The 72,089-nt window shown below is 32.7% G+C and overlaps 2 protein-coding genes across 4 annotated transcripts; both read right to left on the minus strand.

The window, feature by feature from the left end:
• Positions 1 to 31,454: 31,454 nt before the first annotated feature.
• Positions 31,455 to 52,663, minus strand: LOC145047687 (formin-like protein 17). Of its 3 annotated transcripts, XM_078996023.1 has the most exons (16): positions 51,647 to 52,661; positions 48,988 to 49,881; positions 48,610 to 48,761; positions 48,378 to 48,480; positions 48,168 to 48,239; positions 37,470 to 37,568; positions 36,625 to 36,666; positions 36,459 to 36,539; positions 36,314 to 36,364; positions 36,066 to 36,147; positions 35,876 to 35,970; positions 34,211 to 34,282; positions 33,987 to 34,103; positions 32,931 to 32,999; positions 32,753 to 32,819; positions 31,455 to 31,800 (listed from the first exon to the last, which is right to left on the minus strand). In XM_078996023.1, the coding sequence occupies exons 1-16, from the start codon at positions 52,553 to 52,555 to the stop codon at positions 31,688 to 31,690; spliced, it is 3,018 nt and encodes a 1,005-aa protein (XP_078852149.1). In that variant the 5' UTR covers positions 52,556 to 52,661; the 3' UTR covers positions 31,455 to 31,687. The 3 variants fall into 3 exon arrangements, with proteins under 3 accessions (XP_078852149.1, XP_078852150.1, XP_078852151.1); XM_078996024.1 differs by lacking the exon at positions 37,470 to 37,568 and having other exon boundaries at positions 51,647 to 52,663; XM_078996025.1 differs by lacking the exon at positions 48,988 to 49,881 and having other exon boundaries at positions 51,647 to 52,652.
• Positions 52,664 to 63,709: 11,046 nt separating this feature from the next.
• LOC145045652 (uncharacterized) lies at positions 63,710 to 64,096 on the minus strand. Its single transcript, XM_078993975.1, has one exon. The coding sequence runs from the start codon at positions 64,094 to 64,096 to the stop codon at positions 63,710 to 63,712; it is 387 nt and encodes a 128-aa protein (XP_078850101.1).
• Between the last annotated feature and the right edge of the window lie 7,993 nt (positions 64,097 to 72,089).

Here is a 72,089-nt window from a genome sequence, read left to right on the forward strand (position 1 = left end):
GAATGAGATTAGTAGCAAAGCTCGACTCATCATGTAATGAACCATGTCCAACAAGGTTCGATTACGCCTCTCAGCCACACCATTAAGTTGTGGCGTCCTGGGGGTGTCAATTATGAGACAATCCCACATTCCTTAAGATAGTCAAGGAACTCTGTACTAAGATACTCACCACCTCTATCAGATTGAAGCATCTTAATGTTTCTGCCCAATTGATTCTCCATTTCCTGCTTAAGCTCTTTGAACTTTTCAAAGGTTTCTAACTTATGCTTGATTAAGTAGAGATATCCATATCTACTAAAATCATCAGTAAAAGTCACATAGAAGCAGTTAGCATCCCTTGTGGTGGTTCTGAAGGGTCCACACACATCAGTGTGTACCAAATCCAGCAAACCTTCACCCCAAGAACAAGAACTAGTGAAGGGTGATTTTGTCATTTTTACAAGCAGACAAGATTCATAACTATCATCCAACTTTAGGTCAAATGACTCCAAGACTCCATCCTTTTGGAGTTGGCCTCTGTGTTTCTTGCTTACATGTCCAAGATGACAATGCCACAATGATGCTTTGTCCAAGTTAGTGGAAGAATCAATACACAACACATTATTTACTAGGTTATCTACAACAGACACAACTTCATACACACCATCACAAGGTAATGCTTTAAAATAATGATCATTATTAAAGAAAACATTAATAGCACCACATTCATTATCAAAATAAAAGGTAAACCCTTGTTTGCACAAAGCATGACAAGAAAAAATATTTCTTGCGATTTCAGACGAGTAACAACATTTATTCAAATCTAATGTTAACCCACTACTTAGCAACAAACTACAAACTCCAATCTTGGTGACATGTGATGCTTTCCTATTCCCCATAATCATGTTTATCTTCCCATGCTCCACATTCTCACTTCTTCTTAGTCCCTCCAAATCAGAACATATGTGAATACCACAACCTGTATCAAGGACCCAAGAGTTAGAATAAGGTGAGTTATTAGAGAATATAGTGTAAATACTTGTATTTTCTGGTTTCACTTTCCCATCCTTTACATCTTGCAAGTACTTTGGACAGTTTCGCTTCCAGTGCGACTTTTCGTGACAATAGAAGCATTGAGCATCTTTAGGGTCGGCAGAAGGAGTGACAAAACCTTTCTTGGTTCCACTTGAAGAGGAGCCATCAAGGGACATTCCCTTGGTACCCTTTGAAGGGATCTTCCCTTTGTCTTGCCCTATTGCCAAGACAGGGGACGTGGTATGAGTAGGAGTGGTAACAACCGACTTACCCTTAAGACCACTTTTGGCAGTCTTTAAGAGTCCTGGAAGTTTGTTGGGTGTAACTTCCTCCTTTTTCATGTGGTATGTCATTCGGCATTGATCAAAACAAGAAGGTAAGGAGTGCAAAATGATGTCAATTGCCAACTCCTCAGGGAAGTTCACATTTAGCTTAAGCAACCGGTCCACATATCTTTGCTTTTTCTGCAAGTGGCTGGTGATGGGTTCACCATCCTTCATCCGGGTTGCTATCATGGAGCAGATGATGTCATGCCTCTCTTGGTGAGCACTTTGATAGTAGTGGTCCATCAAGTCTCGATGCATCTCAAAAGGGCAATAGTCCTCACAGGACTTTTGGAGTTCGGCTGTCATCGTAGCCAACATGATACATGCCACTTTCGTGGCATCTATCTCATGAGTCTGGAATTCAGCGATCTCCTCAAAAGTAATAGACGACTCATCAAGTACCTTAACTTCCTTGTTGAGGACATATTCCTTGTCCTCTTAATGAGTGACTATCATGATGTTCCGGATCCAATCCATAAAGTTGGAACCATCGAAGATGACTCTCCTATAAAGGTTCAAGAGAGAGAAGGAGCTGGTAGGGTTTGACCCAAAAGTAGCATCGTTAGAAGACATCTGAAAAAAGAAGAAAGACAAGTTTAGATTAGATATAAAGATAGTCCTTAATAAAACACCCAAATGTAATATTAAGGCTAGGACCCAACACAATATTTTATAACTTAGAAGAGGGATGTCGTAATTCAAGCTATAAAATATTTGAAGGTAGGTGAATGACAATTCACCAATTTCCACCATGAAAAACGAAATCAATTATTAGGTTTTAATTAATTTTGAAACTCCTAGATTCTTTGAGCTTCATTGAACATTTCAATGGCATGTTTCAATCTCTAGTGTGCCCTTCAAGTTTTGTGACTAGGATGCCGAGGATCACAAAACAAGGTGTGAAGTAACCATGCAAATTACTTGGTACCCTTAATGTTTATCACTCAATCGATGTGCCGGTTAACCACACGCGCTCTACCGACCTATCATAAACCTTAATTCACCCTTTTCCTACCTTGTGAAGTCCAAGTTAGTGATCCGGTTAACCACACACGCTCTACTAACGACTTTAAGCAAAGTGCAAAGTGTAATTTCATGGGTTAGCACCTTATTCACATTTTCCCAAAGTAACCAAGATTGGGAATTTTTAAAAACATTTAGAAACTTTACATTCATCATACTTTTAATGAGGATTTAAATTCATTGTCCTACCTGTTTGGCTAACGACCCTCCACTAGTCAAGGAAGTGGTGGGTGAGAGTGGACACCCACTAAGCTATCATTTTATAGGCAACAACCTTATACCCCCCTTATAGACCGGCTTCGTGAATGAGGCCTACTAACGGTAAAACGACTTTTGTTCTTATACATACATACATACATACATATATATATATATATATATATATATATATATATATTTATAAACTTATAATATTATAGAGAACAAGGGTTGAATTTTAACTTTCAAAATTCTAAGGGTTCGAACTAAAGTTTTAAAGAGACTTTACATGTTCCAAAACTTGAGAGCAGGTTTTGTAACTTTCAAAATTCATAATTTATGAGTTAATGGTTTATTAAAATAAGAGACTTTTCATTTTATGTAACCTATGTGTTTAATAATGGACTTTAAAAGTGTGACTTTTGGTAATCCATAACTTGAGGACAAATTATGGATTCCATTAAAACACATCAAGATCAAAAATTAAACTAACAAGCAAGTTACCAATAATTCCTATGATCTTCTAAACTCATAAGTTCATGAATGTTCATATCAACAATTTCATGAATCATAAATAAACCATACAAAACTTGAAAATTTGATATTAGCCATTAAAAAGGGATTAGCATAACCATTACACCATCTAAAACAAGTTTTACAAGACCAAAACAGTTTAGGGTAATGTTTCTAGACCATTTCCAGCAGCAAAACTCGAAAATCTGCAATCAGGGGATCCTACTTGTCGATTGCAAGAACCTACACGACGAGTAGGATGATATTACACATGAACTCGTCGAAGGGTTTAAGCATTCTAACACTCCTATGGTGTACATGCAACCCTAGAACCTTGGATCTATGTATTACTAAGATACATGCAAATTTGATTTTCCAAGGTTATTAACCTAACTAGCATGACATGGGGAACTTTTAAACATAATATCTAGTTGAAGTACATACCTTTTGTTGTTTGGATTCCTTGAGAACCTTGTGAGCCTAGCACCTCAAGTGTGATGCCTCAAATGTCTCACACAACACCACAACACTTAGAATAACCTTGAGAGAAGTTCGCTTACACTCAAAATTCGGCTAGCCCTCTTACACTTGGTAGACATGGGGTCTTTATATAGTTGTGACACAAGTAGGGTTACACCATGTAAACCCTAATTATCATGGCCTTCCATATTCCATGATCCATGGGTTTATAACTCCGATGGACTATCCATGGAGCACCGTATGGGTTTAGCCCAATTCATATAAACCATAGATCACTAGCCCACTATACAAGAATGGATGATTTACACAATCAACCCCATATGTTTAATTAGTATATTTTTGATCACTTAATTGATTCCAAATTAATTCTTTGATCAATACTAATTAAATAATATTATTAATATATTAGAACTTATAATATATTAATAATTCTTAAGTGTCCTTTCTCTCATTTACTCTATCCACGTGTTGCAATGCCATGCAACCCAAATGGACCATGCCAACCGGGTCAAGTACATTTCAGAAACAGTTATGAACTTAGACACCTAATCCAATACTACCTCCTAATAGCGCTATCCGTTATAACCATAGGCTCAAAAGAGTTAAGGAGTTGTGTCGAATGATTCCAAGGACATAACCACGATACAGTCCACATGAATTAAAGTAACATACATATACATACAAGATATAGCCACCAAGTTTCATACGAGTCAAAATAAATGCAACAAACATAAATAGTTTAGGACATTCTTTTCCACCCCAAAACATTTAAAAACCAAAAATAAGGGAGTCGTGAATACTCACAATGCATTGGGATGATGCAAATGGTGCCTTGAACTACGCTCCATTCGTACCATTATCGATTCATACGATGACGTTACACACTAATGAGTCTCTAATTGAAATCTAATACTAGTATACTAACTACTAGAATAGAATTATGCCAATAATGGATCAAAATTTTGATATTGATAGGTTATAAACATTTTTTTACGAAAATTAAATTTCCATAAATCAATTGTTATATAACAATTTAAGTGGAAATTCTCATTATTGAAATGTTAATATTTAACACTTCAAGAGGTGTTCTAACGATTGAATATTCAATAACTAAATTAATTTAGTTCTAAAATTTCCCAAAGTTTGTATTTCCATTTCAACTTAACTTAAGATAGATTTTCTTGAGTTTTTGATGTGTCTAACTATTTTTTACCATTTTAATTCATTGAATAATCATAAACTCATAGAAAAATAGTAAAATTTCATAAAAAATTGTTATGCTTTTTTTTGTAACTGTCTTACAGTAAATAATCTAGGGTAAAATAATAAAATGTATTTTCAAAGAGTTTAACATGATTTTTCTTATTTTTGTGTATTTACTCTATTAAAATAGAGATAAATAGAAAGCAGTATGAAAAATTCCCCAAACTTTTTGTACTAGTATTACTACATATATAAAAGTTGAGAAAAGTATAAAAATTGGTTTCCAAATAGTTCAGATATTTTCTTTGTTTTATTCACTTAAATAAGCATTGATTGGTGAATAATTATTAAACAGCTAAGTAAAATTACCAAACTTTTTGTAAGCTTCATATATAGCGTACATAATCATGGAAAAAATAACAAAATTGGTTTTCAGATAGTGTAAACTGATTTTATGATTTTTTGTGTTTTTTTTAGCAAAAATGAAGATAATTAGATAACAGTATGCAAAAATTCCCAAACTTGGTGTTCCAATTTCATTAAACATATATAATCTGATAAAAATGCCAAAGGTGATTTTCATATATAGGAGTCTGATTTTCGTAATTTATCTGTATTTAATAAATAAAAATTATACCTTTAAAGGATATTCAGGTAGATGACAGCCTAAATTACATTGAGAGACCGGTGGCGATTTTGGATTACAAGACAAAGGAGCTTAGGAAGAAGAGGGTTGAGCTAGTAAAGGTGCAGTGGTAGCACCGCAAGGGCTCGGAGTGGACTTGGGAGCCCGAGGAGGAGATGATGGAGCACTATTCGGAGTTGTTGTCAGACACAGCAGACTTCGAGGATGAAGTCTAAGACAAGTGGGAAAATTTGTAACGCCCCATTTCTGGTACTCTTTTAATCTATGTAAGTATTTATTTTTAAAGCTACTTGACGAGTTCGTACCCCTAAATCATGGAGTAGATGCCAGATTTGGACGCGGGTCGTAAGTGATCTACTCGACAAGTCGTAAGCCTAGACTAGACAAGTAGATCCATCAAGAGGAAACCCTAATTTTTAGGGTGTGCACCCTATTTAAGCATCATAACAGGTCTCCACCCCAGCCTCCCTCACATCCACAGCCGACTCTCGAAACCCTACTGAGCCTTGTGTGATATTGAGCTATTTCTTGCCATTTTTATGATTTAAAGCTAGAAGAAGGAAGCAAAGGCTTAGAGTTGCAGATGGAAGGTTGGAGAGCCTAAGCTAAGGACTCATTTCTGTATTCATAGAGGTATAAAGCTTATACCTTGGCTGTTATTCACTTAGATCTCCTTCCTAGTTTGTATGTTGTCATTTTTGGGCCATTTCCAAGGTCATTTTGAGAATTGAACCCTTGGGAATGAAAGGACTTCAAATTTGGACACTCTTAAGCTTTAGAAGCTCATTGTTGCCACCTTTATTCAACCATGACTCCAATCTATGACTTAGACCTTCATTTTGGCTTCTATTAGGTGTTTTAGCTTCATAGCACCATGCATGCATGTAAAGTTAGCAACTTTACGTGTAATACTAGTCTAAGGAGTCCAAATCTATGAATTTGAATCATTGGAATGGATTAGAATCAACTGAATGGATATGTTACATGGAGGACTCGACGAGTCGGGTCGTGAACCCTAACCCCTTTTTTGGTTATCAGTGAAACCATTGAGTTTAGGAGATGACTAAGTGAGTTGGACAAGATTAGGACTCGGAAGCTGAAGAACTCAATGATTCCAAGGAGGGACTCAATGAGTTAGAGTCGATATGTCCCGATGCTACGACAGGAATAACTCGACGAGTCTAGGCAGGGACTCGATGAGTTAACTTAGTTGACTACGAGGCTGCGTAGTGCATGAACTCGCCGAGTAGGGAGATAACTCAATGAGTTGGGGTTGAATGAGAGTTGAATTTGACTTTGACTTGGATGTTGACGTTGACCAAGGGTAAAATAGTCAAGGAATATCATATTTTGATTAAGCGTATTATGTATTTGATAATCGAGGAGTCGTCGGAGCAGTAGTCAGAGATTCTTCACTCGAGTTTCAGCAGTCAACCCTACAAGGTGAGTTTCCCTTCAGTAGGAATGGGTCTAAGGCAGCAAGTCCAGCCCGTAGTATGATATATTAGTATCCGAGTGTGGGCGGGGCCCGTATCTCACAGTTTAGTTCGATTATGGATATATGTCATGTTATCTACGTGATACATGTATGTTTGTTTAGTAGCTGAGTGTGGGTGGGGCCCGCATCTCGTAACAGTTGAGTGTGGTTGGGGCCCGTATCTCATTGTAGCCAAGTATGGGCAGGGCCCGTATCTCAGAGTCAACAGAGTGTGGGTGGGGCTCGTATATACTAGTTATCAGAGTGTGGGCGGGGCCTGTATGTCTTAGTTGCATGTTATATGTGTATGGTATGTGGTAGTTTGGGGGAGCTCACTAAGATTTGTGCTTACAGTTTTCATTTTTGGTTTCAGGTACTTCCACTAGTAAAGGGAAGGGCTCGACATGATTGCATGGCACATGCCACGGTCTCCAGCTGAGGAGTTTTACTCTGATATTTTGCAATGAGATTTTGATATGTGACAGATATTATGATACTTTATGATACATGATACACGATTTTATTTATGTTTATGGATGATTTATGGTTTTAATAATGATTTGAAAATTAAAATTTTGGACCGTATTGTTGGGATGTTTCAGACAAGTTTTTTGCACTTTTATAAATAACGAATTTTTTATTGTTATCTTATTTTAAGTCTCCATAAAATGGCATTTGTGAAAATTGTTGTTTATATGTTTTCATTGAATACAGTATTGGAAAATGGATTTGATTCTTTCATTTGTGGTAGAGTCCAAATTTACCAAGTAAGGAAAGATTCTCATCACCCAAGTTTCAGTTGGATAGAAACTTCGAATCATGCAGTGTCACACCCCAAAACCAAGAACGTCGGAAATGTTCTGGGGCAGAGGACGTCATGTACAGTACCACAACAATGAAAAGTGGTAAACAAGCAACAACATCATCTATTGCATTAATAATATAATTATTATACAAGTGTTCTGTCAAATTTTGATAAACACTAAAGCATAAATCAAAATGAAACATTAGTCTTGAACAAGCTCCATCTTCCTTTCTCCTTGCATCGGTACCTGTCTATGATGACCTGAGGATACAAGTAATTTTGAAAGCGTGTATCAGCTTTGAAGCTGGTGAGATCATAAGTATTTTAGTGTCTTAATTTTTATGTAAGAAGTTGTTTGTAAATGAACTGTAAGTATGAAAATGTTTGTAAATGAACTGTAAGTATGAAAATGTTTGTAAAACTATTGTAAATGTTTGAAAAACCTAGAAATCCCTATGATTCCTACTTTATATAAAGGTATCTTCTACCAAGACTTAACTGTTCTCAATGTAGTCTTCTACCAAGACTTAACTGTTCTAAATGTTCGTTTCTTGTAAAAGTATGTAATTTTCCCAAGTGTAACTATCATTATCAAAATATAGTTTTTACATTAAAGGTCTACGTGAAAAGATCACTAAATATATGTAAAGGGAAAATAAATGTAGTACTGTAGTGTTGTATTATAGGAACTACTGTTGTACTAACTACCTTAAACCGGATTTATATTAAGGCATCATGTGATTAATTGCACCATACTATCGACTGGTAACAACGACATACGAATGGTTGTAATAACGGAATGACATTTGGCACCCGCAGACCTGCAGGTCCGGCTGTAGCTAGCGGCAAGGTGTAGGATAGTCAATCAAGTATAGATCTATACGCAAACTCACGCTCTGCCTCCAAGAGAATTTTGGCTACAACTCGGGCCATGACATTTAAGGCATGCTCCGATACAGTGGATCACAATTATTAACGTATTCATGTATATGTAATGTAATGAACTATTCTAGCTGTAATGTACGTGCTCTCTACCTAGCAAGTATAGTAATGTAATCGTTCTAGTATCGTTGTATATGTTCTCTTTCTAGTATAGTTGTATATGTTCTTCTCTAGTATAGTTGTATATGTTCTTCTCTAGTATAGTTGTATATGTCCTCATAGTAGTAAGTATTGACTCATGAATGAACTGACTCATAGTATGATATTGTGTTCTAGTAATAGTTCTAGTATCTTCCTAAACTACCCATATGGTAGTTTACTAGTAATCTAACTGGTATGTATGGACATGGATGTATACCCTTGCTACCCAAGGGCATGGAATGAACTGGAAGGGCCTTTATGACTATATATGTACATATGTTATATAACTAATATTTAAACGACCTTCGGACGAGTACCCGATATCCCACCAGACCACATCTCAAGCGCGAAAAGGAAATAGGGTGGATAGCCTTCCTAAGTCTTTTAAACATTTCTTATATAAATATACATATAGAGGCATGCAATTTATAATATAAAAGCATAAATAAGTTTTGTAAAACATTTGAACATAATTATTATCTTCAGAAAAGATCGACTTGATGTCAACCTATAAAACAGTTTGAAGGCATAGGTTTGATAAAACAGTTTAAGTATAAGGAAACATTTGTTTGAAACACAATTGTAAATAAGTTTGAAATGTGATATACAGAGTAAAATGTACAGTGTAATAAGGAGTTTAAAACATATAAAATGTTTATAAAAATCATTTGAAGGAAACTATTTGGTAAAACGGCTAAGGTGTAGTAAATCATTTGAATGCTGCATATTAATCACATGTGATTGATATAATAACTAGCATAATTCTACTTATTAATCACATGTGGTTGATATAATAACTAGCATGATTCTACTTGTATCCCCCCCCCCCCATAAAACATTTAAAAATAGTTTAAAACATTATTTAAGGGGTATGAACTCACCTGCAGTAAGTGACTGGAATTGAACGGACTGTTATCGTAAGGAAGGATCGGACAAGTGCTTGGTGTTAAGTGAAGACTTTAGACACACACAATGATCCTAATTACATATGAAGACATATGTATATAAATAATTAGTGATTAAAACACTAATTATACAAGTATAAACATTTAAACGCGAGGAAAACACTTTTGGTCAGGTGCTAGGAGGCTAATGGGTTGCAACAAAGGAGTGCAAGGCCTCTAATGGGAGTTTAAGGTCTAATGACCATATGTTTTGGAGTTTACGGCCCAGGGGAGTAAACTCCTGGCCGTAAACTCTCCTTAAGGTCACTAAATGAAGCTTAGAATTACTACAACTCTAGTGGTGAATTGTTTGAAGGCTAAATCAAGTGTTTGGGCTTCCTATTAACTCCTTTAAGGAGTTTACGACCCTGGGACCATATTCCCTTGGATTTTACGGCCGTAAACTCCCTTGGGAGGGTGTTTGTGGTGTTTTCAAGCCTCATGCACAAGTGGTATAAGTTCTAGGCATTTGTTTAAGGCTAATGAGGACCCTAGGCACACTTTGGTGCCCTTGTTTGGTGTTTACGGCCTATGAGTATTCTCTTGGCCGTAAACTCACTTTAAGGGGGTGCTTTTGATGTTTTAAAGTCCACAATTTAGCTAGGAATAAATGGGGGTTAATGTATAAAGCTTTAGGAGTGATTAGGGCACATTTTGGCCCTTAAACATGGAGTTCACGGCCCAAGAAGCTCCTTGGCCATGAACTCACTTTTATCATTGATTTTAATTGTTTTTGGTGTCCTAAACATGCAATGGTGGGTTCTAGTTCGAGTTCTAAAGCTTTGAGGGACTTTGGGACACCTTAGGAACTTAAAATGGAGTTTACTCCCCAAGTGTTCTTGGGCAGTAAACTCCCAAATCTTGGTGTCTTGCTCCTATTTTGATGTTTTCTAATCACATACACACTAGCATACAAGTCTAAGGTAGTTACAATTCATGGGGAAAGGAATAGGTAGCATTTAAGCCACTTATCGGAGTTTACTCTCCAAGAACGTTCTTGGGCGGTAAACTCCCGAATCTCACAGATTTGATATGTAATTGGTGTTTCTAAACACAATCTAAGCTATATAACATAACTACATCGAAGTACTCACAATTTGGGATAAAAACCCGAAGATCCGTTAGAGAGAATTTTGACTTTTCTCTAAATGGAATTCAACAAATGAACCAATTTGGTTCAGAATTCTATTTATAGTCCTGAGATATTTTTGGCAGAAAATATTTTTATTCCTGGAACGAACTCTAATGTCCTAGAGTATTGGAATAACAGTGTTGCACAAAACCCTAGTGCATCCACTCTCCTAATATCTCCTTAAGTGTAAATCCTGAAAACTGCCAAACTTATACTCGGAGTCTGAATTTTCACTGTAACTGTTCTACTTCTATTGGCTTGATATGGTTTGTTCAGAATGGAAATTTCAGGTTGTCACATGCAGCTAGTATTGTGTGTGATGAATGAGAACCTTCATCTTTGGGAAATTAAGACTAATTCCTTGTTCATATATATATATATATATATATATATATATATATATATGTGTGTGTGTGTGTGTGTGTGTGTGTGTGAGTCAAGTGAAGGACTAGGGGATCGAGTACACTTTGTTGTGCGCTGGTCAGGTCCACCACAAAGAACGATAAGACTATTTGTCATGATTTACTAAAGTTTAGTAAATATGGTTATATGTACAAGATTAAGTATAATTCTGAATCATTGAAAATTTTTCAATGTATAGAAGAACGAATAAGAAGAGTCAAATTAGCCAGAAAGATAAAAGTTTCTCCAATCTAAAAAGAAGGGAGAGTACTTGAGTATCATGTTTTATGATTATCTTAGTGATTATGAAATCATATCACAATTTATCTTAGTGCATTTGTAAGGATAAGGAGAGGAATCGTGAATTGTTGAAATGGTTAAATCAAAACGTGAATCATACTTCATTCCAAAATCGAGTCTTAGAGTAACACTCCAAGATCGATCCTTGAGTGACATAATCTTAAGATAGGTTTATAACACTTGTCAAATGTAGAGTAAAATGTTTTCTAATCTTGTACATTTGAAATTGGTAAGTTGTGATGTTTTGGATAAAACAAAGACCAACTAAGACCAATTGTGTGAAGTGTTTGTCTTGATAAGAAACCCAACGAACTCTTGAATATTTGTTTGTTAAGAATGTTTCTTGAAAAGAGAATCTTATATGTCAAGTGGTCAGTGAGAGTCTTAAAGATCTTGAAAAAATTCAAGAACTAATCAAGAGTAAACCTATTGTTAATCACTAGCACACGACGTGATGTTTGTAACCTATCGTGTTGACATATTCTTGTTTCTGTGGCCATTCCAGTTAAAGTTGACTATGCATGTGAGTTCTATGAGTTCTCAATTGTTTGTATAACAACCTGGAAATGTGGTAGGCCCTTGTGCTGCCAGGTGGCAAGAAATTAAGATTGAACAAGTTCAATCCATATGAGTTTAATTTTGTCATAGACCTTGTCTTATGATTATGGTTATGAAAATTCACATGGATAGGAACACATACACCATAAAATCTAAATATCATAAGTTTTGTCTCCAATTGATGAAAATGATTGTGAGGAAACACTTTCACTAAGTAGATTTTAAGGAGATAGCTATTGTGATATTTGCATTCCTAAATTTGATTATGATTACAGCATCCCTCTTTATAGTTCGAATTATGAGAAATAGAAAAAGGTCTAAACATTTGAGACTTATTGTTGTAGTTCTAAAACTGTTAAGAAACACATGTGAGTTCTCTAAGGAAAGGTGTATGATTTTGAGAAGCCTAGATAAAGTCTCATTGAAGCATCTCGTATCAGAAATCTAAACTTTGGTAATGAAAGTCATTAAGTATTGATTTCAAGAAGTCTAGTTGATTTATGGTATGTGTGGAAAGTTAGCAATGTTATTTATAAAAAAACAAAAGTTTCAAATCGTAAAGTTGCAGGGTTTGTAAAGTTGTTTTGCTATAATTAAGGGAGAGGAATTCATACTACATTTCAAATCTAAAAGCTTAGATTGTGAGATTTTAATCAAATTTAGTCAAGGATATATATATATATATATATATATATATATATATATATATATATATATGTGTGTGTGTGTGTGTGTGTAACATGTTGAAATGCTTCAACATTGGAAATTCTATATATAGAGATATCATAGCAAAGACTGATCAAGTCTCATGTCTTTATGAAAGACATTATGAATTGTGTCCCATATGCTTCGGATATAGGATCGATTGCATATGTCAAAATATTCTCGTGTTCTACTTTTCCAAATGCCTAAGGAATTAAGAGGGAGAAAGGAATAGAACTGGATATGACTAAAGTGGCTAAATAACTGTTAAGGACAATCTAAGGTGCGCCAAGGATTGGTCGCTTAAGGATAGTTGGAAGTATAGTAATGGATGGACCATATTGACATTATTATGATTAGACAGGATTCTATTAATAATGAGTTGTCATATGGAAAATATAGAAGTATTTTCCATAATGGGAGTTGGAGATTAAGAATACATGAGAAAGTTAAAAACTTTTATGCAAGAAGGATGTTCAAAGGAATGTACTTTGAATTTGAGACTTCGCTTCCTTTGAATTGAATTGTAATAATTTCCAGTGGGAAGTTTTGTAATATCGTTGGTCAAGTCTCTGTGACTTTTGGTACCTAGACATTACAAAAGAATCATTGCATGATAGTCTAGAATTTAACACAATCTAGCAGTGACAAGAATTTGGAATTCTTACACTTGTAATAAAGATTTGGAATTGTGAAATGAGTTTCATTAAAGATGTGTTTGATTGATCTATTTCACAAATTAAGGACCATAGACAAACATAGTGTGCATGCTTGGATCATGGCATAGCTATTGTTTTAATTCAAGTATTAAGTTGATAAATCGACACATTATACAATGATTAATGTGTAATCTATATGGTGATTAAATAAAAGGTGTTTTATTTATATTCATAAGTTCTTTGACCATATTCGATTCGATTATTCTTGTGTTTCACTTTGCATGTTTTGACTTCCCGAACAATAAGATTAGTCAAACCATCCACATTCGGTCATACTTTGGAAGTAGGTATTGAGGCAAGACTATCATGAATTTGGATTGTAGATTGTCTAAAGTGCTTAGACATAGAAAATTATTTCTACAACATTCATGAGTGCTCATAAGGTCTGAGTACTGGATTAAACCCATGCTTATCTTAATCACTTCATGGATTTTATCACGAGTGATTGGTGAGATGATAATATCTTATATTCTTGAAACGAAGAGATATGAGTTGTAGTTTACAAGTTGGATGCACATTGATAATATGTAAACGCACCAGTAACTTGGTGTTATAAAACATATTGTTGTGTGTGATTTGATGAGTAGATAGAGCAAGCATATGAGTTAAAGTTTATCCATTCCTTTTACCCTTAGAGGGATAAATGTGATATTTGTGGGAACCTTGATGATTTACTGATGACTACCCTAAGCGCTTGGCCAAGCCTGGACTGGTTTGATTTGTTCAATTAGTCGGTCGTCTTAAATCAGAAATTGGGAAACAACAGATGGACAGAGATAATGATTAAAATCCATCTATTAGTCCATACGATATCTAGAATGGAGGAATATATGATCCCTTATCTAATGGGCGCGTCATTGACTAGGTCAGAGTTCGACAATGGCTTTTAAGAGCTACGATTGCTAGTCAGGTTTTAAGTTGTACTTTCAATAATAGTTATTAGACTTATCCAAGTAGGATACTGTTAGATTAGACGTCTAAGCCCAACACTATAATTTGTATGTACTTGACCCGGCAGTAGCATGGTCCATTTGGGTTGCCTTCACCAGAGCAATTTGATAGGATGAACTTTTTAGAAGAGGATATTTATGCTTTATTAATATACTATAAGTTTTAATATATTAATATGAAAACCTATTATTTAATTAGTATTGATCAATAACTAATTTGGAATTAACTTAATGATCAAAAGAGACTAATTAAATTGAAGGGGACTAATTATATAAATTAGTTATATATATGGTTTGGGTTTTTGATCCATGATGGGCTAAGTTTATGCTAGATTCCATGAAGAGTTAGTCCACATGGATCATGGATAATAAGCTCAAGTGTATAGATTAGGGTTTACTCATGACTCTTGGATTCCTACACTACATATATGATACCCTATAGCATAAAATTGGTTGCACAAGTTTTGCGCTAGAATATTCTTAGATAAGTATATCCGAATTTTAGTGCTCCATATTCTCTCTGAAAAGTCCTCCATTTGTTCATGGTGTTTGTGAACCATTTGAGGCATCATTTTTGACGTGCTAAGTTCTTAAAGGACAAAAATACAAGCTACAACAAAGAGGTAATTTTATAACTCAATTCTATGTTGTTTAGGTTAGTTCTATGCTAGTTGTTGGCTTCAGGCTTTGCAAACAATATTGCATGTACAATTAGAGAAAAAAATAGATCCAAAGGATTTAGGGTTGTATGTGCACCATAGGATGTTGTAGTATACAAAACCTAACAACTACAATAACAACGCAGATGATAACAACCAGTACATAGGCATGGACATTAATGTTATATATATATATATATATATATATATATATATATCACTGTTGTACAAATCCCGACTAGGTCTCGATTAATCTCCGATTAATCCCTAGGCGTTACTCGACCGATTAGAGGGCGCCTATCGATTAATCCCTGCATACATAACGAATGAAACATTATAAAATGATGAAATTTTAACATTTTGAAGAATTTTTATCTCAATGAAACTATTTAAGTCATAATTAGTGTTGTATTAATCATATTAACCTATTTTGTTATCATATTAGTGGTATTTACGAACTTTGATATGATATTAGTCATATTTAAAATTTTAAAATTCAACAAATTAGCAATTAATGGTCCCCGATTAATCCCCCGATTAATCTCCGCCTAGCCGATTAATCATTTGACCCCAGTCCACCGACTAGCTAACGTCGAGCGTTTTTTACAACCTTGATATATATATATATATATATATATATATATATATATATATATATATATATATATATATATATATATATATATATATATATATATATATATTGCCATTTTTCTAATAAGTTTATGCATAAATAATATGTAGTGGTTGCATTCTCAATTCCTCCTCTGGTTAGTTGTTTATCTCACGTTCACATTTATAATGACAAATTTCTTTTATTATTTTAAAATTACCCACTGTCACAATTAAGTAACATTTTTTACATAAGAATTTTTTAAGTTTTTCTTTATTAAAAATAATAACTATAACATCAAACTTGCAACAATTATATTATGTACATATAACATATTGGTTCCGGCGGTTACCCAACGGGTAGCAGTTCCGGGACGCTTTGTGGGATCCTTATACTTACATTGATTGATGGCCCTCTTCCAACTATTGGTAGTTCTCACTTTTATTTTATTTTTTTTAATTTCTTAGAAAACCTTTCTTATTACCATTATATCGTAGAGCTGAAAAAAGATAAAACACTACCCCCTGAAAAACAAATTCTAACTACAAATCCTGATATAAACATGGTATGCTGAAGCATTGACATTATGATTTTTTAGGCCATATGTAGGTAGCATTAGCATCATAAGTTTATTAAAAACATAAAATTTTCTGATGAAATGCTTATGATTGTGGGTCCAAATAACATGATTTGCATTTTTCCAGATCTCATAATCAATATATTATAAAATACATGTATTACGTAAAGTTTATTATTATTATTATTATACAGTGACTGCATGTCAAACCAACAACTTGTAGACTTTTATCATGAGCACCTAAAAACTGTAAGTCCATCAACACAACATTATACTTATAAATGAGCTCAAAACTAGAATCTTTGCTTTTATTACACATGACCACACCAGACAAACTCTTTAGAGAAAATTACAAGTTTAGTCCCCATGGTATGTCAAAAGTTATGGGTTTAGTAAACAGATTTCATTTTTTGCACATGTGGTCATTAAAGCTTGGTTTTGTTGCAAAGTTCATCCCTGGTGCAACGTTATTATCTGGGACATAATTTACAACCAAACCAAACTTTAGCAACTACCAATGCAACAAATGAAACAATTGGAAAAAATTTATAAGTTTTGATATAACACATGGACTAAAGTTGTAACTAAAATTCTAATTAACATTATACTTTCTAACTTCTATGAAAAGACCGAGGATAAGGAAGACAATTTGAATCAAGACATTAACCCTTCACCTATTTTCCTTTATGTTTTTGTTCTCATATTTTATTTGCTTTTAGCTAATTAACAACTTACCCTTTATCTTGGAAATTCTTGTTTCTTTTAGTGTTCAAATTATTTCAGAAGTATATATTTGGGGAAGTTGATGAAATGGAACTGAAGTTCAATAATAAGAGAAATAATGAAGATTTGGATCTTTTCACTATAATCCTTAACCAAGAAATCAGAAGGCTATCACAACAGGTTTGCTAGGATCTTTTCACTATGATTTTAATACAGTTCAAGATGTCATTCAGAGTACCAAACAAGCTTGGTTGCAGGTTTGTTTTTTCTAGCAAGAAGGGTAAAATGTTCATTTTACCTTCTTCATATTCAGATCATTCATACAGTCCCGAAAAGAAGCAGTCATTGTTAGTTTGTTTAAATAGTACTTTTAGGTATTTTTCTTTTCTAGTCGAAATAAACAAGAAACTGTTTGTATGAGACTAAATCACTAAATGATCATTTTACCCTTACATTTCTTTTTTGCAGGATAAAAAAGCACAATAGTTTTGGATCGACACCTTTTAGCAAAAGATACCGTGTACGTGTTCTCGTGCTACTATTGCAGATTCAGGAACATCCTTGCTTACTGGTCCAACTGTATGTATCTCACGTGAAGCTTCTGTTAGAACTATTAATCTTAGGGATTTCAAGTTTTTCATATTTCTTGTATCTAATTAGTTTGCAAATTTCTGTTACAACTTCTATTGATTTGTTTTATCTTTCTTTGAACGATTATTTGTATGGCGTTAAATTTTATGCAATGGATTGTATTTTTTGTATATGATATTCTATTTTCTATTAGGACACATTAAATGCAAATTTAATTTGAAAAGTAGTAAATCTATAAATAATATTTTTTTAACATTTAAAATTACGATACGCAAAAATGTGTGTCATCTTCATTTATGGTATGGCCTTTCTTGACAGGGGCTTTAATGAGACGCAATGCGAGTCGTAAGGTTACGACACGCAAATGTGTGTCGTCTTCCTCTATGACGTGGCCTTCCTTGATATGCATTGTGTGTCGTAAATGAGCGTCGTAAATGTGTGTTGTAACTGGCGTCATAAATGCGTGTCGTAAATAGACAACGCGCAAAAGCGTGTCGTCTTTTGTTATGATAGGGCCTTCTTTGACACGCATTTGTGTGTCATCTGAGCGTTTTACGACAAGCATTGCGTTTCGTAAAATGTTGTTTTTCTTGTAGTGAGTGCACCATTTTCAGGATCACAAAAGCCTCCAGCATATTCTAAATCAGAAGGAACTAAATATGAAGCAGTAGCGATGGGTTGAGTTGTTGAACGATTACGAGCTCGAGATCCGGTACCATCCGGGCAAAGCCAATATGGTGGCAGACGCCCTAAGCCGGAAAGAATACTTTGATCGCCGAGTCAAGTCTCTAACAATGGCCATCCATTCCCACCTGTCTTCGCAAATCAGAGAAGCTCAATTGGAAGCCTTGAGATTGGAAAATATCACAAACGAAGTCGTGCGAGGGATGGACAAGAATCTCACGATCAAGGACAACAGACCCTACTACCTTATGGACCGAATTTGGACACTGAAGTTTGGTGGCTTCAGAGACGTGGTTATGAATAAGGCCCATAAAACAAAGTACTCCGTCTATCCGGGTTCGGATAAAATGTACCTGGATCTCAAACAACATTATTGGTGGCCGAATATGAAAGTCGAAATTGTTGCCTATGTGAGCAAGTGTCTGACTTGCGCCAAAGTTAAGGTGGAGTATCAGAAGCCCTCGGGTCTACTACAACAACCAGAAATACCCGAGTGGAAGTGGGAATGGATAACTATGGATTTCGTAACCAAGTTTCCCAAGACCATGGGTGGACTTCACAATATTTGGGTAATCGTTGACCGATTGACCAAATTCGGCCACTTCCTGCAAATAAAGGAAAGTGATAAAATGGAGAAGTTAACTTGGACCTATATAAAAGAGATCGTGAGATTAGACGGCGTGCTCATATCTATCATCTCTGACAGGGATAGTAGATTTACCTCTTGGTTTTGGCAGTCACTTCAGAGGTCATTGGGAACTCAGCTGGATATGAGTACTAATTACCATCCCCAAACAGATGGACAGAGTGAGAGGGCCATCCAAACACTAGAAGATATGCTGAGAGCCTGTGTGATAGACTTTGGCAAAGCATGGGATATCCACTTTCCACTAATCGAATTCTCATACAACAATAACTATCATACAAGCATCAAGGTCGCTCCCTTTAAGGTTCTATATGGACATAATTGCTGATCAGCTCTCTGTTGGGCTGAGTTGGGAGATACACAGTTGGAAAAAGGGCATGTACCCAATAGCACTCTCATAGATCCTGAGATCATCAAAGATACAATTGAGAAGATCATTCAGATTAAGGAACGACTAAAGGCATCCAAAGACCGACAAAAGAGCAACGCGGATAAATGACGGAAGCCCTTTGAATTTCAAGCAGGTGATCACGTATTGCTAAAGGTCTCTCCTTGGAAAGGGATGATGTCCTTTGGGAAGAGGCACATAAAGAATGTAGATGTATAGTTCTATAGTATCATAAAATACTCCTCTAGTTTTTTAAACTTTATGCTTGATTCAAGAGTTTCTTTGTATGGATTGTTGGTAAGTTTTAGACTTGTTGTTCACCACGACTATTCTCAAGCACATGTTAATCACGTCTCGAATAAATATAGTTGACCAGTCTATATTTATCCAAGATCTAATTAAATACCAGCTAGGCCTACTCGTAGTGTTCTACTTATCTTATTACTTTTGTATTGTCTTTGTTATGACACTGTTCTAGTATGTAGGTATGTACTTATACTTTACTAACATATCATAATATTTTAGAAGTATACTTATGCAAAATGCTTTAGTCAGAGTTTTTTAGCCGCATTGTATTTATAGTTGTATATCTTACATGGTTTGATATACTCAGCTCACTATAAACAATTCTCTAATACTAATCTGTCACACCCCAAACTAGAACGGCGAAAACGTCGGAGGGTGGATGACTTCTTGAACAATATCATAACATAATGAATAATAGTGATCAAAGCTAAATAACCATCATAATTATAATTGGGAAAATTACATTGTATCCGAATGTTGTTTGTTTCAATTCCAATTACATCACGACAAAAAAATGAATAGTGTGACGCTGTAATATCCATCCTCGCGGCTTTGTAATTACCTTGCTTAATGATTCCTTGAAAATACAAGTAGTTTGAAAAAGTGTCAACAATTAAGTTGGTGTGTTCATAAGAGTTTTGTAAGAGAAAACATCGTAACTTTTCCTTGTAAAATGATAGTGTATGTTTCCAGAAAATCTAATATTTTCTTAAATAAGAGTTGTAGTTTTAAAACCCTAAGACCAAAATTGTATAGACTTGTTGTACTCGAATATAGTATTATGTAGTTTTATTCTTATAGAAAACCATATGAATAAATGTTTTCCTCGTAAACCAAATGTATTGTTGATATCCCATGTGAGTTATTACAATCATATTAAAACCATAGTTAGCATGTTGCGATATTCTTCAGGCGTCAGAATGTTATGACAATTGCCACCCCAGACCTGTCGGTCTAGCTGTAGCTAACAGCTTACGTGCAGGATTATCAATCCCGTATAGACATATATACACAAGTATCACGCTCTCTTACGAGAGATCCTGGTTATAATACATGAATTTTGTAGATACTCTGGTAGGTACAGTGCAGACTATGTCTCACAAAATTATATTATCAGGTTTACGTATAGTGTAATGAAAACCCTTTTGTAAGTGGAAATATTATCTTTCCATAGTGATTACATAGTGTAAAATAATTATACCTTTAAATAATTATTTGTTCGCCACAAAATGATAAAATAGTGTTTATGACCCATAAACTACACCCATTATAGTTTATCATATATTTTTTGTTGTGTCCACACACACACACACACACACACACACATACACACACATATATATATATATATATATATATATATATAGTTAGGTTCAAATGTTTTCAATAAGTATTGTGTGCCTAAATGCACCAATCACAATTTAGCAAATTATTAATTAATTTTTTTAATCCATAAGGGTAATTATGTAATCTTTCATTTTAATTCCTTATTTAATCTGGATCTTATCCATTTATATTAGGCAATGTTTTATGATTGATTTAGTTATCTTTAATGTAATTTTCTCTATATAATGGTTTTTAACGTCCGATCCACAAACACAGATCACAATTCTCGAATACATAATATGCCGATCAATTTGTGTTACTCATTCGATGGATGTTCATACTGGAAATCGGAACCAGGTATTGCTACATATTTACAAGCATTTGTCAACGATAATATTGATTATGTTTCAAACGTCCCCCACACACCCTTTTATTGTTTTTATATATACAAATGTATTAAATCTGCTAATCTTCCAGGAAAACGATGATCAAAATCCCGGGAAGGATTTCGGTAATGTCAATGATTCCAAGAATCCGGTGAATAAAGTTGTGAAGAAAATAAGAAGATGTAAAACAGGCTTTGGAGTTGGTCATGATAGCAGGAATTATCCTTCTGGATTGAAGAAATCATAAAACTACAAGAACTTCATCAAATTGGTCGTTTTTAGATATTATTTAGTTTGATTTCAGTAAAATAAAAGTAATTTTTGATGAATTATATGGTATTATCAAGTTTCAGTTCAGTGTAATAAAGTTGTCGTTTGATGAATTATATGTGTCTTTCTTTAAGTATTATGGTTAAAATTAATAAGATGTTCGTGTTCTATGATATATTTATGTGTTATATGATCATACAGGTTATCTTTCCAACAGAATATCATAGCAGATTTGAGTTAACAAAAATTATTAATGCGTGCATTGATTCGAGTTAACAAAAATTGATATGTTTTATAAGTCATACTTGCTATAGTATTCTGATAGAATTATTTCATTCCGATAACATGCAGAGTTTTGTAATGCATATTTATATAACATTCTAATAGAATACTTTCGTCAATAAAATATTCTGCAACTTTTCTTTAAAAAAATACATAATAATATTGTTAAGTAGTTAATATAATGTACTGTTGGAATTTTTTATATTTGGAATTTGAATATAGTACCGTTTTCATGTTTTTTCCTTTATCATGTTTTTAAAAAAAATCAAATCGGAATCATTTATTTTTATCAATGATCCCTAATATCAAGGCTTTTAATTTGCATAGAATCCGTTTTCATCCCTATCTAGTTTGTATGACATTTTTAAATATTTTGATTTTTCAACTAACAAAGCATATACAAACACTCTCGGAATTTCTTAGCAATGGGCGATCAAGAACAAGATGTCAATAATCATATTTATGAGGAACATTATTTGGCTAGTGATGATGACAATGGAATTGAAGATTTCGATTTTCCTGATAATGATACACTATATAATGACGGATTTCAAACAGGAGAAAGCAGTAATCCTAATTTAGGTTAGTTTTTTGATATTTTGTTTAATTTTTCATTCTATTTTCAGATTCTATATTGTAACAAACATGTTTCATGTTAAATGTTAATACTTTCATTTCTGAACATACAGAGGACGCAAATAATGATGAAGACAAAAATCGCTTCGTTGATGAAGATATATAGGTTAATATTGATTACAGTGAAGGTAATAAATTCAATTCAGGATACTGAAGTTGATACAGAAAAAAGTTAATGCTTTAAGAATAATATTTATATAATTCTTTCAGAATGATTATGTATTTTCTATTTTAAACAGGACAACCACATGTTACTCATGAAGATACAGAGTTTAATATTGATTTCATTGAAGGTACCAATTTCAATTCAGTATATTTTAATTTTTACAGAAAAAATAAAATTGTGTCAGAATAAAAGTTATATAATTCTTTCATAATAATTTTGTATTTGCTATGTTTAAGCAGGACAACCACATGTTACTCATGATTATGTTTCTCCTGGTGGCACCTTGTATTGGACTCCGGTTGTTTTAGACGACATCAAACCAAAAGTTTCATCAAAATTTAATTCATATGGTGAAGCAGAAACAATGTATAGAAAATATACAAGTTTATTTGTACCACCCCCCCCCCCCCTCTAAAACTTGGAAAAACTCGAAAATGATGGCGTATGAACCCACCTAGAGTGGGTTTCTTGGTGGAAAAAGATATGAGGATAAAGGTTTTCAAGCTTAGAACACTTGAAGATGCTTGAATAACACTTGAACGTTGAATTACCCTTTGGATAATAACACATATAGATGTGTGTAAATGTAACAAAACTAGTATTTTATGTGTAGTATCAATAGATTTATGGAGAAAATCCTACCAAAAACTTAAGAACCAACTTGTGAAAGAGTAATGCTTAAAGAAATTGAAGAGTTGTTGGGAGGAAATGAGAGAATGAAGAAAATGAAGATGATGAAGTGAGAGAGAGTGAGGGGGCGTAACTTATGGGGGGGGAGAGGGTGATAGGGTGGGTAGGGGGTATGGGGGGAGAAGGATTTGACTAGTAGTGTATTACTATATGCTTTGGTACATAAAGTGTTAATTATGGGGGAACCATCCTAGATTGTAATGATTTTTTATAAAAAAAGAAGTCAAACCTTTATAAAAGATTGACATTTTTATAAAATAGTGGTATTTTTATAAGGAAATATGGTATATAAGATGTATAAATATTTAATTTGAATTATAAAATTCAAATTATCATAAAAACCATTATTATAAATAATAATAATACATTACAAGATAGTTAGGTTGGATTTCTAAATTCATTCCGTTAAAAATTGGGTGTTTAGCTGGGTATAGAATTTGTCGCATTTTGGTGATGAATTCACCAAAAATTTTTGTTTGTAACATTCGATATGAATTTTCCATGTAATATAAGATTTATGAACTCCACTAAATTGAGTTATAAATATTATTTATACCTAAATAATATAAAATTGAATTACCGAATCGTTACGATACTAACCCTTTTTTTTGGTATCGAATACAGGGAACGGTAAACAATTAAAATAAATGTTAATATTATCTAAATAAAACAAGTAAAAAGAAGGGTTTTTCTCTAGTTTTACAAGACTAGACACTTAAGCAACTACTTAAACACTTAAACAAAGCACAATTAAAAACTAAGGAGAAACAAAAGACAATTGGATTCAATTAATTTAAAGAGACTTCCATTTAGATTCGATTCACTTATTTGTATGGTTGATTTCGTAGCAAGTGCAATGGATTAATATGTCATTGGCTGCCGATTTCTAATGTGATTAGGTTCATGTTCACTATTACTAATCCTTAGCAAACAAGTTAATTCAAACAGTGATCAATTGATTAAACTAACAAGTTTCCTAATTCTCAGTTCGGATCAAGTAAGACTTGTAATATTAGCTAACTAAATTTATCAATTCAGTCAACTCATGTATGGTTGTTCATCACACATGCTTACACATTAACTTACTTATTTTCTTGTTAATCCTAGGTTCATACTCACGAATACTAGGCATATAATATTGTTTTCACAAAAACCATATGATTCAAGCAATTAAGAAGATGTTCATGCAACTCAATAACTTGATTATTAACAGAAAAAAAAAATTATCGCTAACACATAAGGTTCTTTAACAAGCTTAACAAGACAATTGACCAAATCAAATTAATCTAAGCCATAAAATCAAACCATATTCATAAGTTCATCTAGTCTAAATAGACGTATGAAGCTTTTAGCTCATAACTACATCAACTAGCATCCTAAAATCAAAATCTAATGATTCAAAAATAGTTTACACAAAAGATTAAGATAAAAGTAATGTTTGTTTTCCTTTAATCTCTTCAAATTGAATTCTAGGTTGAATTCTTGAAAACCACAGCTCTAAGAACTCTTCTGGCCTCCAAAGTTCGTCCAAAGCTTCCAGGATTAATTAGGGTTTCGAATGAAAGCGTTTCTATATATAAATTCTGAAAATAGAACCAACTCGACGAGCTTTTTGACCCAACTCGTCGAGTCCATTTGGAATCCACATTTTCTCATAACACAAATGTCATCCAAAATTGTGTATAGCTTTCAGAACATTTTCAATCTCGTAAATCGGAGTTACGGTTCATGAGATATGGAATCAACAAGATCCTTCTTTCTTCAAAATCCAAGATCCAAGCTTCCAATCGCCAATTTCGCTTCCTTTTCCTTCCAATCATGCCTTTGTTGCTGAAAAATGAAATTCTAAACTAATTAAGCACCTTTTGTTCATTAAATGAGATAAAATCAACATAAAGTATTAAGATAATATATGAATGTTATAACTAAATATGTCCATATCAAAATACATCACACTTGACTTTTACTTGCCCCCAAGCAGAACTGAATTTTAGCACACTAATATCACATTAGACAATCCCAATTGAACCCAGCCATTATGCCAAGACTGCAACGCATGCATTTGACTCTAAATTTTTCATAAGGACCCCCCTAATTCTAAATACTAACAATTCTCATAAACACTCTCCCACTTCTTTTGAACAATGCTCATTTTATGCATCCCTCCGAATCCATCTGCGGAAAACATTCTTAACCTCAAGTCATTTTTTGTTAAATCCCCAAGCACACATACGATAAAATAACCTAGAAAAGAAAATTACAAATAAAAATAAAATACTTGATAACTTGATAACTTTTTGCCTTGAATCTTCAATAATTTCTTCTTTCTCTTCATAGATTTGTAGATTCTTTATTCGAACATTTCATCACCTTTTTTCTTTTCTTTTTTCTCTTTTTTTTTAACTTTTTTTTTCAACCACACTTTTTTCACTTAAACTAAAAATCCTAGAAAAACATATTCTTATGCAAGGAGATTTAACTTCATCCTTTATTGATTAAAGCTATTAGTCTTATTGTGCAATAACTTGAGTTTTCCTAGATACATTTCTGGTACACGATGCTAAACATGTTGCATCCCTCAAATTAAGCAAGGTTGTGTTTTTGTGCCATAATTTCACTAGAATAAAGAGAGCCACAAATGCACTACAACGTATATAGGCTCAACTAAACATTTAAGTCCTCATAAAATTATCTAACATAATACTACCATGGAATCCTAATTGCTTTACCAAAATTTTATGAATTAATCCTAGCAATTGTTTATATAACTTTTTTTTTAAAGTATACCTAGGATTCTCATGTCACTAATGCAATAAACCCCGCCAAACACTTGATACGTATAGAATGCACTAGTTTTAATCCTACAAACATAAACATAAAGACAAACACACGAAAGGCAGTATACCTATCGATTACCAGTTTAGTTCAGGTAAGTAGGGTATCGAACACAGGGAACGGTGACAATTAAAATAAATGCTAGTATTATCTAAATAAAAACAAGTAAAAAGAAGGATTTCTCTCTAGCTTTACAAGACTAGAAACTTAAGAAACTACTGAAACACTTAAACAAAGGACAATTAACAACTAAGGAGAAACAAAAGACAACTGGATTCAATTAATTTAAAGAGACTTCCATTTAGATTCGATTCACTTATTCCTATGGTTGATTTCGTAGCAAGTGCAATGGACTAATATGTCATTGGCTCCCAATTTCTAATCTGATTAGGTTCATGTCCACTATTACTAATCCTTAGCAAACAAGTTAATTCAAATAGTGATCAATTGATTAAACTAACAAGTTGCCTAGTGTTTAGTTCGGATCAAGTATGACTTGTAATATTAGTTAACTAAATTTATCAATTCAGTCAACTCATTTATGGTTGTTCATCACACATTAACTTACTTATTTTCTTGATAATCCTAGGTTCATATTCACTAATACTAATCATACAATATTGTTTTCACAAAAACCATATGATTCAAGCAATTAAGAAGATGTTCATGGAACTCAATAACTAGATTATTAACAGAAAATAATTATCGTTAACACATAAGGGTCTTTAACAAGCTTGACAAGATAATTCACCAAATCAAATTAATCCAAGCCATAAAATCACACCATGTTCATAAGTTCATCTAGTCTAAATAGAAGTATGAAGCTTTTAGCTCATAACTACAGCAAATAGCATCATAAAATCAAAATCTAATGATTCAAACATGGTTCACACAAAAGATTAAGATAAAAGTAATGCGTGTTTGCCTTTGATCTCTTCAAAATTGAATTCTAGGTTGAATTCTTGAAAACCACAGCTCTAAGAACCCTTCTGGCCTCCAAAAATCATCCTAAGCTTCCAGGATTAGTTAGGGTTTCGAATGAAAGTGTTTCTATATATAAATTCTGAAAACAGAGCCAACTAGACGAGTTTTTTGACCCAACTCGTCGAGTCTGTTTGGAATCAGCATTTTCTCAAAACACGAAAGTCGTCCGAAATTGTGTCTAGTTTTCAAAACATTTGAATCTCGTCAATTGGAATTACGGTTCATGATATATGACCAAAACACTGACGAGGGGTCAAGCTATCCAACAACATCCTTTTTTTTCAAAATCTAAGATCCAAGCTTCCAATCGCTAGTTACGCTTCCTTTTCCTTCAGAGCATGTCTTTGTTGCTACAAAATGAAATTCTAAACTAATTATACACATCCTGTTCATTAAATGAGATAAAATCAACATAAAGTATTAAGATAATATATGAATTTTATAACTAAATATGCCCATATCAAGTATGAGTTCTGAAAAGGTTGGGTTTCCATGATAGCATTAGGTGGGTCACTAAGAGTATGAGACAACCTTTCTAGTGATTTGGGGAATCCAGAGGTACTGTTCGGAGCGTTTGGGTTCCAAGAGTATAGTAAGCATGTGATTTTGATGATTGTTTCCTAATTCGGGGTTGTAACCCAAAGATTAGTTATCATAAGGCTATGGGCCTTGGTAAAGGAGAGATTCAGACCCCTTGGATGTGGATAATGTAGATTAGGTAATCTGAGAGTTCGGTTTGTGTTTTGGAGCCCAAGGATATAACCATAAAGTGATAGTTTGGGCCTTTTATGGACTTTGGATTTAAGATCAGTATGTTTTAACTCAAAGTAGAGTTGATAGAATTATAGAGCTTCTCATTACCTTTTTGTGGATATAAAGAACATCGAAATTGTACTTAGAACGAAGAAGTTATGGCCCTCAGAAGATTAGTGGTTTTAGTCCCTAGCCGAGTATGCTGGACATACTCTTGGAGTACGTTGGGCGTATTGGCTCAATATCCGAATCACGAAGGCACCCACGTATATGGGGCGTACATGTATGTAGACGGGGCGTATGGCCATCATGGGTAAACCCTAATTTTTAGGGTTTATGCCCTATTTAAACATCTTAAGTTGCTCTTAGATTCTCTTATTACCATACTCCACCTCTCCAAACCCTATGAATGAAACCCTAATTTCCTTGTGAGTGTTTTGAGCTTGGAAGTGAGCTTTGAAGGTGCTTTTGGTTATTTTAAAGGAAACGGAACTTGTGATGTTGCATTGGTGTGGCTAGAGTTTGTGGATCCAGAATCATCATCAACTTGGAAAGCTCTTTGAGGTATAAAGGTCTTAACTTGATGGTTCATTTGTTAGATATAGTTAGGGCTTGTTCTTGTGCTTTTTATAGTCCTTTAAGTCATGCATGAGAGTATGAGCTACTCCAGAAGATAAGGATGAAAGATCTTAGCATTTTTGAGGTCCTTAGTTCATAAAAATGTAATCTTCATGAGTTATATTAAACAAAGGATGAGTTTTGGTGCTTATTATGGATTTTATTGATTATTGGCCCCATTAAGGCATGCAAATAAGTAAAGTTGCCAACTATACATGTTAAGACATCATTTAGGAACAAATTTGAGAATTAGGCATAGTGGCTTAACTGATTAGGCACTTAATGGTGATTCAGGTTGGTTGTAGTGAACGTTGGGCATACCCAGCTCGTACATTATGTGTATTGGCCAAAGAAGGTGTATGCTAGGCACAAATCTGAGTACGACGGGTGTACTCGGCTGCCATTTACTTCTGTCGACTTTTTGGTTTTGGGTCATATTTAGACTACTAGGGTTTTCGGCATTCTTGGGCCACTAGTCCTTTTGACTTTGGGTCATTGTTAGGCTTTAGGCCTACTTGGATTTGGACCCATAGTAGGCTTCAGGTGTCATTTAGGAATTTGGGCTATTGGGCTTTTGGAGCCAATGGGTTGGGCCTTGATTGTTGGGTCAAGTGAGAGAAGGGTAAAATGGTCTTTCACCCTTGGAGTTAGACAAATGAGATAGATTCTATTAATGGCTTATGGCCTAATTTATCTGATTTTTAGTAGTTTAAGGTGAGTTTCCTTCACTGTAGTTGTGGGTCGAAGGAACCAATGTCGGCCCACTAGACTATGTTTGTAGTATGATGATTGTCATCGTGAAAATTACCTGTTGTGCCTGTATCAACTTGATGTCTCTATGACTCTCATTGTTATGATTATATGTGTAGTGGTAAGGGATGAAATAGACCCGATACCGGTTGAAAGATACCGAAGGGGGTGAAATAGACTCATTACTGGTTAAAAGATACTGATGGGGGTGAAATAGACTCAGTACCAGTTGAAAAAGACTGAAGGGGGTGAAATAGACCCAATATGTTTTTGATTGTATGTTTAAGATGTATGGTATGAGATATTTTGGGAAAATCACTAAGTTTCATGCTTACAGTTTTCTGTTTATGTTTCAGGTACTTCCGGATAGAAAGGGAAGGGCTCGGGATGATCACATCGCATATACCATGTTGTTCTGCATTTTGTTGACTTGATGTATTTGGATGATTATTGGCATACTTTGATTTTCTTTTATGGTTTTATGAATACGTTTTGGATGATGGTTTTATTATTATAAAGATGAAACGTATTTCCTTAAATTTTGGGACATTACACTTGGACACTTATTCTAATAGTAGTCACGTTTAACTCCTATACGATGAGACTAATAATTCTACCACTTTTTAATAAAAAAAAGGATTTTCTTGACCATAAATTATCATTTTCTATGGTCTTGATATCAATAACAAAACCAAAACCCATGACAAATGATAACATTCGTACACCATGTAAAACTGTGACACATACTTGTCACTATTCCTATAAAACTCAAGGCTAAAGGTGTGAGTATTTTTTGTACATGTCACGATTATTAAATTAATATAGAGCTACAACAATAATACAGTCTCATAAATTGACCTTCTGCCATACAAATAAGAAAAGTTAGGTCATCCACAATGCATTGAACTCCATAGAGTTCAATGAATTGGCACATCATCTTTCTAGAATCCACACAACTCTATCATTTTTTCCTACAATGCATTGAACTACACAACGCTCATTGAAGAGTTTGATGGCCATTAAACTCCAAATCCATTGAATGCCAAGGTGGCATCTCATAATGGTAGAGTTTTATCCATTGGATGACACATAGATTTGCCACTTCAATCAACTCTCTCATTAAATTCACCATTGTGGATGCTATTATAGCTAATATGTTTTGAGAAAGTCGTGACCAAATGTTGTTTTTGTACAAGTGATGTTATAAATGCTTTTAAGTTTCATAAATATATATTCTAAATATCCTTGAATAATAACGTCTATAAATACTTTTGAGGTTGTTAGAGTTTAATTTTACTTTTCCGTTGATTGTCGAACAATCTAATTTTTATTTTGCAGCCTCTAGTTTATGGGTCCATCCCATTTCAAGAAGGCGTTGACCAGATGTCTGGCAACAATAAAGTAATCATTTTGATGTCAAAACTCCAAAGTTTCATAATAGGAAAAATCATATTGGTATTTGCTAGCTTCCACTTCATTCATGATCTAGATGTAAACAAAAAAGTAAGCCCAATATATTGCAACAAAAACCAACAAGAGTGGCTAACTTTTTTCCAATTCGCAAGCAAAACATCCTTTCTATAGGTTGTTGGTAAGTGTGAATATATTTAATGTGGGGGAGTTCGAACAATGAGTTAAAACTAAATTGCAGCTAATGGGTCTTATTATTGAGCTAGTTTTTTTGGAGTCTGAAAATCAAGGGGTATGCTTCTTGGTAGTTTTGATTTTAACATTATAAGTGGTTCGGTTTGTCTTGTTTAATTATTACAAGGGAGATAAAATTCAAAGGAAGGTGTTGGTTGTCTCGCCTGTATTTCTGCCATGTTTTGGCTCTCATATTATAACACGTGGAAGTGAAGCATGCACTATTTGATCATACTTTATTTGATACCTATCCCTATATTGGTAGTCTGCATTGTTTCTTTGTCCGGTTCAAGTAATTAATGGATCACATGTAAGTAGGAAATTATTTATGTAGTTTATTATATATGTCTTTTATCTTTTTCACTTTGTGTATTAGATTATAGATAACATATAACATACATTTTACATTAAGTATTATACACCTTAGGTTGATCTACATGAGAAAAACACAATTATGTGTCAATTAATTATATGAACATATACGCATGGAAATCAGGAGAATAACCGGTATCAACAATGTATATGCTTAGAGTTACTGATTTCATCTTTTGGCGGATCCCTTACTATCTTATTTATATGTTATACTATCCAATGTTACATAAGAACTTTGAACCTAGCTAGATGGTTACAAGTGCATTGCTTGTTATGATGGAGTTTTATATTGGTATAAGAATGAAATCTTGCATCATTCTTCTTTAGTACTTGTCTCCAATTTCTTCTTTCTAGCAGTTGCCTTCATATTATTATGACTATGTGCTTTCTTGAACATCTCGATAAAATACACCAGATAAGTTATAACTGCAAAAACAAAGTGAATAAATCATGAAATATCCTCAAACAATAGCACAATGTAACTATATATACATTATTAACTAAATTGTTTATTTTAAGTTGCACACGATGTTATCTTACTTCATTAAACTAATCTAAAATAGAGTCTAATCGAAATAGACAACAATGTGTTCACTTCTACTAATTTCAAGTTTTGAATAGAATAGGCCATATTACAACCCCAATTCCTTTTATTTAACAAACATATATATTACACATACTATATATATATATATATATATATATATATATATATATATATATATATATATATATATATATATATATATATATATATATATAACCTTAATTTTGTTTGGGTGGGCCTTGGCCTATATTGGCTACACCCCTAGAGATAGCGATTATATATATATATATATATATATATATATATATATATATATATATATATATATATATATATATATATATATATATATATATATATATATATATATATGGTAAGCTAAATAAAGTGAATATATAAAAACATTACTCTTATGTTATTATATAGTATAAATTTTGTATATATAACTTTATTTCATTTTTTAGAATATGTAAATAATTTTTTAAATTTATATTCACATTATAATTTATTATAATATTACACATATATAAGAATCATATCAAAATAATAAAATAAAAATAAATATATGAATAATCATATATTAACATTCATATTAAAATGTACTTAAATAAAAGCCCTCAATCACTAGTTTTATACTGATTATGTCATGCTCTAGATTTACCTACCCTTTTATTTTTGTGTTAATAAAGGTGTAAAACGATTGCTCTTATTATGTTGTGATACAAATTAGATCATCCTAACATATATGTTTACATATATACCATAAATAGCTAGAAAAAACTCTCGTTAGCTTGTAATTAAGAAATAATGCCATTAAAAACTACAACAAACCTTGTCCCCATGAATAATGATTGGGATCCTCTCCAAAATATATGACAAGTGACTCTGCGTACCGATCCTGCAAGACATGTTTTCTTGTTACGAAGTAAACTAATATTTTTCTCGTTCATTTCTAATGATGTTAGGGTGAACATATATAATAATTAAAGCACATAATTGAATTACTCACCACTTCATCAAACAGGGCGATTAGAGATGGGAGTTCTGCATCGGCACTATAAAGAAATGTCCTCAAGGCCTGAAGGGTGATGTATAATTAATTTACTTTTTCGAAAGAAAAAGATAGACTATATTGTCTGATACTCATTACTAATTATATGAATTATGTTCTTTCTTGTGTGGGTGCAATATGTATTGCCTTAAGACCAACATACAAAATTTGTTTTTTTGCAACACTTTGTCCACATATAAAGGAAACAAATGGGTAAAATATTTAGATTTAGGCTAGTACTACATCTGTGAAACTTCCATTGAACTGAGTACGTATTGAAATCATGCATCTTGAGATATTATAGAAATCAAATATCCTGAGTGGCTGAAAGTTTTGTTGGTCACTCATTTATTAATGAACTAGGTTAAAACCCGTGGGAACCACGGTTATAAAATAAATTAAATATTTAAAAAAAACTTATAATTACTAATCAATTATTGTAAATAAATTATTAATTAAGATATATATTTTTGTATTTATATAAAATTATAATCGTTGTTTTAAATGAAAATGTGAAATATATTTTGAAGATATATATCATACAATACTTATTTGTGAAGTAATGAAGAAAAATAACAATAAATTCGTGAATATTCACGGCAGATGAGATAAATATTTGTATATATATTGAGTATATTGTACAACTGTTTGCATTATTTTATTTGAAAATTTGAAAATTACATTGTAAAAATAACAATGAATAGGTGTTATGCAGGGATTTAGTATAACAATGAATAGGCGTATACTAAAGGATCCAAATTCAGTCCTCTTGATTATGGAATCCTTCAAACCTTGGTATGAAGTAAATTGTCGTTCCAGCTAAGAAATACATAAATGCATTTAAACTTTTGTCAACTCAATGATTAAACCACGCTAATCATAAGCTATTGATTCATTATCTTGATTCTTTAGTTTTCAATTCAATAAAATATTATGTCCCCGTAGGTCATTCATAGTTTTCCAGCCTGTTATACTAAAGATACATGCAAATCAAACCAATATATGTTTATTTACCTTCCGAAATTTAGCAGATACACTCCCATCACTGACTGAAGCATCGAATTCTTGCTTAACCTTCTCAAAACTATTGATTATTGCACACTTCTCCTCATACAAATCTTTAATTTGTATCTATGGTTTGATGTGATTACCCAAATGAAACAAAAAAGATTACAAGTCAGCATTAGGCATCCTATTGCCAGGAAGAAACTCGACTAATTTTAAGGTATTTAGCTTACCCAATATGCATCTTGCAAGTGTATCAGATCCTTGTAAAAATACAACAACTCTGGCATTTGCTCAGCAACCACCTGTTAATATGCAATAGTGGTATGTACATACCCAAAGTTAAAAAATGATAAAACTGACATAAAGTTTCATAAAGAAAATGTAGGGAATTCATTTTCTGGCAATTCATTCCATGAGACAGAAAATATTATTAATATCGTTCACATATATGGTCTTTGTATGCATTCACCCATTCTTTTACCTCAAATTTGTTTATGTTTTGTGTTATAAACTTTTTTTATTTAGAAAACATGTGTCTCAAAACCCAATCCTACATTCAAATTAGTGAAACAGTAAGGGACACAAATGCACATTGTTTTATGTCTAAGATACCAGATATGGTATTTAGTTGGATAATACTTTCCAGCTATCTTATGGTTGTGGATTACTATCTAACTTGGCCTCATTGCCTAGACTTAGCAATCGGGTCCCGCTCCCAAAAGAGCTAGTGGGGGAAAAGGGAAGCCACCCCTTGCGGTGCACGGCAGTGCTCGAGCACAATATCTGCAGCGCTTGGCACAAGGTCTACTGTGCACAAACCATCATAGGGGGCGTTGAGGAAGAGCAAAGTGGGTAGCTGGACAGGGCTCAAATTTTTTTATTATATGTATATTTATTTAAAAAAAAAATTTACAATAGCAGTAAGAGTTTTTTTTTTCTGACTCGTCCTGGACATATGAAGAAATTTAAATATCGTGCGAACCACACAGCCAAATGACGTTTTGGGTTCGTGGGCACTATCCCATAAGAAGCGGTCAATTTTTTTTTTAATATAAATATATGTTATTGTATGTTTGTAACCCTAAGTAGAAATCATGTGTGGCAGCCACGATTCTAATAAAGTATCTCTAGTTTGCATGTGTAAATAAAAGGATTACTCTGATCATCCGAATAGTCATAAATTTTTGTGTTCATAATTTCTCTTCGCATCTTTATTATGTGTTTGTATCTTTATCACATTTTAATATTTTGTCCCCAAGAAAACTATGATAGACTTGGTTGGGTTAATTGGTTTGAAAGTCATGTGATGCATGGCTGATCTTAGTAGGTATTTTTGTTTGTTTTGTTTATAGTGTATTTTAGTTTGTTTTAGAGTTTAGAGTTTGAATAGAAAAGGAGTCGAGCAGAAGGTTTGACCAGTTCTTAAAGCTTATGGAAAATTAAAAGTACACCGTGGGTTGAGAAGTAATATTCAGTTACGGGTTCTTTACGTAGGATTTTTTTTTTTTTTCTTTATGCTTAAAGTACATTCCTTGTCAGAGTATATATAACCATTTATCTACGAATGAAAGTGTAGGCTTTTGGTTTTTTCTTATTTCCTTTCCATATATACATATTTCCATAACTCAATTCTCTATCAAACTCAGGTAAAGACATATTTGTGATTTTAACTTGAGGGCCTGAACTAACAACTTGTTGGTTTATCTCTATCTGTATCTCTTCTAGGAAAGATATAAACTTGATTTCCCGATCTAATGAAAGATCGTTTACATAACAAGAAGTTACTTTGTTTCAAAGGATTCCTGTGTGAATACTTGGTTAAGTGGATATCATAATTATAGCTTTCTTTTTAGTAATCAACTAATATACGTCAAAATTAAAAGTCAAGGATGTACCTTGCATAGGAAGTGCAACAGGGTGACGTTCTTGTTTGTTGCCCATGTGCAATCCAATCTCTTAAGACTGCCTAATTTGAATCCTTTGGCGGATCCTGCAACATAGATGATATACATCATTGCATGAAACACGATAAGGAAATATAAGGTCCCAGATATGAAGATATTTATGCAACACTTCCTACTGTACCTTGAGCTATGCCTGCATTTAATTTGTTCCCCAACTTGAGAATTATCCGCATTATCTTAGCCAGCTTTGTTGATTCCTTGATCTAAATTTTGTAGAAGAAATTAAGATTTTGCAAAGTGGTGTATAAGTATGTTCATAATCCGAGGGGTGCATTAGGGTAGCCTAAAATCCAACATGATACTTCCTCATCCGAGGGTATGAGCTTTACTTGCGAGTTAAATATTAAATTGGACCTAGATGAAATTTACCTCTTTAGTAGCATCTTTGATAATATTTAGGGTGTCTCTGAAATTCTTAACCTGCAAATTTTTTTGAACTCAAATAAACAAGGTAGCTAAGCCAGACATAAATAAAGTAAAATAGCAAAAAGATTAATTATGTAAGAATATTCACCCGGCGGGTAAAAGTAATTGCAAATGCAAATACTTGTAGTTTTGAATCTATCCTTGGGATCTTCGCACACTCCAAGAATAACTAAAAAGCAAAGTACCATAATGTTATGTCTAAGGTGTGATTATATCTTTCTGCAATTAAACTTCCAATCTATGATTAAAAATACCTGTTCACACTCTCCTAGTGTTTCCTTTTCTCGAGTATGGTTCTGAGATATAGAAATCCGATTGCATATTAAGTATAAGTCTAGGCATCATTGTTAGGATTAATCGTTGATATACAGAAAATCAGGCATGCATAATAAACATGAGAAGAAAAACAAAACAAAACAAAAAGAATTAACAAGATTCACAGGATCAGAGTTACCGTCTAATTCACTGATGGAGTAGAGATATATATTATTAATGTAACCGCCAAACATGCGTAAGTTAACAATCGTACATGGAAATCTATTTCTAATGATGAGTTACCAAAAAACTGTCAAATCCTAACGTTATCAACTTGAGTGGGACCCATGCTTAGCCCCCATAGAAAGCAATCGGATCAAACGGATGATTGGTCTCCAAAACTCAACATTTATAGCAACAAGTTCTTAACAAATGTCTAAAATTACAGATTTGATGAATAATAGCTATTCATGGTGTACACAATAGGCATAGACTACACACAGGTCAGGTGTACATGTGTATCTAAAAAAAATAGTAAGCGATTTTCTCAAGAGAACCATTAATTTTTTTTTTTACTTTCTGCGGCTGTATTATTTTTTTTTCCTCGATTTAGCCCATAATTTTATTCAACCTTCTACTTTTTGTTCTTGTTAATTACCATTTTTTCATTGGTTCATGTTTCCTTAAAGTGACACTTTAAACAAAGTTTTTTTCCCAAGCTAGGCAATTGAATTGCTAAGGTGTTATATATATACAAATGGCCTGACATAATTTTATCTTTGTTATGTATGGATATAATGGAACGAATACAAACTAACACAAGAAAGAAGTGAGCAGACAGTACCGTTATCATCTCCATTTCTTCATTTGTAGGACAAAGTTCAGTAAGATCATAAACTTGATCAGCACTCAGAGCAGAAGAATCTAATGCAAGGATTGCATTCTGCAAATCAAACACAACTTCTTATATAATGCTGCAATGTTATATCAGAAATTAAAGTGTTTCTCTAACTTAATAAACCAATAGGACTTTTGATATTGCATGATTTATTTTCCCAATCTAGGTAATACGTCTAAATGTTTGCAGGGGCGAATCCCCTTAAGGGGCCAGAGGGGGCCATGGCCTCCACTCTTTTCAGCCTACTTATACTTGTTTATACATAGATTTAAATTATTTCTTGCATATTAAAAAAATGAAGCTTTGGAGAGACTTAAAATGAACAGGACTCCAGAAAAATACAAACAAGAAGTCTTGTGAATAACTAAAAATCCTAATATGAAGGAAACAGATACACCAAAAATAAATTCTGAAATTTTAAACTATTTGATAACCATAAAAGAAAAAAAGAAATAAAAGGAGAGAACTAAGAAGTCTCAAAAGAATGTAACAGAAGCGCCCCTCTTCTCTTCCTCTCCGTCAATGTCAATTTCTTCCCCGGTCTCCTCATCATATGCAAACTCCAGTCTCTGCGACTCAGATGTGTAGTGGTTTTTGTTAACCTTTGCAGCCTCTCTTACTTGTTAGTCCACAATACATACTTGTTCCTTCTTGTTGGCTGCTTTAGGGGTTTTTTTTATTGTATAGCGATGTTAAGGTGAGTCAAATAGCACAACATATTGCGTGTGTGTCTATATATGAATTGCTTTTTCTATTAAACAAAAGAAAAATACATTGTGCTGTGCATCCTATATTAGCTTTTGACTTTTTTCTTTGAATAGGTTTGTGATAAATGTAAATATTGTTAATATTTTTTTTTAGAAATATAAGATAGTAAAATGTCTTTAGTAAAACATGTATAAACCATTTTGTTATGTTCACTTTTTATAAACTCTATCTTGTGTTATTGTTTAATGTATACATGATTTGAGGAGATTATAAAAATATATTAGAAAACCATTTAGAAAAAAATTATGAGAGTCTTTTCTCTATAAGAAAATACTAAAACATTAATTAAGATTTGTAAACCTAATTGTCGATTATTAATTCAACTAGACTTAAAAATCTAGTTGGTAATTGTTAGAAATCGATGGATAAACAAAAAAGTATAAGGGTTTTATGATATGCTACAATTTAAATAAAATTAAATTTGTTTATACTATTTTGTATTGTAGTTTTGGTTCCGGCCCCCTTATTTTAGTGTTTGTGTTCCGTCCCTGACTATTTGCATGGATCATGAATGATTAGTTTCACATAGTGTTGCAACAGACTTTGTGACATATATTCAAAAATATGTAAGTTTTTAAAAAAGGGGTAAAGGCGAACAGTAAAACAAAGAGGGTCACAATATGATGTTAAAGCAGCTTGGTGATATATATATATATATATATATATATATATATATATATATATATATATATATATATATATATATATATATATATGTTCATGTGAGACGGCCTAATTTTGTGAGACCGTGAAATGCAATCCTAGTAACTCATTTAGTAGATAAAAAATATTTTTAAAATGCAAAATAATTGAAAATTTTCTTTTTTTTTTAAATATTATTTTCGGAACATATATTTTCCAAAAAAAAATACCGATAAGAATAAAAAAATATATATTTTCAAATACTCTAGTAGAATATTAGAATATTCTACATATCTCACAAATCTAGTAAAATATTCTAATATTTTAAAAAATCACATTAGGATATTTATAGTGTAATATTTTATTAGAATATTTCATGTATTTTTCAAAATAAAAAAACGGTAATCTTGTTTTTTTAGGTAACTAAAGTTTCGAATAGTAATTAAGAGAAGAATTTTGGGATTTATCATTTTATTTTGCATTTTAAAATTATTTTTAGATTTGGTCTCATTGTCTCACAAATTTAGCATGGTCTCAAATATATATATATATATATATATATATATATATATATATATATATATATATATATATAGAGAGAGAGAGAGAGAGAGAGAGTTAAGTTGAAATGTTTTCACTATCTATTGTACGCATGTATGATTGATTCTGGACCAATCATTTTAGTTATTTTAAGAAATTAATTAATGCATATTTAACGTTGATGATGTAATTAATACCCATTATATCTTCAACATGTAATATGCATTAATTACTTTTTCTTAAAATAACTAAAATGATTGGTCTCGAATCAATCATACATGCACACAGGAGATAGTGAAAACAAAATAACCTAACCATATATATATATATATATATATATATATATATATATATATATATATATATATAACCTACATCTGTAGGGATATGTACATTTAACGATGATGCATGTATTCTTTAGAAGTTATAATATATATATATATATATATATATATATATATATATATATATATATATATATATATATATATATATATACTTGCAAACAAGTTACTATATTGAGTGACCTGAAATCTCAGTGTCACGTAGTAAGTAACGAGTAATTTGTTCTAATATCATTTGATACACTGTATTTTGTATCATTTCAACAATGACAGGTAGCCATAGTGACAAGTAGCCAGGCCTGCCCAGAAGGGGGGAGTTGGGCGATCGTCACGAGCTTATGCGTTGCTTGGAGCCTTAGTTGTATTTTTTTCATTCTTATATGTTTGAAGTATTTAGCACTCGAGTTGGTAACTACGTGAACATCATAAACATTTTACTTAATTTGAATGTTGTTTGCTTACTAGTGAAGAGTGAAGTTCACGTGTTTCGTTACAAGTAATTATTTTTAGAGTAAATTACACAAATGGTTCCTATGGTTTAGGGTGATTTGTGCATTTGATCCCTAACTTATTTTTTTAACTCGGAAGGTCCCTACTGTTTGTTTTTGTTGCGCGCTTGGTCCCTGTATTACCTAAAAAGCTATTTTGCTCTTGATTTTTTTAATTTATTTAAAAAAACACACCCCCAACTCTACCCCGATCACCTTACTTTACCTACTGCATTATTTCTCCCTATTTAAATAATAGCCATTTTAGTTAAAACAAGGACCAAATGCGTAATAAAAACATACATTAGGGACCAAGCGTGTAACAAAAACAAATAGTAGAGACTTTCCGAGTTAAAAAAATAAGTTAGAGACCAAGCATATAAATTACCCCAGACCATAGGGACAATTCATGTAATTTACTCTTATTTTTATTTGTTTTTTTATTAACCTCGGTGTTTTTTGTAAATAAAGTTATTTAAATATTTTTAAAAAGATAACTATAATTTTAAATTACTAAAGTTCGCTTTTAATATGTTTCAATATAACTTGAGAAGTTCTTTTAATACTAGGTAGTAAACTTGGAAGTTTATTGTGGGAATTTAAAGCTTTTATGTTAAAGAGCAGCCATTATTTAGTTGCACATGCTCTATGTGTAAATGGACAAAATTAGGGCTTAGGGCCTCCATTTGTAGAGGGCCCCACTTAACCCAAATGTCTAATACAATCCAATGTCGAATTGTCCATATTAGCTTAATCGCTGTCTCATTGTGCACACCCTTCAAAAGTTCGATTCATCAGTTCTACTTCTAAAAGCCATGATCACACTTCTCGTCTTCTTCTTCTCAGGGACGGGTCAAAAATCGGACTATGATTAACGATTCTAAACCGCTGAAATACATACATTACCTTCTGTTCTTCTTCTTCCTTTTCCAATCTTGGCTTCTCATGTTCTCCATAACTGATAACTCCACTCCATTAGTCAATTGTTCAAGGATTTCTGATGATTCAAGGTTATCACTGAAAATGGTATGTGCAATTTTTTGAGTTTTCACTTTTATTTTTCCATTATCTATCATCTGAATCTAAGAAACTGATTATCTAATTAGGGTGTGTCACTATGTTGCTGAAATTGTATCTGAATTTGGCATACTTATAATCTGAGATATCAGATATGATCTAATTAGGGTTAATACTTATTAGTTCAAGTTGATTAGGTTTAATACTTTTCGATTTTTATTTCTTCTGTAATCTGATTTTTTATTCTATTCTTCATTGGTTACAACAGATTACTAAATTAGGGGGTGTAAACGAGCCGAGCCGAGTCCGAGCCTGAGCCTGACCAAGCTCGAGTTCAGCTTGTTTAATTTTGAGGAAAATCAAGCTCGAGATCGAGCTCAATTCGAGCCTTAAAACGAAGCTCGAGCTCGGCTCGTGAACAATTTAGTGGGCTCGCGAGCCTAATCGAGTCTCTCTCTCTCTCTCTCTCTCTCTCTCTCTCTCTCTCTTTATATATGTATATATATATGTGTGTGTGTGTGTGAGTGTGTATGGATGTATGGATATATATATATATATATATATATATATATATATAGAGAGAGAGAGGGTTGTTTAAGCTCGTTTAGGCTCACGAGCCCATTAATTGAAGATCGGCTCGAGCTCGTTTAATAAACAAGCCTCAAGTTTAGGCTCGAGCTCGGCTCAGGCTCGTTTAATTCGATCTCGAGCCGAGATTTTAGTAGCTCGGCTCACTTACACCCTTATACAAAATATACAAATCAGGTTGGAACGAATATCAGAAATTGAGCTTTCCATTATCTTCTAAAGTTCTATTATCGAATATCATTGGAACAGGTATAATCCCAAATTCCTAATCGGCTAATCCATATCTTCTATACTTATAGTAGTTTTCTTGGTGATTGTTCATTGTTATTATTAATCAAATAATTAATAATCATGTCAAAGAGAAAATATGAATGATAGGCTTTAAAAAGGAAAAGAACAATGCAACAATAGCTTTTATAGAATAAAAAAAGTGTCGTTTTTAAAATTTTTAACTACATACAAAAATGTTGATAACGTTAAGTATAGTAAATGACAAAGTGCCCCAACTTTTTGGTTCGCTTAGAGCCTCCAAACTGGTTGAGCCGTCCCTGTTGCGTATAGTTGGAGAGCGGGTACTAGAGAAGATTATGTTAAAGATAAAGGTTGCGCGAGTGGAGCTTGGATTTGTGAGGGTGTAAAGTGGAAGCTATTAAAGATATATGATTGTTCTTCATAGTACACACTTGGAAATATTCTCTCCCATACGATAGAAACCTATATTCTCTCATCTTCAATCTTTGTTCATACTGATTCGCTTGAAATAATTTCATTTTTATCATCTTTTACATCAATAGCTTTGTTGTTGTTCATTTTATATTCTTGTATAGCTAGAATCTTGAATGTGAGTGAGAATCTTAGGATTAGATTAATTTACAGGTGAGTGTAATGTTTCATGTTGTAAAAGTATGCCAAAGAACTCTTTGAAATAAAGATTAATCTTCTATAGTTGTGTCTGTTTCATATATTTGTTCATCGAACATTGTGTGTTTCAACACAGTGGCAGATACAAAACGTTTTAGTAGGGATGGTACTAAAAAAACTTTCTGAAAAAAGTCCAAATTAGTAATGGCACTCATATTTTAAAATCGGTGCACCTAATAGAAAAAATATTAAAATAAATAAATAAATAAATAATTTACACTACGTATCGGAATCGGAGCAGTTGCCCCAGACCACATGGGCTCCACTAAGGTCTGCCACTGTTTCAACACCTCAGCAAAATGGGTTGTCGAAGGTAAAAACCAATATATATTAAATGTTGCTCGTTCATAATGTTTTCAAGAGCACTTCTCATTTTCTAGGGATAAACTATCTTGACTATTACTTGTGATAATTAGATGTTGGATTAGGATGTATAAGGTGTTAACTAAATTGATATAATTGATTGAATAATAGTAAAGTTTTTTTTGGATTGTCCTCGTAATACTTTGATTGATATTAAGAGAGAGGTAAATAATTTACTAATATATTATAAGATGAATATATTAATTAGAAATATAAGTAATTAATCTAGAATTAATCAGAATTAGTTTAATTAATTGCTCTGGATTAATTAGAATTAATTAATGGGTCTAAGAGTTATATTGCAATTGTTAAATAGTTGAATAAGGAAACATTCTAAAACTTTCGTATGAGGGGACGATTTTGGAGCCTCCCTCTAGGGATACTAGAAGGATCATTGGTTGATTACAAATGTGAATTTGAATTGCAATATTTTGAATTCAATTTAGGGTTTCTGACAACTATAAATAAGGACATCCATAAGACTTAAGAATCCATCACAACACAAAAGAAATTTCAAAATCTCCCACTCTTTCTCTTATTTTGATCCTAAGGTATTCCTAGGGTGTGGGTGTGATTCAGTGTAGGTTTCTAGACTATTGGGGCTAGCATTCAAAAAAATGGTTCTTCAAAGTACTTTTCTGTTTTTGATAATAGCAATAAGGTATGTCATCAAACCTTGTGAATTTCTATTTTGGTATGGTTATTAAGTTATTTTTTCAAAGTATTTGTGAAATTTTGCAAGTACATAGAATTAATCTAAAAAACTCATCAATGGTATCAGAGCCAGGTTTGTTTTATAATTTGCACATTTGTGAAAGTCTAAAAGAAACTAGGTAAATCAAAAATGCCTAGCCCTAGAGGGATTTTTGAAATTTCCTTGCCACCATGCGTGTTTCAAAAATTACTAGGGTTTTATCAGGGTTACTCATTTTCCATATTTGTTATTTTAAAGGCCTTAAATTTTGAACAATTAAATATACATAACTTAAAACCTAATTTTCAAAATTAAGGAACGGATTAGATTAAATAGATTAATTAATAATAGTTTAATTAAAGATAATTATTTAATTTTTAAATGATTTAATTAATTTAATTAATTGTTTAACTAAGGGATTAATATTAAATCAAGATGTTTTAAAAGATTAATTAATTAACTGTTAAGCAAGATAATTAAACCAAACCCTTGTATTTTTAAAAGTTTTAAAATATATCTTATACATATTTATAAAAGTTATAATATTATATGTATAACTAAAAGTCAGTAAAAAATCAATAGTATGTCTCATTCACGATGTAACACTATAAGAGAGGTATAAGAAAACAACATATAAAATGACTGTTAAATGGGTCTTATTTTCACCCATCGTTTCTTTGGATGGTGGAGGGTCCTTAACCGAACGAGTTTGACATGACATGATAATATTAAAAGTATACTATATAAGTGCTAGCAACTACGATAATCTCACTCTAGTTACTTAGGATAAAAACGTGAAAGTGTAAGCTTATCCTTAATAATGCACATTGGTTCTTTGTGTGCCGTTACTGGAGAAGGCATGGCTAACCAACATACTAATTAGGAACTGCAATTTTGAACAATGGCATAACTCGTGTTTAGTGTTTATGGAGTATGTATGGTTAACCGACAAGTCAATGTGAGATCATAAATGGGAACGAGGTTGTCATGTAGGTTTGCATGGTTATTCATATCTTGTTTGTAATCCTCTACATCCCAATCACAAATCGAAAAGCATAGTCTGATATTAAACATGTCACTGAACAGTTTTGTGGATCTTGAAAGATCTAGGTATTTCATAATAGATCGAAATTGGTAAAGTGTCATACATATCTTATATAAACTCATGATTAATTTAGAATTGTATTTTTGGATTCTATCCTTGAATATTTAAGGATAATCAAATAACTAAATTCTTATCTCTTATGTTAGATGGCTAGAAATGGTGATCTTTCTCTTCCTCCTCCTCTTCTTAATCCACCCACTCAGAATTTCCAAATCTTGTCAATCTTTTTAAAGAAAAGCTTATTGGTCCAAATTACATAAACAGGATGCCAAATTTTAATTTGACCTTGAGATACGAGAACAAAGAGTTAGTTCTCGAGAATCCAACCCTAGAAATAAACAAAGAAACTGCTAATCCTGAGGAACTCACTGAATATAATTAGCATGTTCATAATATCACTAAGGTCGTTTGATTAATGATTACAACCACGGCACCTGACCTTCAAAATCTCTATGAGGACTATTGGCTTTATGGGATGAACTTGTATATTGCTCAAATGTTCCACAAGAAAGCGGGAAAAGAGCGTTATTATGTTGCGAAGGCGCTTATGGCAGACAAATTGAAAAAAGGGGAATTTGTGTTTGCTCGTGTGAAAAAGATCCAGAGACACCTAGAGAGGCTAGAAAAGCTCAATGTGAACTTTTATAATGAGCTTTCCATTGACATGGTACTCAACTCATTGACCATTAGTTATGATCTGTTCATTTTAACTTATCATTTGAATAACAATGAGACCATGCTGATTGAGCTCCATAACCTATTGCAAACTTTTGAAACTGGAATGAAAAATTCTCACTCCAATAGTTATGCAAGTACCCCTGTAGTAGCTATTCAACAAGGAAAGGAAAGAAGAGAAAAGCTTGTTCCCAACCCGAGTGGAAAAGGAAAACCCATGTTGTAGAGTCAATGGTTCAAAGGGAAATGTCAACTTCAATGCTCCACTTATAAGTGATTCGAAAGAAGCAATATGCTTTCCTTGTTGCTACAAAGGGCATTTAAAGAGAAGTTGCCCGAAGTACCTGCAAGAAGTGAAAGAGGACAAGGGCAAGGTGTATGTCTCTTCATCTAGTACATACATTATTGAGATCAATAACCCTAATATTCCAAACTCTTGGATCCTTGATATGGGATGTGGTTTCCACATTTTTTCTGATACGCAGGGACTAAGGGAAAGTGAAGAAGTTTAGCATTAAAAGTTGAACCTAATAATGGGGAATAAGCAAAAGCCACCTCCTACCAAGTTTGGGACTTATGAGGTAATGTTTGACTATAGTGTTAGTGTTGATTTAAACAATTGTTGTTATTCCTCAGAACTTACAAGAAACATAATTTCATTTGATGCTTTATTTAGACAAGGTTATATCTATAGTTTTGATAATGTCAATGGTTCAATTTTAGTTTATAAAAATGATCCATTTATTTTTAAATCTTTTCCTTGTAATGGTGTGTATGAAAATACTATATGTGTGAACGAACTTGGTAATTGTGTTTATAATATTGATTCTTCCAATAATTTGGACAAAGCATGCTTATGGAATTGTCGTCTTGGACACATAAACAAGAAACGTATTGTCGAACTCCAAAAGGATGGAGTGTTGAAATTATTTGACTTAAAGTTAGATGATCAATGCGAGTATTATCTATTGAGAAACATGACTAAGTTACCTTTCACCGGTACATGTGAAAGATGTGAAGGATGGTTTGACCTAATACATACATATGTATGTGCGCCTTTCATATCTTCCACTAAAGATGCAAATTGCTACTAAGTAACGTTTACTGATGATTATAGTAGATATGGGTATATCTACCTAATCAAGCATAAATCGGAAACTTTTTAAAAGATCAAATATTTTATGCACGAAGTAGAGTGTCAATTGGACAAGAAGATATTGATGCTTTGATTTGATAGAGGTAGAGAATATCTTATTATCTTAAGGAATGTGGAATAATTTCAGAATTGTCACCTCCTAGGACATCACAACTTAATGGTATGGATGAGAGGCGAAATCGTACATTTCTTGACATGGTTCATTCCATGATGAGTCAAGCTTCACTTCCTATATCATTCAGGAGGGTATGCCTTACAGACAACCACCTATATCCTTAATCTTGTTCCTACTAAGAAGGCTTCCAAAACACCTCATGAAATGTGGATGGGGAAACCTACCTCACTAGCACATATCAAAGTCTAGGGTTATGAAGTTTTTGTTAGACACGAAACTCAAGAAAACTAGAACCTAGAGCCGAGAAGTGTATTTTCATTGGTTACCACACATAAGTTATTAGGATACTTGTTCTACAGACGAAGTGAGAACGTTGTTTTCATAGCTCGAAGAGGAGTCTTTCATGATAGAGAGCTCATATCCAAAGGAGATAGTGGGAGTACAATTGATCTTGATGATCTTCAAGAGTCTCCCAATGAGGAAACCTTTTATGACTATAGGATCAATCATGTATGATATGCCATGTACTCGCCCTGATGTAGCTCTTACTTTGAGCATGGTTAGCAGATATCAGCGAAATCCTGACATGGATCATTGGAGAACGGTGAAGAATATAATTAAGTATTTGCAAAAGACAAAAGATATGATCTTAGTCTTTGGTGGAAAATATGAACTTAAAGTGAGTGGTTATAATGATGACAGCTTTCAAACAGATCTATATAACAGTTATTCTCAATTCTTCTTGGTTTTTCTATTGAATGGTGGAGAGTTATATGGATTTTACTCTTCTTGAGGTTATAGATATGAGAAATAAATGAATAATGATAAAAAAAAATAGGATGTTGATATAATAATTAGCTAATGTTTGGAGAGTTATATGGATTTTACTCTTGTTGAGGTTAAAAGATAAAGTTATATATAAATGGATTAATGTAATGATAATGCAGCAAGCTATTAAACATTGGAAAATTGAATGGATTAAAACAATTTGCAAGCTTAATAATCGAAGCTAATGAACCAATTTTGAAGATTAGCATGTTGGAATAATGATTCACAACCTACTTTCTTATCTAAACGTGGCTGTTTCATGGAAGAAAAGTGTTTTGGTTTAGACCACGGTTAGAACAAAAAAAATTCTATAATTAAAACTAAGCATACGAGTTTTGACTTGGCTTAGTTTATCAGTTTTAATTCCATATCAAGTTTTTCAAACTCCTAATGAACTTACAGTAATATCAGCGATGGGAAGCTTTATGTCCTGAAGCATAATTTTGCAACTACTTGCTCTGTCCGAATGAACCTATAAAGAAAATTTTCAAAATCACTTAAGAATGCTTATAAAGTATCTAAAAGAGTATATCACAAAGAATGAAACAATGGACATTTATTTTATTTTAGTAGTACAGTGGTAGTTAAAGTACATGCTGAATGAACTAACCGGACAACGGTTTTCTGGCTTGGGCTTTTCAGAACCTAGGTGACCTCTATCTTTGTATTTGCAAAACCAACCCTCGAGTTCAGTAATATCGATTTCAGGATCCCTAAAAGTAAGAAATTTCACCAATTTTAGTAATGAAGCTAAAGCATAATATGATACGTTTTACTTATGCCTTAGATAACTTGCGTGTTATAAGTAGTGCTTGCAATTTCCATCCAACAAACCCACTTACCATGATTGGTTTCCATGTTCAAGAGACACATCCCATAAAGTTCCAAGAGTGGCACGGGTTGTCTCCCAAATTAGGGGTTTTAAGGATCTTTGATACTCATTCCTGCTCTTTGAACTTGGATTTGGCGGTGGTGTAAGATGTAGAGGTAAAACCTGAATAAAGATGTAAACTTGGTTATATAATGTTTTACACATGACACTAGGACACATAGAAGGTATAAACAAACATAGTCTAGTAAAAGATCCAGTCACCCATCCTTTGGATCACATTCATTGGTAGTGTAACAAGATATATTATTTCTCGCAAAAGTATGTGGAAAAAAAGATAGATTTAGATGACTATAAAGAAATGAATCAAGAAAGTAGAAAAGCGACATACTTGACGTTCGAGTGCAGTTTCAAGTGCTGTCAGGATCTTTTTCATTGATGGACGTTCTTCACGGTCTCTCTTCAAACATTGATAAGCAATTGTGACAAACTCTCTCAACGAACTAGGACTTATTTCATCTTTTATATTACCAAAGATAATTCCACTTAGGTCATTCTTTTCGTAGCAATTTCTTATCAGTTCTGCTAAAGATCGATGCTCATATTTATTGGGAGTATTCAACCTCCCACACAAAAGTTCAAACAACACCACGCCAAACGAATAAATATCTGACTCCTTTGCTGGTGAGCCTGTCTCTATATATATTGGATCACAATACCCAGGCGTCCCAACAGCACCAGATATAGGAGATATGTTTTCCTGGTTAGCAACAATAAACTTAGATAGACCAAAATCTGCGACCTTAGCATTCCAGTTTTCATCTAGTAGGATGTTGCCACTTTTAATATCAAGGTGCCATACACTTTTTTGGTAATCTTGAGGATTATGAAGGTACACTAGTCCGCTAGCTGCCCCAATGCATATCTTAAGGCGTTGAACCCATCTTAGATCATTGCTGTTTATATAAAAGTCAAGACTTCTCTTAGCTGCGTACTCATACACAAGTATCTCCTCGTTGTCATCATTACAATATCCCAAAAGGTTGACAATATTACCATTCCTGTATTGAGAAAGGTTACGTTCATTTTCAAACCCACGGTTCCCTGCCTCATTTGTCGGATTTAAACGTTTTATAGCAACGGTCATGATATACCCCTCCGACTGTACTAGTTCTCCAATGTAAACTTTTGCAAATCCTCCTTCCCCGATGCATTTGTTTGTAGCAAAGTTATCGGTAGCTAATTTTATATCTCCTAGTGATATTTTGGTCCCCTCGGTATATATCTACAAAACAAGCCAAGAGACGATCTACAATTACTTTTTTTGTCTATTTGTGTAATCCTATGCTAATAAAAGAGTAGTTATTTTATCAAATGTCACAATATTAGATCTCCTAATTAATATGATGCCACTTGTCATTCTATTAATTCTCTATTTTAAATTGATTAAACCTGCTAATTAATGTGATTCTATTTGTTTAATATATATGGAAAATTATCTCCACATATTTATTTGAATTAATGATTATAATTTTACATAATTAATAAAAAAATCTTTTAATTAATAACTTATTTAAAATTTTATATAAAATAAATGATTAATAATTTTGAATTTTTACAAGTTTAATAATTTTGTAATTGTAGTTCCCACGGGTTATAAACTAATTTTCTTATAAAGCTATAAAATTAAATGAATAAACTTGCTTTAAATTGTTGAAGCTAAACATATAAACTTGTGTGAGTTATATCATATGCAAAAGTATTGATATATGTTGATTTTGATTAAATTCAATATAAAATAATTTTATTCAAAATTGCAAAATTTATCCCACTAGATTTTCATTTTCCTTGGGCATATATTGTCCAAACCTTTTAAAAAATTGTGATGATGGTTGACTTTGCTTTTAAAATAATTTTTGAGACTTTTGGCTTTTTCAAAAAGTCAAAAGTTTAAAAAGTTGTTTGGTAATTAGAAAAGATTTTTTTAAATTAACTTTTTGAGAAAAAGAAAAATGAGACTTTTAAAAAGTCACGAATCTATGAGTTTTGGTAACTTTTGGATTTTTTCTCTTTTCCCCTCAAAAGTTTAAACAAATACGTTTTAAAACTATCTTTTGGAAAAATATATGAATCAAAAAGTTCTTTTCTAAAAATGACTTTTTGGTCTCAAAAATTATCCCAAACACCCCTATATATAAATGAACATTATAATCAATGAAACATTTATTATTCTTTTCCACAATATAAATATAATAATAAATAGTTTGTTTTTTCTACCACTAAAAGCATTTGTTATGATTTTTTGTTACATAATTAAAATAACGAAATATTATAAAACACTAGTGCACACACATAGGATTCTAATAAGTAATCAGGCCCAAGGCAATATCATCTCTTCAATTGTCGATTCAAATGGAAATTCCAAAAGACACCGTCTCTCCCACATCAAACGCTGTAACATTAGTTCTTTTATTTTTCAGAATTCGCCCGCCACAAATACACAATACATTGTTCTTTCTCTTCTTAATTATGATTTTCACTTTTTTTTTTTTTGTTTTTTTTTGTTTTTTTTTTTTTTTAAATAGCAGCAAACGAAAGCTAGATGATTTTCTTTCCGAATCAATCTTTTGAGAGTTAGACTCAAGAGTAAGTGCACCAATTGGCTTCTTTCTGAATGGTATTCCTCGAAAGTTTGAAGTAGAGTACCCTTTCATATTTTAAAGTTTTCATGTGTGTACATCGAATTTCTGAATCGTTGAAATTGATTTCTGAAGTATGTTTGTGATTTGTGATTTAGATTATCGGACTGAAGTGCAATTTTGTATGAATAACTGAAATAGAATTTTTTGAATAATTCGATTTCTCTATTTTCTGAACATCTGATTTCTTATTTCTGTATTGGGCTTTTTTCAACTGCTCAGAGGGATATGGATATTAACAGCCAAATATTGATGAAAAAGATAAATAAATATAAGATGTTTTAATGAAAAACATAGATGAAGGCTAGAATAAAAATAAATGAACCAGTAAAAGGAAAAAAAGGAGCGTACTTGATATGTCCGTGCATCTTCAAGATTTTTCACTACATCGTTCATTGATGGACGCTTTTCAGGGTTGCTACGCAAACATTGATAAGCAATTGCTGCAAACGCCGTCAAAGAATCTGGGTTTATTTCATCCTTCATATTAACCCAAATAATTTTATTTAGCTTGTTCTGTTTGTAGTGTTTTTGTACCAGGTGGATCAATGATTCTCCACGCCTATCATTATTCTGGATACACAACCTTCCACACAAAACCTCAAACAACACCACTCCAAAGGAGTAAACGTCTGACTTCTTTGTTAGAATCCCTGTCTCCATATAACTTGGATCACAATATCCCATCGTGCCTACAGGATTATTATAAAGAATACTTATGCTTATATTAGCCTGATGAAATCTTGATAGACCCAGATCTGCAATACTTGCACTCCAGTTTTCATCTAAAAGGATGTTAGCACTTTTAACATCCCTGTGTAATATTCTTTGATGGGTACCTGCAGGATCATGAAGGTACTCCAATCCGCGAGCCGCCCCGATGCATATTGAAAGGCGTTGAACCCAGTTTAGATCTTTGCTATCGAGATGCAAGTCGAGACTGTTGTTAAAAGCATACTCATATACTAAGATCTTCTCGTCTTTCTCGTCACAAAACCCCAAGAAAGGGACGATATTTTCATGTCTGTATTCTGAAAGCATCATGATCTCTTTCCAAAACTCGGGGTTTTGTTGCCAAGCTGTACGATCTAAACGTTTTAAAGCAACTTTGGTAGGCCCCTTCAAAAGGATAAGTTCTCCCTTATAAACTTTCCCAAGGCCTCCTTCTCCGATGCAATAGTCTTTAGCAAAGTCGTTGGTAGCTGATATTATAGCTTCTAGTGGTATTCTGAGATGTTCAAACTGCTTTGGGACAGACATTATTTTGATGATCAATGGAAAGTAAGAAATAAGAGTTAGGCTTTCAAAGAAGAATTAAGGTTGAAGTGCTTTTGTAAGAGATAAGAATCAATCCATTGTTGCGCAGCAATATATACAACTTAATCTGTTGGTCAACTCTCTCTCTCTCTCTCTCTCTCTCTCTCTCTCTCTCTCTCTCTCTCTCTCTCTCTCTCTCTCACACTCACACACACACACACACACACACACACACACACACACACACACACACACACACACACACACACACACACACACACACAATTATTGTTTATTTCCAATCTAACAAATTTCTATCTTAATACAAGTAGCATCTCTTCAACAAACCTTGTTTAATTAAAAGCATGTGCTTTTATACATTTAAATTAATTGCGCGTGATAAGGAAATTAATGACTCCGGACAAAAATGTATCCTGTAATTTCTAAGGAGTTGACTACTATACAACAACCCGACAAAAATATACCTACCCCATATTATATAATTCTACCCCTACAATTATTAATTTTTAGTTAAATAATAAAAATCTAGACATCCTATTCATATAAATATTATTCTATCTCTTAATCATTTTTTTTCTTTAATATGCACGAATAATTATTACAAAACAGTTTTCCATCAATAAATCTATAAATATAGTAATCCCCAATATAATGTTATTTTAATTTTCTAATTTTGTCCTCATACTTTTGTATATCTTTCAAAATTTACCTTTTGTTTTTTAAAATTTTATTTTAAACCTTTTACTAGTATGTTACTATAAGGTATTATTAGAAACTATGAAATGGATTTTAAATAAAAATAGTTGACAAATGAAATGGATTTGACGTGCGTCAAGCTAAAACTATTTATTTTATAATATATTTATCATATTAAATTATTTTATTTTTAGCGGTCAAATGACTATTTTATTTTTTTCTAAAATGAATAAAAACGTCAAAAAATATTAGAAATATGTTATAATATTTTAAATAACATAAATTTAATAAAATATTTTAATAAATAGAATTAAAACATAATATAATATTTTAAATTTTTTAGATTTTTTATAGTAATGTCATAAATATAAACTAATAAACAATTAAAAATATATTCAAACGTGAAATATTTTTTGTTGTTCAACAAAGATTCAAAGATTTTTTTAACTATACAAAAAGATAGAAATTTAAAGACTTTTTGGTTATACAAACAAACAAAACATCATATATTTTTTTCAAAACAAAAAGTTATATTTTTTTAAATTCACTGTTAGAAACAAGAATAAGTTTTAAAAATAAAATTATGAAATAAATACAAACAAACAAAACTTAAAAATATGCATTTAACCAAAACGTTAATCATTAAAAAAATCACTATTACTAAATTGAGGGGATTTAAAGTAGTATACTAATACTCAAACAAAATGTCAAAAAAATATAAAAGAATAAAACATCAAACAATGTTTTCAAACAAAATGTCAAAAAAAAAATCATAAAAACAAAGGTAAATAAATAAATTAAATAAAAAAACAAGATTAATAAAAAAGATAATAAGCTAGTATATTAAAAGAAAATAAAAAAAAATAATAATTATGTAATCATTAGTTATTTAAGGAAAAAAGTTAAATGCAATTATTAAGGAGTATGGTTAAATGGGAAAAGGGTATAGATAATTGCTAGCTAAAACAAGCATAGTAGAATTTCTATTTTCTTTTTTGTTTCTTTATAGAAAACATTAAAACAAGCATAGTAGAATTTGCTTTAATTAAGAACGTTGATTTGCTTGCTTGCAAAATAGCTTTATAAAAATACGTCACATATACAAAATCAAGCGGAGTAAACTAATACCTATAAAGGTATCTAGTTTTGTTTGGAGAGCTGCTCTAGGGTGCATCCTATCTGCAGAAGCACTTGGTCACAGAGGTATCAAACTCGACTCCACTTTATGTGGATCATGTATCAACGGGTCGGAGACTGTTGATCATATTATAGTTGGATGTCCTTATGCTACTGAGATTCTCGATAAGATATCAAGATGGTGTGAGTTTGACAATATTAAAGTGCAAAGTGTTGGTGACCTAGTGGAATTTGCAAACAAACGGGGAAGGTGTTCCAAAAGAAGGAAGAGACTAAGTGTCATCTTCTATTGGATAATATGGACTCTATGGAAAACAAGAAATGAAAGGTTGTTTCAGAGATGCACAAGCTCTCCTTCAAAAGTGTTTGAGAATGTCAAATCAGTGGCGTATCTTTGGCTCAAAGTAAGGGATAAAAATGGAATTTGTAAGTGGGAGGATTGGAATGTTTCTCCTCTTGCATCTCTATAATTGTATTACTTTCAATAAACTGTAATGTCTTTTGGTGGCCCCTGTTTAGCTCCTTGCTTGTTGGGGTCAGTTTAATAAAAATATCGTTGTTTCAAAAGAAAAAAGTAGCAGATGCTTAAATTAACAACATTAGATGGCTCAAAAGGAATTGCCATGTTGGTTCAAATTTCAAGGACAACAGGACAGATGGGCAGGCAAAAAATTTGGATGTTTTTTTTCCACACGCCAATCTAATACACACCGATCTATATCTATTTAAAAATCTTAATTATTGACTAATAATTTCAATAATAAACTATTTAAATTATATTGTTTTTCGAAAAAGTAAATTGTTTCTTTCTCTTTTTTAATCTCTTTCTCTTATATATATATATATATATATATATATATATATATATATATATATATATATATATATATATATATATATATATATATATATATATATATATATATATACTACTCCTTGTCCCAAAATTATTGTCCATTGCCAAAAATAGATATACACTTTTACCATATTACCCTAACATTTAATAAAGTAAACCTGAATAATTACAAATGCGTATTTCCCGTTGTTTTTAGAAAAGGACAAGAGGGTCATTTTACACAAAAAAGACAAAACTAATGATTGTTTTTCTTAATCTGTGTGTTTTTTTTCTGTGGACAATAATTTTGGGACGGAGGGAGTATGTTATAACTCGTGGACATCACGGATGAGAAAGATAAAAGAAAATTATAAATAAATCGTAAGGTAATGACTGAACAATAATAATAATAATAATAATAATAATAATAATAATAATAATAATAATATAATTATTATTATTATTGTTATTATTAATTTATAAGATTCCTGTGTGGTTTATAATGATATAATTATTAGTTCAAACTACAACGACACATTGGTTTTAATATGGGATGGTCGTTTTGTGTTTATAGATATTTTATAAAATTATAATTTTATAAAATACAATATAAATCAATAGAGTGAAAAAGAAACATAATCAATCATGAAAATAACATTATTATATGACAAATTAAAAATTAATGTAGCATAAGAAAATACATGAACACAAAAACAATTTACAAATTAAAATGATGAATGAATGGTCATTTACTAATAATAAATAAAAGATGATAAAAAGAACAAAATTATATAAATTATTTATAAATTTTAAAACTTCTTTATACAGACCATTAGATGTTTTATTTGTAAGTGTATCATCGGTATCTAATATTAACAATTTTAATTATTCTTTATTTTGAACTCTAGATAACGAGACAAATAATTGACCATGTGTGAAAAAAATGACCCTTAAGAAACAAACAACACTCATTAAGAACTATCTTTGACTCGTTTTAATTATCATTGCAGTAGATATGCTTTGAGATGATGATGATGATGTGGTAGAAATTTTTTTGGATTTTTAATTATCCGAGTATAACTTATTATTTTTTCTCCTCTTTAGCATGTGTAGAATCCATGTTTTTGTTTGATAAATAATAACAAATAATAAAATACAGGTAAAAATAATTTAATAATTTCAACTTAAGACTAACCTAGGATTGTTAGCTCCTTTAATTGGAATACACATAAATTCACAAACTGAATTAAAATCAAATAGTATATACATTGCTAGCTAGTTCCAGATTATAATCGTAATGGTTAATAATTATTTTGAAACAACTATTAATTCAACTAACATTTTATTTAAAATTAATATGTATAATGTTTTGACGATACGTAGAAGTTGATTATATATAAAATAATAAAAAAAAATTGTTGATAAATAGACTAAAAATTTGGTGATATTCATAGTATAATAATGATAACATACAACTTCAAAAATAATGACATTTTAAAATATAGTTAAGTAAGTATGACAATCAAAATTAGGTAAATACTTTGATTATCATTCAGGTAAAAAAAATTAAAAACTATTTTTATGATGGTATTAAAACTCGTATGATTGTTTTAGTTAAAATTTTGTTAACAAATTAATCTAAAAATATCGAGTTACTATAAATTATGCATTTATTTTCTACGTTACTAAAAAAACATTTATTTACCGGATAACCACCGATCAATTATCACTCATCCCCATCCCCTTTTAGCTATACCAAATTTGTAGATTTCAACTACTATTTTTTGCCCTAACATTATCCACAATATATAGAAAGTCTGCCACCACCTGCATTCTTTGCCCGACCTTTGCCCGTCTGCATTTCTCATGATGAAATAACATAAGAATATACATCCGAGAAGCAATCGTAATTGAAGACAACATTACATGGATTATAAGGTAATGTTGATGGCTCGTAACATATGTCGGGTGAAGAAATGGAGCATTGGGATATCAATACAACAATATTAAAGGTAAAAGACCATTAACTTTTCTGATTCTTGGTTATTTTAACACAAGATAAATATGTAGACATAGAATTTTACCATTTTATTTTGTAGTAATCTTGTATTTGAAGATTATAGCCAAATCAGAAGAGGTTCTTCAAGAGTGAAAAGAAACAATTGGAGAACTTTGTAATTTTTCTGTAAGTATATTTTTAAATTTTGAAAATTGAAAATACTAAATATTAGGAAAAATTATATTCAAACCGTTAATCCGATTAATATGAATAAATAAGGGATTTATTTTATTTGATATACCTTCTAAATTAATATCACGTGTTATGATATAAAGGGTGTTTTTTGCAACAATATTTTACTGTGAATGGTGATTTATGTTATTTGATAAGAAAGTAATTACTACTATTAGCAAGATGTAGATGCCTTTTAAAAATTTTAAGTATGTCCTTGAGCTATGCAGCCTCGTGTCAATATTATGCCAACCACTATGAGGTCTATATATGAAAATATAAGTCAAAATTTGTTATATTTTGTTAATGATTATTAAAAATATGAATAAATAATATAATATTTCAAAATTTCATTAATCAAAAAATCAAGTGTGTTGTAGATTTACCAAAATCTGATCTAACTATTCTTTTGGGATGATTACTATGAGCAAGTTATGACAATCAAGTTCATCTATCCTAATAAATGAAAATGTTTTTGCCAAATGTCATGTTCTCATTTAGTTTGACACATGTCATCTTGTAGGCTTTTTTGATTTTTTCTTTTTCCCTTGGCATTTTCTTGTGCTTTCAATTTTCTTAAATTTAAAAGTAAATTCCATATTTTATGCGAGTTTATTTATGTTATGTAGAATCATTAAATTAAATTTCAATAACCATACCAAAAAAAACGTACAACTACAAATTGGGGCAATAATCAATTCTTCCATAATTAAATGTTTACACATCATAATTTTCACTTATACAATAACTTTTTCAAAACAAAAAATGTTATAGAATCCAATTATAAACAAAGAAATTAGTTTTCATTTATTAGGGTAGATATATTGAAAAATTTGATCCTTATTATTTTATATTCAACTTTTTTTAATAAACCCGTGTAATACACGGGGCTCACACCTAGTTATTTATATAATTGTAATCTACATCATCTACAATTTATGATGATTTAGGCCTCTAAGGTACATAATTATAGCAACTTCAACTTGAGGGCAAAATTGTCAGTTATTTTTATTATCTTAAAATCGGGCCATTTCAGCACATATTTACTTAACCGACCTTATTTACTTTAATCTACTTTCTTGTTTGTTGCTAATTTACTTTAATTGTGTATGATAAAATTACTTTTATATGTTTTATAGATAATTTGGAGAATTGAATCCAAGATCGAAACGACGATTTTGTAAACAAAATAAGGAAGTAGATTACAACTTTTGATAAAAATGGTTTGTAATTTCATTGAAACTCTTTTCAGAAAGTAGGTTACCATTTGAAATGTTACCATCTATAACACGAAATTTCAAAGTAAAACTATCATTTAGTACATCTACTTCGATTATTAGAGTAACTTTTGGTGCAACCATTACTCTTTAAGGAATCAATAAAAATAACATTCTAATATAATTAAATATTTAAATAATAATAATAATAATAATAATAATAATAATAATAATAATAATAATAATAACAACTAGGGTGTTATAACAAAAGTAAACCAATCATTAAGACTTACATTGCTAAATGTAATATTTTAGCAACATATTTTGATCGAATTTATAAAAGGAAGTGATTATTTACGGTAATATTCGGTCAAAATATATACAAATCTTTATATTCTAATAAATGAATATGTTTATTTTTTTTATTGACAAGTGTCATATAATTAGAATTCCTCATTAATAACTATATGTAACCTATCATATCATTTGTCAACCTATTAATTTCAAATTTCAAAATTTAAAATTTTCACTCTAATTACATTAAATTAATAATTGATTTTACATTTTAAATTTCAAATTTTAAATTTTTTATTCTAATTATATTAAAGTAATAACATTAGGTTAAAAAATAAAATTAAATTAATACAGATTATAAGGTGATATAACTTCACAAATTATTTAAATCAACAATTATAATTTTATATAACTAAAAAATATCTCTTAAGTAATTATTTATTTAAAATAGTTGATTAAAAATGTTTATTTTTTAATATGAAAGTTTAATTAATTTTATAATCGTGGTCCTCACGGGTTATAAACTAGTAAACATCATACATGTAACAGTTAATGTCATCTTTATGAGAAAGTCAAATAAATGTTATAACAAGTCAATAAAAAGTGATATTAAACAAAAAACAATAAGTAATAAGATAATCTCCCCTCTCCCTCAAGAAAAGTAACATAGACACCCACAGGAACAGAAAAACACACAAAACAAACAGTATGCTACCATAAACGAATAATTGAATTAAATTGCTAAATGTTGAATTTTAGCAGCATACACTGATTGAATTTTGAAAAAAAGGAAAAAGGGGAATATTAGTTACATTTCTCAATCAAAGTATGTTACTATATGTGTAAGAAAATATACTGAGTTATGAAGAAATAAATTAAGCACATAGACACAAACACAGTAACATAGATACATAAACAGGAACAGAATCACACTCACACATAGTAAATTGACATTATTTTATAATATATATATATATATATATATATATATATATATATATATATATATATATATATATATTTGAGGTAGGTGTACATCTTATTCAGTTTTGGTATATGGATTTAATGGTCATTCTTAACTATTTTAACATCATGACATCTAGATAAAAAACACACAGGTAGACATCAAACACATAACTATTAACTGTTAAAGTACATTGCTGAAAAATGGGATGAATTTGAAAGTAAGATACTATAAAATGAATTTTTTTTCCATAAAAATAGTAACATGCACAAATAAACATCAACATATAATAGTTAATGTCATCTTTATGAAAGAGTAACAAAAATGCTATAATAAGTCGCAAGGAAAGATATTAAGTAGATAACATAACAATAAGTAATAAGATCATCCCTTATCTCCCACAACCACAATAACATAGACACATACATATGCAGTTCTAGTTATACATGTAAGTATCTTTTTACATTTTAATTCATTGTAATTGGAGACGATGCAAGATTAACAAAAAAAAAATGGCAGAATTATCCTTTTATATTTAAAAGAAATAATGGCAGTTTTTTTCATAGTATAACACTTACACACAAAACAAACAATGAAAATGTAAATCGAAAGAAATAAATACAAACAAAAAAAGTATAAGCAAAAGTATGATGCCATTAAAACACATAGAGACAAACGTACATAAATAGACATAGTTGTTTATGTGATGTTATATTAGAGTTGTAATAGAAAGAGAAGAGGATAGAAATATTAAAAATAAATGAATTAGGAAAAAATAAAAAATAATAAAAAACAAAAATCGAGATATATTTTTTTCATAGTGTAAGACATACACACAAAACAAACAATGAATATATAAATCGAAAGAAGGACAAACAACAAAAACAAAAGTATATGCAAAAGTACGATGCCAATAAAACAAACAGAAATCAACACACATAAATAGATATCGTTGTTTCTGCGTTGCTATATCAGATTTATAATAGAAAGAGAAGAAGATATGAATAATCAAAATTGGGATAATGACTTAGGAGGGTAATAACGTTTCTCGTTTGTCCATATTAGGTCCCTAACGTATTTTTTGTATGTATTACACCATTAAGATTGTTATAACCGTTTAGAAATAATCCATTTTACCGGTTTCTTCATGTTAAAAGGACTATTTGTAAACAGTTAGAATAACCTTAATGGTGTAATACGCACAAAAAATACATAGGGACCTAAAATGGACAAAAAAGAAACGTTATTACCCTCCTAAGATTTTTAGTATTTATTATTTTGAATATATATTTTTAAGATTTTTAGTATTTATTTTTATATGTGTATTTCATATAAAGTTGTTGAAATTAAAAAGAATAATAAATAGAAAGGTTTGGACCGGATTGGATTGGATTTTGTAACCACATCATCCAACTAACTTCTAGCAAGGAGCTAGAGAGAAGAACAAATTAAGGCCGGATTGGATTTTGTAACCACATCATCCAGTTAACCCGAGCTTTAGAATTCTAAAACGAAAAGCAACGAAAAGAAAGATCCATAACAAAATCAAGGAGCTTATCTTTTCTAGGTTTATTGCTACTAAAAAGTAAAGGATTACGAAACGTCCAAAGCACTCATATGACCCCCATGAACACCGACTCAACAATCGGGCGTTCCATATGAATTGTCGGTCTAGAATCCACCTAATCCACCACATCACGGATAGATGAAACATAGGAAGGTCCAAATGAAGCCAATGCCCATCTCGACTCCAAACCTGATCAGCAACCGAAAACTGCAACAACAAATGCTTCACATTTTCTTGAGAATTATGACACAAAGAACACAATAAGGAATCTATCAACCCCCCCCCCCCCTTTCCACCAGTTTAGCTCTTAACGGAATACGATCCAAAAGCACACACCATAAAAAAATGCTACTTTTAATAGCGATAAAACGGTTCCACCTAGTAGGCATACTACCCATAGGAAGTGACATATCATTAACCTAATTCCGTGTTGATTTAACAGTAAAGATACCCGACGATTCAAGCTCCCAAGACCACTTATCCGACATTTCCCCTATGCGAATAGGATTTAATATCTCCACAAGTTAATCAAATTGGGTCGATTCAGCCCCTCCTCTAACCCCCGACGCTAATGAAAATTACATCCCCCAGAATCTCATTATTCACTTACTCGAGCATCTTGATTAAAGGCTAAAGAAAAGAGCCTCCCGAACCGCTCCTTAAGAGGAATATCCAAGCACCAAACACCCTTCTAGAACCTCGTTTAAGTCACATCCCCTACCACTATATACATGGAATTAGAAGGAATACAACCATTCTCATGCAGTTGATTAATGGATCCTACAATCTTTTGCCAAACACCCCCTCCAGTTCCTATTCTCGAATCGTCCGAAAACCCACCACCTTTCCCATGACAAAATATGACAATTTAAACCCAAAGAGCTCCATTTTCATTAAGAAACCGCCACTTCCATTTATAAAGAAGGCCGAGATTAAAAACATCCAAACTACCAACCCGAAGACCTACAAGTTTCTTATTTGAAAAATAAAAATTTACTATAGGGGTTTATAGTTTCATATGGGGATAGTGACTTAGGAGGGTAATAACGTTTCCCGTTTGTCCATATTAGGTCCCTAACATATTTTTTGTGTGTAATACACTATTAAGGTTGTTATAATCATTTAGAAATAATCTCTTTTACCAGTTTCTTCCTGTTAAAAGGACTATTTGTAAACGGTTATAATAACCTTAATGGTGTAATACACACAAAAAATACGTTAGGGACCTAAAATGGACAAATAGGAAACGTTATTACCCTCCTAAGTAATTATCCCATCAAAATAAAAGGAAGTATGGAAAATAATAAACAACAAAAATCGACTTACCTGTTTCTATGATGTTATATCAGAATTGCAGAGATAAAGAAGTAGATACAAATCAAAGGAGAAAGGCGGAAAACATATATAAAAATTTAGGGGTTCGATATTTATAAGACTAATCAACAGACGAAGATATACTTGTAATCATGATTTCATTCCTATTATGATGCATGTATATTTGGTATGAGATAAGGTAATTCAAAAACATTGATGATTTTATGGAAACCGATTTGCTGATTATTAGGAGATGATATGGAGGCTTCAGGGAAAAGAAGCCAAAAGATACTGCAGGAGTGACACGTTGAAAGAAAGATGGGTATAAGGACATATGGTGGTTTAGGAGTCTTTTATTATTATTATTATTATTATTATTATTATTATTATTATTATTATTATTATTATTATTATTATATGTATGTATAAATATATATATATATATATATATATATATATATATATATATATATATAGAGAGAGAGAGAGCTAGGTTCAGGTGTTTAAACTAATCATTGTGTTATTGTATGCATAAATGTAGGTCAATCAAAATTAAATAAATAATTAAATAATTAAATAAATAAATAAGGGTATAAAGTAATTTTGTAAATAACTTCCACAAATACTTCCTATAATTATACTAGTTATTTTGACTTTGACCTAATTTCTTCTCATTCTTATATACGGCGTTCACTATCAAAAACCCTATTCCACCATAAAAGTCTTCCACCGACGACCACCCCCTAGATTTACAACAACGCCTCACCACTTCCACCGATCCTCATCAACAATCTTCTTTGTACCAAAGATCATCATCGCCATCGTTCATAATCTCGACGAATAGAGGATGGTCGGAGCTGGATTCCATTGCCGACTGAATTGCTACACACTACTGTTCTTCACACACTCACCCCCTAAACTCTCTATTTCATCTATACCTTTTATCTCCACAGTCGGCATGGCGTCGATCGACGTTTGAGGTGCCGGTGGCTGGCCGTCCTTCCTCATCAGATCGTTCATCAGGGATTCGAAACCAATAGTAGTGCCACCTCCGATCACAACGATTCCTTGCGTCACTGAGCTGATCAAGATGATCCTGTCGAGTGACGAACCCTGATGATGAAGACTGTTTGTAGATTCGTGATCCGGATGTTCAGAATCGCGACTTGAATTTGATTCCGGCCTGGTGGTTGTGAAGCCTGAATGGAAAGGCATCTCCATGAGCCTGTCGATCAAAAGAGATACTGATAACTCTGGTTCTAAACCCATTTGAGCACAAATTTGTAGTGTTTCGTGGGTGTTTGAGTGTTTCTGCTACTAGAAGTGGAAGTTGAATTTGAAATGGGTAATTTTTTTGGAGAGTTAAAAAACAAAGGAGAAGAAGGGTGTAGAAGGCTCTCGAATGTTGTGTGTAGACAGATTTTTTTTGCAATAATACGCCAAGGGGTTTGGTTAACGCGTTGGATAAGATGAATGATGATATTTTTGTTGGAGTAATCCAATGTGGTGGCGTCCTGTTGGTAAAATCGATTTTAGGAAGGAACATCGATTTTAGGAAATTGAATAAGCTCCCTATCAAAAATCGATACCCACTTCCTCGGACTGACGATCTATTTGGCCAGCTCCAAGGAGCTAGTTACTTCTCTAAAATAGATCCAAGAACCGGTTATCATCAACTTCGAGTCTGAGAATACGACATTCCAAAAACTTCCTTCTGAACTCGTCACGACCATTTCAAATTCATTGTGATACCCTTTGGTCTAACGAATGCTCCCACACTATTCATGGACCCTATGAACCAAGTTTTCTCAACCACTCCTAGTCAGCCTTTTCATTATTTTCATCAATACATACCCATCTGCTCACGAAGCAAGAACAAAACACTGTCAACATCTACGACCGGCCTTGAAAGCATCAAAGTCAGAGAATATCGCGGAGGAAGCACTATGTGGATCGAAATAACGAAATTACTTCAAGATTTTGACAGTCACTTCAGAAGGCTATGGGAACACAGCCAGTCATGAGCATTGCTTACCACCCTCAAACCAATAGCCAAGGCAAACAAACCATTCAACCACTCAAATTCATGCTACAAGTCTGGGTGTTTGAATTCAGCAAGTCATGGGATACCCGGTTGCCCTTGATTGAATTCTCATACAATAACAACTATCGCACGGGCATCAAGATTGCTCCTTTCGAAACTCTTCATAGTCATAAATGCAGATCACTCGCCAGTACTCTCATGATACCAGAAACCATTTGCGAAACAACGGAGAAGATAATCCAAATCAAAGCTTGACTTCAAGCATCGCGAGACCGACAGAAGAGCTATTCTGACAAGCGGCGTAAGCCATTAGGATGTCAAGTCAGGGATCGCGTGTTATTAAAAGAATCTCCTTGGAAAGGAATGATTCACTTTAGGAAACGAGAAAACTAAACCCACGATACATCAGACTGTTCGAGATTCTTGCTTGGATTGGTCTAAAGACTTATAGGCTGCAGCTGCCTGTAGAGCTCAGCAACGTACACCCTGTGTTCCGTGTCTCGAATCTGAAAAGATGCATATCAGATGAAACTCTTATCATTCCTTTACAAGAAATCGAAAATCACGAGAATCTCCTGATCATCGAAGAACCAGTCGAGGTATTGGATAGGAAAGTAAAGCGTACAAAACAAAGCCACATTTTGATTGTGAAGGTTCGATGGAACGCTAAGCGTGGACCAAAATTCACATGGGAAACGCGAAGATCAGATGAAGTACCTATTCTCTCATTCATGAACCTATCTTTTGAAAGAATTTCGGGACGAAATTCCCTCTAACAGGGGGATGATGTCACAACAAGCATTTTTAGCTAGGAAATTCTATTCTCATATAAACATCATTCATTATAAGGCATGTTCTCTAAGTGAAAATCACACTCTATGCTCAATCAAAATCATCCATTTTAAATCAAAACTTTCTCAAGAGGTTCAAGACCTAATACAATACACCTCATACGTTCAACTATGGGTTGAAAACCCTAGAAATCCCGGTTCGAGTTCATTTGAACTAGGACTCTCTTATTGGGCCTAATGGACCAATAAACTTTCAACTTGATCACCCCGGGCCTAGGAACCCTAATTGGGCTCTAAATAGACCACATTCATAAAACTTTAGCATTTTGGGCCATGTGGGCCTAAAATAATCCATCTTATCTCTAATGAGCCTTGTTGGGCCATAAAAGATTTCATTTGCCCCACTGGGCCGAAAATTTATTTTTGGGCTTCATGATTTCGAACAATTCAAGTAAAGGCTCAAATCTCCTCAATTTCTTTCTTACTAGCCCAAATCTCGGCCCAACCCACATTATGCATACAAAAAAAGGAGAAAAGGTGGTTTATTTTGCAAGTGCCACCTCAATGTTACATGGTGGTCACCCATGCACCATAACCACCATACAACAATGTAATTTTACCATGTATCTAGCAAGCTTCATCTCTTCCCCTCCCTTCTTCAAACTCACGGCCATAAGGCCTCCTCACCACCTCATTTTCTTTCCAAAATCTTTCAAGAACACCCTCTCTAGAAAACCTCCTCTCTTCTCCAAATTTTCAAAGATCTAGGGTTGTTCAAGGAGATTTCCACCAAAAATCATCTTTCCTTGGTAAGTCCTTACATATCTAAGTTGTATAACTTCATTCTTATGTTAAGATCACTCATTCTAAGCATTTTTGTGATCATACTCTTAGAAAACCCCCATAAGTTCAAGATCTATTCAAGGAAGGCTTGCTAGAACTGAAACCTCTTCCATTCCTTCTTCAAAATCGAGAACAACAAGCAAAGGTGAGTTCATACCCCTTTTTTTTGTTTTTACTTGTTTTTGGGGGAGAATACAAGTTGATTTGTGTAGATCTATGTGTATATGCATGATTATGCGTGTTTTCCATACATTATTTGGTGATTGTGTGTTTAACTTTTAGATCATTACTTGAACATGAAGTTTATCACTTGGATCTTCATAAGAACATTGAGAAAAGTATGTTTTATCAAATATATTACATATAAACTTGTAGATCTGGGAATTATACACTTAAAATAACAAGAATGAGTGTTGTGCTCAAAGATCTATAACTTATACTAAAAAATTAGCTTTTGATAGGAAAGTTTTAGCTCAATCTCGAACTGTTTTGACCCTCTTAATGGAAGTATTTTTCAAAACTGTTTTACATGGATAAAGTTCAGATTTATAACTTTAAAATGACCACTCTCACATTTTCATACGATTTTTCTACAATTTTTGGTGAATTTTACAAAACTGCCTATCAAATTTGAAATAATTTCGAACCAGCCTGCGAAGGTAGGAAATTTCACATTTGTTAGAAGCCATTAAAAATTATGAGAAACATTGTGAACAAATTAGACAAAATTTCCAAAATTCCAGAATTTACGGATCCAAATTTCGACTTACGATGATTTTTCAACAAATTTTCCAAACCTCGGTCGGAAAAACTCAAAACCAGAAAAATATGTATTTCCACAAAAATCAAGCCAAAAATGATATTTTTGACAAAAATGGGTTTAAAACGTTATTTTTATCACAAAGTAGTCATCAACACCAGTTGTTAACAAAATTGGAGATTGAAGTGTTATTCTTACAAAAATTGGGCCTTAATACTAAATTTTTGGCTTATTGGGCCTTAATTCTAAAAATGGGTTTAAAACGTTATTTTTATCACAAAGTAGTCATCAACACCAGTTCTTAACAAAATTGGAGATTGAAGTGTTATTCTTACAAAACTTGGGCCTTAATTCTAAATTTTTGGCTTATTGGGCCAAGAACGTCATTTTTACAAAAAGTGGGGTTTATATATCAATTTTGTAAATAATCAAGCTAAAATAAACAAAACTATAACAAACGGGTTAAAAATGATATTCATATCCTTATTGGGCCTGGAAATAATATACATGTTTAGTGGGCATTAGTGTCATTTTACATGTATATTGGGCTCGGGATAGATATTCATATCCTTATTGGGCCTGGAAATAATATACATGCTTAGTGGGCCTTAGTGTCCTTTTACATGTATATTGGGCTCAGGATAGACATTCATATTCCTTTTGAGCCTAGATATAATAGACACGTATAGTGGGCCTTAGTGGTCCACTTACATGTTTATTGGGCCTAGGAATGAGTTTTATATGTGCTCTTCTTCCTTTTGATATTTTAGTGAATACCTGAACCAAAACCAACGATAAACTAATAAACGGATTAATTTGATCATTTTCTAGGTTATTGGGCCTTAGTGGCCCATTTTTATGTGTGAGAGGCCCTGTATACTATTTATATGTTTATTGGGCCTCATTGACCCATTAACATCTGCGATGGACCTTGGATACTATTTGTGTGCTATTTGGGCCTGTAAATACCTTACATGTGAAATGGGCCTTAGTTGTCCTTTCATATATATATTTCGGGCCCATGTTATATAATCCCATTCCATTTGGGTATTGAAATGATTTACATGTTTAGCGATGCCTTAGTGGTTCACTTACATGGATCATTGGTCCTGGAATGAGTTTATACCTTTTTCTTGGCGTAAATTCGATTAAGGATCTAGCGAGATTTTGTCGGTTGGCACCTATTAAGTGTACGATCGTAGCCTGTAGTTATAACCAGAGTCTCTTGGAGGGAGAAAGGGGATTTGTGTATAGATCTATATGGGATTGACACCCCACACCTCAGCTGTTCGCTACAGTTAGACTAACTCAGTCTAGGGTGACGAAATCCTTATAATCAAAGTCAAAACTGGCGTCCAACGACGCCAAGACAGGCGAAATTTTCATTATTTAGTATGGTTATGACAACTCGGATTTTCTGGTGGTTTTCAAAGTTATACAAATCATTTTCACAAACATGCTTATGAACTCACCAACATTTTTATGTTGACAGTTTTCAAAATAACTTGTATTCTCAGGAAACCGTTAAAGCAGGATGAATGAAACAAACTAATGGATATTGTGTTATATTTTGTTTCATCATACTCTTACTATTTTGGCATGTAATATTCAAATACAATACTCGATGTAAACAATGAATGTTGTTATATTACATGTGTGATGATGATGATGTTATGTTTCAATTATATTCACTGTAATGATATTTCAAGATGAAGTCACGTACAAGCCCCCGGACGTTTCGGCCGTCTGGTTCGGGGGTGTGACAGATTGGTATCAGAGCATTGTTTATAGAGAACTAGCATATCTAATCATACGGGATATACAACTATAAATACAATGGGACTAAACAACTCTGAACATAATAATTAAAATACATACCTATGTGTGCATTTTAGAATAATAACACAACAAGAACTGTTAAAGTCTTTGTAGGATTTGAACATCGCTATTAAACTCGGGCAATTATGTAGTCGTATTGGGGGTGAATGTAGCCTGATCAACTACATTCATTCAAAATATGACCAACATGTGCTCGGGAGTAATTGTGATGGAAGATGAATCAAAAACTTACCATTTAATTATCCAAAGAGCTTATAGAACCGAACCTAAACAAAATTAAATTACTATAGGAGTAATTGGTATGCTATTTGTTTCTAGTATTTATACCCCTTCGTGCAATACACTATAGACGAGTAACATTAGCCAGGAAACCCTTATCTCCCTAGTCAGGGAATATCAGAGTGGCTCGACTCCAAAGAAGAACAAGAGGAGGAACACGAACTAGAACTTGCAGATAGACACGCCGAGTCAATAGTGACCTAGAAAAGGAACAGCCCGAGGGCAATGATGATAATGACTCAGATACAGAATCCGATGTCATCAATCCTCCGTGTAGGGCCAGAGTACCGACTTATCGTGTGGGCCCCGGTGGCCCCATGCCCCCTTGGGCACACAATATTTGGAGATAGAGTCACCAGTAGGGGATACGACCACACTACGGTAGGAACCGAGGTCTCTTCGATCATAGTCATAGAGGACCAGCTGACCGGGCCCTCCCAGTCATGGTCCGGCGCACCCGAGGTATTGATAACCAAGCTCAGGATACCCCAAATCGAACGGAACAAATGTGGTTTGCTATTGAGAGAGATGAAAGGCAAACACAGGAAGTGAATGGAGACTCCCGAGCGAGACAATTAGTTTGGGAAGTACGACTACGAGATACCGAACAACAAGAAGCTCGTCTCCGAGGTGCATCCACTTCATCAACACTACCACCAGACAATTTCCGCCACAATTAGGATCAGCCTTTTCTTTTTCCCCCTACTATCCGACATGACTCTCTTTCGTGTACTAAGATGGTACTTACCAATGGAACAATTATGTGCTATCTTTATTTCACAATACTACAAAAATTCAATTATATGCACAACCAAACCCTCAAACCCGCTAGATACTTAAGGATCTCGAAACCAGAACAATCTATATACTCTAACGATAGACGTAACGATCGTGCCAAATATGCGATTACCTACTACCGCGAATACATCATAGGGATGTAGATGGAAGCAGTGAGAATTATACAACAAGATGCAAAATTTATAGAGTACAACCAGGAATGACGATCATTACTTACGATCGGGATTATCAACGTGTAACAGGGAAATGCCACCCCGCAGGAATAACAAGCGCACCCGCGAGACACCGCTCCTGCAGATAGACTCTGCTACATTCCAAGCTGCTGTAACAGCGGTAGTAACCGCTGCTATGGCACAGACCAATGCAAACAACACCAATGGAGGCGGGAATAGCATTGACAACTACAGCCAAAGGAATCAACACAAAAACCAACAAGTGACAGTTTCTCACGGAACATTAAACCCCAAGCTTAAGAGTAGGAAGCAAAATCCTGGAAGTAAGAGAAAGGGGCAGCTGACTCAAAGGTTCTCAAAGAAGCAACATGTTGTTGCTGTTCATGCAACCATGACTCCTATCACACCAACATCAACGAGACCATATGCTGGAAGCCTTCCAAAATGCAACCAGTGCAAATTCCATCATAACGGAGCCTGCCGGGAGATGTATTGTAAGAAATGCAACCAAAAGAATCACACCGCCAAATACTGTAGAACTTATCCATGTCAGAACCGTCAGCCAAACGAAAACAACAACAACAATCGCAACAACCTTAACAGCAACACCAATAATGAGACCAGTCACACCTGCTATGGGTATGGAGGAACCGGTCACTTCAGGCGCAATTGTCCCAACGATGACAATCAAGGAGCAGAAGGATCGGAAATGGTCCTGACCTTGGGTCAAGACGAAGCAGTCCAAGACCCAACGGTTGTTATTGGTACGTTCCCATTTAACAACTCTTTCTCTTACCTCTTATTCAATAGTAAAGCTGAGTGAAGCCTCGTTAGTAACATATTCAAACACTTACTAAAACCACAACCCCGGAGGCTAAACTAAGCCTTAACGGCGGAGATAACTAAGGGGAAAACCGAATCAACCAAAGATAATTATGTAGGGAACACCTTAACACTAAAAAACCATTCATTTCAAATAAAAATTTAATGCCAGTAAATATTAGGAGTTTTGATGTGATAATCGGCATGGTTGGGTTAAGCCCCCACCATGCTGATATTATGTGTCGCGAGAAGGCCGTTTGCCATAACCTTCCCAATCACGAAACTCTAAAAATCCATGGTGATAAACCTGGCACCAAATCCTCGTCCTATCTCGTGCATCAAGGCATAGAAGTGCCTGCACCAAAAGAACTACGTTTTCCTTACTCATGTTGTGGACAAGACCAAGGAAGAAGTAAGCATACAAGGTATTCCAGTAGCATGCGATTTTCCGAATGTATTTCCTGAAGAACTTCCGGGAATACCTCCAGAAAGACAGTTCGAATTTCGAATCGACCTCATATTGGGAACTACATCAATTGCCAATTCACCCTATAGGTTGACTCCCGCCGAAATTCAGAATAGACATTCATATTCCTTTTGAGCCTGGAAATAATATACATGTTTAGTGGGCCTTAGTATCCTTTTACATGTAGATTGGGCTCAGGATAGACATTCATATTCCTTTGGAGCCTGGATATAATAGACACGTATAGTGGGCCTTAGTGGTCCACTTACATGTTTATTGGGCCTAGGAATGAGTTTTATATGTGTTCTTCTTCCTTTTGATATTTTAGTGAATAACTGAACCAAAACCAACGATAAACTAATAATCAGATTAATTTGATCATTTTCTAGGTTATTGGGCCTTAGTGGCCCATTTTTATGTGTGAGAGGCCCTGTATACTATTTATAT

This window comes from Lactuca saligna, chromosome 5 (assembly GCF_052625555.1).
Source record: "Lactuca saligna cultivar CGN05327 chromosome 5, ASM5262555v1, whole genome shotgun sequence".
NCBI lineage: Eukaryota > Viridiplantae > Streptophyta > Magnoliopsida > Asterales > Asteraceae > Lactuca > Lactuca saligna.

What these genes read in the sequence shown, in the direction of transcription:
- LOC145045652 (XM_078993975.1), bottom strand. Translation starts at nt 64,096, where the DNA reads ATGGGTTTAGAACCAGAGTTATCAGTATCTCTTTTGATCGACAGGCTC.
- LOC145047687 (XM_078996023.1), bottom strand. Translation starts at nt 52,555, where the DNA reads ATGTCTGTCCCAAAGCAGTTTGAACATCTCAGAATACCACTAGAAGCT. An exon ending in TCAAAGATGCTACTAAAGAG is followed by an intron (nt 36,148 to 36,313) that starts GTAAATTTCATC and finishes TACAAAATTTAG; the next exon opens with ATCAAGGAATCAACAAAGCT. An exon ending in TATCTGCTAAATTTCGGAAG is followed by an intron (nt 33,000 to 33,986) that starts GTAAATAAACAT and finishes ATCACCCTTCAG; the next exon opens with GCCTTGAGGACATTTCTTTA.